This window comes from Lotus japonicus, chromosome 2 (genome assembly GCF_012489685.1).
Source record: "Lotus japonicus ecotype B-129 chromosome 2, LjGifu_v1.2".
Classification (NCBI taxonomy): Eukaryota; Viridiplantae; Streptophyta; class Magnoliopsida; order Fabales; family Fabaceae; genus Lotus; species Lotus japonicus.
In genome coordinates this window covers 20528645-20590269 of record NC_080042.1, presented here as the reverse complement: position 1 = coordinate 20590269, position 61625 = coordinate 20528645, and the positions used below count along the sequence as shown (strand labels likewise).

The 61625-nt window shown below is 38.1% G+C and overlaps 1 protein-coding gene and 1 long non-coding RNA gene across 8 annotated transcripts; one reads left to right on the top strand and one right to left on the bottom strand.

The window, feature by feature from the left end:
- Positions 1-23818: 23818 nt before the first annotated feature.
- LOC130737755 (uncharacterized) lies at positions 23819-36977 on the bottom strand. Of its 7 annotated transcripts, none has more exons than XR_009018902.1 (10): positions 36726-36977; positions 33551-33615; positions 28111-28229; positions 27949-28019; positions 27778-27865; positions 27536-27659; positions 27373-27464; positions 27189-27290; positions 26751-27100; positions 23819-25253 (listed from the first exon to the last, which is right to left on the bottom strand). It is a non-coding gene; the product is annotated as an uncharacterized LOC130737755 (long non-coding RNA). The 7 variants fall into 7 exon arrangements; XR_009018904.1 differs by having other exon boundaries at positions 27536-27594; XR_009018905.1 differs by lacking the exon at positions 27373-27464.
- Positions 36978-37491: 514 nt separating this feature from the next.
- Positions 37492-39524, top strand: LOC130736207 (uncharacterized). The gene is made up of 4 exons (XM_057588052.1): positions 37492-37664; positions 37759-38093; positions 38177-39145; positions 39382-39524. Exons 1-4 carry the CDS (start codon positions 37492-37494, stop codon positions 39522-39524), a joined length of 1620 nt encoding a protein of 539 aa, XP_057444035.1.
- The last annotated feature ends 22101 nt before the right edge of the window (positions 39525-61625 follow it).

The window sequence follows — 61625 nt, the reverse complement described above, 5'->3', positions numbered from 1 at the left end:
GTTAGTTACCCCAGAGGTTCTGATCACCTTGGGTGTCTCAACATGATATTTTAAAGGAATATTTGCATGATATTTAGTCATAGAGAAAGATCCCTTTTTAAGAGGGTTTTTAGCAACTTTAGCAGGTACAGGATCAGGCAATATGGTACCAGAGGGAACAAAGCATTCATATAAGGATTTAGCTTTAGACACAGAGGGCTCATTTCTAATTGGTTTAGAATAGCCAATGCCATGCATTCCATTTCTGCTTACGCCATAGATCATTGAAGCCATTAAGCTTCTATCCACGCTTTTAGCTAGGAATCTTTGAAAAGACTTTTCATACTTAGATTCATTTCTACAATCAGAGGCATCACATGCAACAATTTCTTCTAACTTAGCAATTTGGTTCTTAAGCACAGAGTTAGAATTGATCAAGGCATGATTATCATTTTTCAAATCAGAAATAATTTTCTCATGTTCAGAAGGAGTCTTGGAAACAGCAGATAAGTTCTTTTTCAGCTTCTTATGCTTAGACAATAAGGAGTTATACTTATCCATAATATCAGACAATGCATGTTTCAGTTCAGAGGTAGAGAAAGAAGCGAATACCTCATTTTCATCGTCTGAGTTAGAATCTCCTTCTGATTCTGAGTCAGAGTCAACAGCTTCCTTTGACTCTGCTCCTCTGTCTTTGACAATAGCCATGAGTCCTTGGACTTCACCATCAGAGTCAACATCCTCTGACTCTGATTCATCAAATGTCACCATCAGACTCTTCTTTGTCTTGAAGTGCTTCTTTGGCTTCTTGTCCTTCTTCAACTTTGGACAGTCACTTTTGTAGTGCCCTGATTCTTTGCACTCAAAACATGTGACTTCCTTGATTGATGACTTCTTCTGGCCTGAGGACTCATACTTTCCTTTTGCCTTCCCAGAGCCTTTGTACTTGCTCTGCCTGTGCTTCCAGATGCGGTTGAGTCTCTTGGAGATCAGAGTCAGCTCATCTTCATCAGAATCTTCTGACGCTTCTTCAGCTTGAAGAGCTTTTGACTTCTCAACCTTAGCCTTTTCAGATTTGGATTTCAAGGCTATGGACTTTTTCCTCAGATCTTGCATCTCTAAGCGCTTCAGCTCATGGCATTTCAAAATGCTGATGAGTTCTTCTAAACTCATATTCTCAACGTCTCTCGTGAGCTCTATTGAAGTCACCAAAGGCATCCAACTTTCAGGAAGACACCTGATGACCCTTATGACATGATCTTTTGTTGTGTAGCTCTTGTTGAGAGGTCGTATGCCAGCTACAAGCAACTGAAATCTGGAGAACATTTCTTCAATGGACTCATTTGGCTCCATGATGAAGGATTCATACTTCTGGATCAAAGACAATGCCTTTGATTCTTTGACTTTCTTGTTTCCTTCATGGGACATCTTCAGAGATTCGAAAATGCCTTTTGCAAACTCACGATCTGTAATCTTCTGGTACTCTTCATAGGAAATAGCACTTAGAAGAATTGCTCTTGCTTTGTGATGTTGTGAGTACAGCTTCTTTTGATCTGCAGTCATCTCTGACCTTGGGATCTTCTTGCCATCTGCATCAACTGGACGCTCGTAGCCATCCACAATAATATCCCAGAGATCTGCATCGAAACCCAGAAAGAAACTTTCCAGTCTATCTTTCCAATATTCGAACCTTTGACCGTCGAACATAGGAGGCTTTGCATTGTAACCATCTCTTTGAGTTTCACTGGTGGTGACAGCCATTGTTTTTCACACCGGCCCGGATCACTGAACACTGTTAGGTGTGGTAATCAGAACTTGCGCTCTGATACCAATTGAAGGTATGAAAAACGGTAGAAAGGGGGGGGGGTTTGAATAACGTTTTCAGTATAAAACTTCCACCTTAAAGATTTTGACAAATCTTTCGAGAACTTAAGTGCTAAAGATAAGAGATAGAAAAGCACACAAGGATTTTATCCTGGTTCACTTGATAAATCACTCAAGCTACTCCAGTCCACCCGTTAAGGTGATTTCTTCCTTCTTAGAATGAAGGCAATCCACTAATCAGGTAAGAGTTACAACTGCACTTGAAACCTACAAGTGACTAACAATTACACTGACTTAGCTCACACTAAGATTCACTCTCTTAGTCTTCTCTAGGATCCGATCAACCTTGATCTCCTAAAGTAACTAAACAAACTGTTTATCAAAGAATTGTTTACAAGAGATTTGCTTCTAAGAAGCTAATAGTAAACTCAATGAATTTCAGATGAAAGAAAACTTAGAAGATTTTGAATATGTCTTGCGTATGTGAATGCTTCTAGCCGTTTCTTTCAGTCTTCAGCCTCTTTATATACTCCAAGGATTAGGGTTGAGCGATGCATGGGAAATGCTACCGTTGGAGGGCAGTTCTGGAAAATCCAGCTTCTGCTGTGGCTGATAACGTTAGGTAGGTCGTCAGGAAGGTACAATTGCTTTTGTACTTGGATAGCGACGTGACCTTTAAACCTAGGAGACTTCTGATCAGGGGAATGCTTCATATTGGAACTTGTGAAGCCGGTTGATCAGAGTCAGAGGGAAAGCCCAGATCCTCTGACCATTGTTTCTTCTGATTCTGAACTCAGAGGGAAGAACATGGTCTTCAGAGTATCTTGCTTCTGGACATCAGAGTTTCCACTATTCAGCTTCTGGATCTTCAGAGTCTTCTACACCATCAGAATATCTGAGCCTTCAGTGTTTCTTGGTTATCAGACTTTCTGGATCTTCAGAGCTTCTAGTGACTGAGTCCACATCAGAGTTTGTATAACTTCAGAACTTCTGAAGCTTTTCCACTGTTCATACTGAACATGGTGAATGCGAAAGCGTTGCTTGGGTCACTCTTTATACACAGTGCTTCTGATTTGTGTGAGATTGATTTGAGGTCAGAGCCTGTAAATAGCACACTCAGAAAAACACGTTAGAGTACCACAATTGTTCATATCAAAAGGTTAACTTGTAATCATCAAAACATAGAGTTGTACTACTAGATCAAAACTTGATCTTACAGATGGCGCTAAAAATAGAAAAAAAAAGGCTTTAAGTGAGAGACACCAAGACTATCAGCCAACGAAAGAGGTGCAAGGCCCGAGGGTGGCGCCGAAAAAAGCACATTCTGCATTGTTGTCGTAATTGTTATTAATTCACAACGAATAGAAGATACCCAAGATGTACATTAAAGAAAAAAAAGCTTTCATAAAAGTCTTAAATATTAGATATTATTATAATGGACAAACATTATTCTTAAAGATAGAATTCATATATTTCAAGTCAACTTATACCAACTTTTGAGATCATAAATAAAATAATGTTACATGTTTAATCCATAACATACATGTCACAAACCAGGTATTTTACATGATGGTGTTTTATCTGTTCCAAGTTCATAACATACATGAATTGATTGGTTTTTTAAGCATGTCAATTGTTTGGTTTTGCTTTGTTTGGGAACAAAAAGGAACACAGTGGAAAAGATGAGTGATAATGGACGTTTTACTCCGTTAAAAAGAGAGAAGCATAAGGGTTAGGGATTAGGAGGAGAGAGAAGTTTAACTGCAATAGAGAAAACTGGGAAGTGGGAGGAGAGAAAAAATTGAAATTTTAGAATTAAAAATGAAAATTACATAAGTACCCCCAAATTAAAACCGACTTAAAAGAAAAATGATTGAGTTTTTTGTCCAAAGGAAAAGGTGTTGGTTGCTAACTTACTCCTTCACAAAATCAAGTGGAAGTAAGTTATCATTTCCCAAATGGCAGCTGATACATTTAAAGAAAAAGAAAAAAGAAAGAATAATGGAAAGAAATAAAATTACTAACCCCATGACAGGTTACTAGAATGATGAGGCTGCATCCCATATGTAGTCATGTTGATCCATTTCTTTTGTTGTTTACAATATTTGCAATGCATGTGATTGACACCATACACTTAAAGCTTGGAATAGTAATCACAAGAAATAAGTTTTAGAAATAGGGAGGAATAGTGGTGTATAATATGAAGTTGTAGTTGAACCAAATTAGGTAATTTTGGAAGATCAACTGAGGAATCACCGTCCATGCCATTGTTCTTATCACGCAAGGACATAAACTCAACATTACGTATTGCTTTGAGAATGAAAAACAAGTGAGAGTAAACTTCATAAACCGTACTCTTACTACTATTGTCCACAACATTTAGTGTCATAGATACCTTAGCTTTCACTATGTTTTCCAATTGACCATCAAAATAGTCTTGCACATAATCATAACCACCATCACTTTGTATAACAAGGTTGAGTAATGGATTGTTTGAGACGATGAGGTTACTGTGAGAGTTGCACTCAATCCTCAACTGAAGGTATGAAAAACGGTAGAAAGGGGGGGTTTGAATAACGTTTTCAGTACAAAACTTCCACCTTAAAGATTTTGACAAATCTTTCGAGAACTTAAGTGCTAAAGATAAGAGATAGAGAAGCACACAAGGATTTTATCCTGGTTCACTTGATAAATCACTCAAGCTACTCCAGTCCACCCGTTAAAGTGATTTCTTCCTTCTTAGAATGAAGGCAATCCTCTAATCAGGTAAGAGTTACAACTGCACTTGAAACCTACAAGTGACTAACAATTACACTGACTTAGCTCACACTAAGATTCACTCTCTTAGTCTTCTCTAGGATCCGATCAACCTTGATCTCCTAAAGGAACTAAACAAACTGTTTATCAAAGAAATGTTTACAAGAGATTTGCTTCTAAAAAGCTAATAGTAAACTCAATGAATTTCAGATGAAAGAAAGCTTAGAATATTTTGAATATGTCTTGCGTATGTGAATGTTTCTTCTAGCCGCTTCTTTCAATCTTCAGCCTCTATATATACTCCAAGGATTAGGGTTGAGCGTTGCATGGGAAATGCTACCGTTGGAGGGCAGTTCTGGAAAATCCAGCTTCTGCTGTGGCTGAGAACGTTAGGTAGGTCGTCAGGAAGGTACACTTGCTTTTGTACTTGGATAGCGACTTGACCTTTTAACCTAGGAGACTTCTGATCAGAGGAATGCTTCGTATTGGAACTTGTGAAGCCGGTTGATCAGAGTCAGAGGGAAAGCACAGATCCTCTGACCATTGTATCTTCTGATTCTGAACTCAGAGGGAAGAACATGGCCTTCAGAGTTTCTTGCTTCTGGACTTCAGAGTTTCCACTATTCAGCTTCTGGATCTTCAGAGTCTTCTACACCATCAGAACATCTGAACCTTCAGTGTTTCTTGGTTATCAGAACTTCTGGATCTTCAGAGCTTCTAGCGACTGAGTCCACATCAGAGTTTGTATAGCTTCAGAACTTCTGAAGCTTTTCCACTGTTCATACTGAACATGGTGAATGCGAAAGCGTTGCTTGGGTTACCCTTTATACACAGTGCTTCTGATTTGTGTGAGATTGAGTTGAGGTCAGAGCCTGTAAATAGCACACTCAGAAAAACACGTTAGAGTACCACAATTGTTCATATCAAAAGATTAACTTGTAATCATCAAAACATAGAGTTGTACTACTCGATCAAAACTTGATCTTACAATCTCCCCCTTTTTGATGATGACAAAACTAAAATTTTTGATGAACAATTCTTAAACATTAAACTGAATTCACTCAGAGTTTAGAGATATAGAATAAGACTTATCCTGATGTGAATAGTTTATCTTGCTCATTCTGAATTCAAGTCACTGCTTGATTCTGAGCTTAGCTCCCCCTGAATCTAATACTTGATGAAAACGTTAGTAAAGTCTAGATTCTGAGCTAAATAATATAAGAGTTCAGAGTGAAAAACTTATGACATAGATGAAAAACGAATAATCAGAGCGCATAAGTGATCAGAGTCATGGACAAGGTATCAGAGTCTTGGGTATCAGAGTCAACTTAGAATCACTTCAGAAGAAGTGAAATGTATTCCTTGTATTTGCCCAGTGACACATCTATGGTCATGAAGGTGGAACTCTTAAAATCTCCAAAAGAAAAATAAATCACACTAACACATCTTACACATCAAAAACTGGGTTTACTCCCCCTTTTTGTCATAAGCAAAAAGCCTGGGGTGTGAAAAACTTAGCTTGAAGTACAAGGTACTCCCCCTTAGAGAAGGTCTAAGTTTAAAGAAAACGAAAACGATGTAAGAATCAGAGTTAGGCGAAATAAATAAGAGAGTTAATGCAAGGGATGAACGTGTACCACTGGTCAAGTGAGTAAATAGAAGGGTCAGTTACCAAGAACTTAACCTCGAGAAACTGTAGGAGCATTAACTTGCAGAGAGAAAGTGAAGCCTATAAAAAGCGTTGGAGAGAAAGGTAAGCTTCACACCTCGAACAATTTTCAGTAAAAAAGAATGGCATCATACAACGTAGCACTAGAAGAGCTGAGGAAGAAGGCCTTTGAAGAGGACTTGTTCCTGAACATCAGGCATCCAGAGGGTGCAACGACCATCTCGGAGCTAACACGGACACTGCTGGAAGAGGACCTGCGTCCAGAGTTGGAGAGAGACCTGAAGGAATTTCTTGCCTTCGTGGAGGAGGTGCAAGAACTCAGCCGGCTTGAACTCAAGCTGCTGGAAGAAAAAGAGAGTTTGGAAGAGAAGCTCAGGACTTCAGAAGAGATTCTGGAGAGGGATGAGCTAAATGTTAGGCTCAACAACATCCAGCATGTACTGGAGCATCTGGAGAAAGATAGGTCAGAGCAGCGCCAGGAGTGCAGAAGAATGAGGAGAGATCCTCCATTCTAGACTTTTTAGGGAAGTAATGTATGATGTAAACATAAAAAGATTATGAATAAAACGAGTTTAGCAAACATATGTGACACAAGTAAATAGATATGCATATATAATCACAAACGAACAAATTAAAAAGGGAACAGAGTTTAACAAAAGGAAAACAATGTTAACGAAAAAGAAGAAAAAGAAGAGATCCTAAAACTAAGGTTTGTCAGTGCGTCGCAGAAGTTCCATCATCATGTGCTTCATCTCAATCAGCATGGATTCATGAGTGTCAAGACGTTGTTCCATGATGTCGAGTCTGGATGAGCTTGGCTGAGTAGAACTGGAAGCAACATTCTGAGCAGCTTGAGGATCTGGAATGGAAGCAGAAGCAGCAGGAGTAAACACAACTGGTGCAAGTGCTTGGCATCTAAGAGCTTCAGCCTCAGCTTCAAGTCGCTCTGCCTCAAGTCTGGCTTGTTCAGCTTGAGCTGCTGCCTGACGTGCAGCTTCTTCTGCTTGTTCTTTCTTTCTCTTGGCTTCTTCAATAGCTTCAAGAAGCTTATTTCTCTGTTCTTGTTCATGAAGAGCCACCCTTCGAGCAAACCTTTGCCTGGCAGCCTCAATGCTCTGACTGCCCTCTGCATGCAGGAGCTGCATCATAATTGGAACTTGAGCCACTAGCCAAGTGCTCAGATTGTTCCACTCATCAGCCACACTTTCAGCAGTCTCACTGAGGTCAGTCTGACCGTGCACATTGCGGAGCCTCAAGGAGGCTTCATGATAGAAAATATTGATGCACTCAGAGAGAGAGGTGGGTTGAAGGTGAGTATAGGGAATTATGGAGAGGTTGGTTTCAGGAGAGGCTGGGTGATTGCTGCTATGAGCTTCAGAGGCACCTTGTGGAGAACCAATGTTAATCATGGGAGCATTGGGTTCAGAGGTTCCAAGGTGAGGGTCTGAAGTTTCAACCAGAGGATGAGGTGATCTAACCGAGGATTGGTTAGACACTGAATGTTCGGGTTCAGGTTCTGGTTGAATAGGCTCTTGTTGGTTGGGGACATGGTGAGCTTGTTGAACCAAGGGGTCTGCCTCTTGTAAAGGATTAGCCAAGATAGGTTCATCTGGGTCTACTAGACGTTCAGGTCTAGGGCCAGGATATCTCCTAGGGCTTGGACAAGTTAGGTAATATTCTTCCAAGGTAGACACCTTTTCTTTTCTAACCTCCATGAATTTTCTAATGGATTCAGAGTTATTGGAGGGAGAAGAATCAGCAACATTGATTGGGAAGGATACAGGTGTAAAGGCTGTTGAAGAGTCTGTATCCGTGGTTTTGGCAGCAGGACGTTCTGATGCTCTGGGAGCAGAGTGATCAGACGTTCTGGGTTGTGGTTCTGTTTGGTTTGGCTCGGGTTGGTCATGGATGATGGGTTCAGAGGATAATGGGTCGTACGGAATGGTGAGGAGAGAGGTTGGTTCTTCTGACCTAGAGGGTTGGTTCTGAAGCAAATTCCAGAGAGGTGCCCTTAGGAAAACAGGAAGTAGGGAAGGCAGATCTTCTCCTGATTTTGGATGAAGAACAACATCGCCTTCTGGTTGAAGTTGATGTAGTCTGGGGAACTGCCCTTCGGTCTCTGGTTTATGCAGTTGAGCAGGATCTTGTGCCAGATCCTGAGTTTGGGGTGAAGATCCATCACCTTGTAACTCGTCTTGCCCGGTTTGAAGGTGGTGTACAGAGCCTGGTTGACTATGTCCTTGGTGCTGGGTTTCAGCTTCGATTCCGTCAGTTGGAACCGATACCCATAAGCAGTTTCTGCACCTAGCAGATTCACGAATGACTTCTCCGTGATGATGATCTTTCTGCCAAGAATGTGAGAGACCACTTGAGTATCATCGCAGTCTGCGTGCTTCCAGAATTCCTTTACCAGTTTCTCATACACCGGTCCTCGAAGTCGGTTGAAGTAATTTCCCCAACCTTGAGCTTGGACTTCAGGACGAAGATCAAACCCATTTGTAGCCAAGTTGTCGAGGTTGAATCTCCATTCTGCCAGGACTTGGAGTTCCTCAGGAGGATAAACACAGTGAACGGCACAACCCCGTTCTGCAATTGGAACACTCTGTTCTTGAGCTTGAACTTGTTCTTGAGTTGGATTCTCAGAGCCCCTCTGACCCGTTGCTAGACCAACTACCATGTGAGGGAACTGAGGTGCATCTGTAGTAGATCTTCTGGTTTGTCTCACCATTTTGAAGAGGTTGAAGGTTTGAGGTAGAAGATGAAGGTTGAAAGATGAAGAGAGATCGAGAGAGAAATCGAGAAAAAAGGCGGTTTTGAAAAGCAGAGAGAGCGAGAGTGAAAACCGGAAGTGAAAGAGAACGTGTGTGTATAGTGGGTTTTATCAAATAACCGTTGTTGATTCAAAAAGCACTTTAAGATCAACGGCTGAAAATTAAAGATAGATAGTAACAGTAAAATACACAATCACACACAGGAGATAAGCATATCTACACGCAATCATAACAGACTGTCACACGGGCACAAGGAACTATGCATCAGAAATTCTGACGCACGTGTTGTTGTCTCAGCTTCAGAGTCAGTACCAGTGGGCACACACACTCTGATTGAGTTACCTTCTGGACTAGACATCTTCTGATCAAGAAGTATCATAGTCAGAGGTTCTGATCCATCTTCACTCTGGACAAAAGTCCATGTTTAGATTTTTCAGCATAAAATTAAATCTATCCTCTGCTAAGGGCTTTGTAAAGATATCTGCCCATTGATGGTCAGTATCAACAAACTTCAGAAGAAGTACGCCCTTCTGCACATAATCTCTAATAAAGTGATACTTTACCTCAATGTGCTTTGCCCTTGAATGTAGGATAGGATTCTTACTCAATGAGATTGCCGCAGTGTTATCACAATAGATTGGGATATTGCTCTCAAGGATCTGATAATCCTCCAGCTGATGTTTCATCCAGAGCATCTGAGTGCTGCATATTGCTGCTGAGATATATTCTGCCTCTGCAGTTGATAGTGCAATGGTTGATTGCCTCTTGCTTGCCCATGAGACTAGATTGCTTCCCAGAAATTGACAATTTCCGGAAGTACTTTTTCTCTCTGTTCTATCTCCAGCATAATCAGCATCACAATAACCTGAAAGCTTATACTCTGATGTTTTCTTATACATCAAGCCAAGGTTAGTGGTGCCTTTCAGATACCTTAGGATCCTCTTAACAGCAGTTAAGTGGGTTTCCCTTGGATCTGATTGGAATCGAGCACATAAATGAACACTAAATAATATGTCTGGCCTAGATGCAGTTAAGTATAGAAGTGAACCTATCATGCCACGATAGAGCTTCTGACATACTTTACCACTTTTATCTTCTTTCTCCAGAATGCATGTAGGATGCATTGGAGTCTTGGCCACTGTAGATTCCAGCATATTGAACTTCTTCAGAAGTTCTTTAGTGTACTTGCTCTGATGGATATATGTTCCTTCTGGTGTTTGATCAACTTGTATTCCCAGAAAGTACTTTAATTCTCCCATCATACTCATCTCAAATTCAGCCAGCATCATCTCAGAAAATTCTTTGCATAGAGATTGATTAGCAGAACCAAATATAATATCATCAACATAAATTTGCACAATTAAGATATCATCTTTATAAGTCTTGCAAAAAAGAGTTGTATCTACTTTACCCCTTACAAACTCATTCTCCAGAAGGAATGAGCTAAGTCTCTCATACCATGCTCTGGGAGCTTGCTTCAGACCGTAGAGTGATTTCTTCAATTTGAACACATGGTCTGGTTTCTTTTCATCTTCAAAACCTGGGGGTTGATGAACATAGACTTCCTCTGAGATATAACCATTTAGGAAGGCACTCTTTACGTCCATCTGATGTAGAACTATGTTGTGATTTACTGAGAAAGAGATCAACAGTCTGATTGCTTCCAGTCTTGCTACTGGAGCAAATGTTTCAGTGTAGTCTATTCCTTCCTGCTGGCTGTAGCCTTGAGCAACTAGCCTTGCCTTATTTCTGACTACATCTCCTTTCTCATTCAGCTTGTTTCTGAATACCCATTTCGTTCCAATAACATGGACACTCTCAGGCTTCTTCACTAAGCTCCAAACATCGTTCTTGGAAAATTGATTCAATTCTTCTTCCATGGCCAGAATCCAATCCTTGTCCTGAAGAGCTTCATCTATGGACTTGGGTTCAATTAAGGACACCAATCCTTTCAGACTCAGCAAGGTCTCTTCAGAGGGTCTGAAGGCAGATCTGGTTCTGACTGGTTCGTCTTTGTTGCCTAGAATCAATTCCTTAGGGTGAGCTGCAGTGATTCTGCTCTTCTTCAGAGTTTGTGAGTTAGAGGGACCAACTTCTTCCTCTGGTTCATCTTCCTCTGGCTCAACTTCCTCTGGAGCTTTGCCTTTGTCAGAAACATTAATGCTTAAATCTGCAAACTTTTCAACTAGCTTTGACTGGTCAGAGTCAAGCTTATCATCAAATCTAACATGAATAGATTCTTCAATAGTCTTAGCATCAGTATTATAAAATCTAAAACCTTTAGATCTATCAGAATAACCAAGTAATAGACACTTAGAAGACTTAGCATCAAATTTATGCAATCTATCCTTAGTATTGAGAACATAACAAACACAGCCAAAAGGATGAAAATAAGAAATGTTGGGTTTTATGTTCTTCCACAATTCATAAGGAGTCTTATTCAGAATTGGTCTCACAGAGATTCTGTTCTGAATGTAACATGCTGTATTTACTGCCTCTGCCCAAAAATGCTTAGCCATGCCAGTTTCTTGGAGCATGGTTCTAGCCATCTCCTGAAGAGTTCTGTTCTTCCTCTCAACAACACCATTTTGTTGAGGGGTTCTGGGACAAGAGAAATCATGTGCAATTCCATAGGAATCAAACAGACTCTCAAACTTGTCATTCTCAAACTCTCCACCATGGTCACTTCTGACACGCACAATCCTACAAGCCTTCTCGTTTTGCACTTGAGCAATGAAGGTAGAGAACACAGCATGAGACTCATCCTTGCGGGTTAGAAACTTTACCCATGTCCAGCGGCTATAGTCATCAACGATAACCATCCCATATCTCTTGCCACCTATAGACTCAGTTTTCACTGGTCCAAAAAGGTCGATATGCAGAAGTTCCAACGGCCTTGAGGTTGAGACAACATTCTTTGCCTTGAAAGGGACTTTTGTGAATTTGCCTTTCTGACATGCTTCACAAAGAGCGTCTGAAGCGAACTTCAGATTGGGTAAGCCCCTGACAAGGTTTAGCTTGCTCAGCTGAGAAATCTTTCTCATACTGGCATGCCCTAACCGTCAATGCCATACCCACTGCTCTTCATTAACAGACAGAAGGCACTTCACATTCTGAGCCTCCAACTCAGATAATCTGATCTTATAGATGTTGTTCTTCCTCTTGCTGTTAAATAGAACAGAACCATCGATCTGACTTACAGCCCGGCAGGACTTTTGATTGAATATAACATCATAACCCTTGTCAGCTAATTGACTTATAGACAATAAGTTATGTGTTAAGCTGTCTACCAATAAAACATTATCAATGCATGGGCTACTATCTACACAAATAGTACCAGTACCAACAATTTTACCCTTTTCATTTCCTCCGAAGCCAACTTCGCCTCCAGGCTTAAGTTTCAGCTCTCGGAACATACGCTTTTCTCCCGTCATGTGACGCGAGCATCCACTGTCCAGATACCATGATTGGTGTTTCAGTGGAGCTATCAAGGATATCTGCAACATAGATAATCTTGTCCTTAGGTACCCACTTTCTGGGTCCTCTTTTGTTAGTTACCCCAGAGGTTCTTATCACCTTGGGTGTCTCAACATAATATTTTAAAGGAATATTTGCATGATATTTAGTTATAGAGAAAGATCCCTTTTTAAGAGGATGTTTAGCAACTTTAGCAGGTACAGGATCAGGAAATATGGTGCCAGAGAGAACAAAGCATTCATACAAGGATTTAGCTTTAGACACAGAAGGCTCATTTCTAATTGGTTTAGAATAGCCAATGCCATGCATTCCATTTCTGCTTACGCCATAGATCATTGAAGCCATTAAGCTTCTATCCACGCTTTTAGCTAGGAATCTTTGAAAAGACTTTTCATACTTAGATTCATTCCTACAATCAGAGGCATCACAGGCAACAATTTCTTCTAACTTAGAAATCTGGTTCTTAAGCACAGAGTTAGAATTTACCAAAGCATGATTTTCATTTTTCAAATCAGAAATAATTTTCTCATGTTCAGAAGGAGTCTTGGAGACAGCAGATAAGTTCTTTTTCAACTTTTTATGCTTAGACAATAAAGAGTTATACTTATCCATGATATCAGACAAAGCATGTTTCAGTTCAGAGGTAGAGAAAGAAGCAAATACCTCATTTTCATCGTCTGAGTTAGGATCTCCTTCTGATTCTGAGTCAGAGTCAACAGCTTCCTTTGACTCTGCTCCTATGTCTTTGACAATGGCCATGAGTCCTTGGACTTCACCATCAGAGTCAACATCCTCTGACTCTGATTCATCGAATGTCACCATCAGACTCTTCTTGGTCTTGAAGTGCTTCTTTGGCTTCTTGTCTTTCTTCAACTTTGGACAATCACTTTTGTAGTGCCCAGATTCTTTGCACTCAAAACATGTGACTTCCTTGATTGAAGACTTCTTCTGGCCTGAGGACTCATACTTTCCTTTTGCCTTTCCAGAGCCTTTGAACTTGCTCTGCCTGTGCTTCCAGATGCGGTTGAGTCTCTTGGAGATCAGAGTCAGCTCATCTTCATCAGAATCTTCTGATGCTTCTTCAGATTCTTCTTCTTCAGCTTGAAGAGCCTTTGACTTCTCAACCTTAGCCTTTTCAGATTTGGATTTCAAGGCTATGGACTTTTTCCTCAGATCTTGCATCTCTGAGCGCTTCAGCTCATGGCATTTCAAAATGCTGATGAGTTCTTCTAAACTCATATTCTCAACGTCTCTCGTGAGCTCAATTGAAGTCACCAAGGGCATCCAACTTTCAGGAAGACACCTGATGACCCTTATGACATGATCTTTTGTTGTGTAGCTCTTGTTGAGAGGTCGTATGCCAGCTACAAGCAATTGAAATCTGGAGAACATTTCTTCAATGGATTCATTTGGCTCCATGATGAAGGATTCATACTTTTGGATCAAAGACAATGCCTTTGATTCTTTGACTTTCTTGTTTCCTTCATGAGACATCTTCAGAGATTCAAAAATGCCTTTAGCAAACTCACGATCTGTAATCTTCTGGTACTCTTCATAGGAAATAGCACTTAGAAGAATTGCTCTTGCTTTGTGATGTTGTGAGTACAGCTTCTTTTGATCTGCAGTCATCTCTGACCTTGGGATCTTCTTGCCATCTGCATCAACTGGACGCTCGTAGCCATCCACAATAATATCCCAGAGATCTGCATCGAAACCCAGAAAGAAACTTTCCAGTCTATCTTTCCAATATTCGAACCTTTGACCGTCGAACATAGGAGGCTTTGCATTGTAACCATCTCTTTGAGTTTCACTGGTGGTGGCAGCCATTGTTTTTCACACCGGCCCGGATCACTGAACACTGTTAGGTGTGGTAATCAGAACTTGCGCTCTGATACCAATTGAAGGTATGAAAAACGGTAGAAAGGGGGGGTTTGAATAACGTTTTCAGTACAAAACTTCCACCTTAAAGATTTTGACAAATCTTTCGAGAACTTAAGTGCTAAAGATAAGAGATAGAGAAGCACACAAGGATTTTATCCTGGTTCACTTGATAAATCACTCAAGCTACTCCAGTCCACCCGTTAAGGTGATTTCTTCCTTCTTAGAATGAAGGCAATCCACTAATCAGGTAAGAGTTACAACTGTACTTGAAACCTACAAGTGACTAACAATTACACTGACTTAGCTCACACTAAGATTCACTCTCTTAGTCTTCTCTAGGATCCGATCAACCTTGATCTCCTAAAGGAACTAAACAAACTGTTTATCAAAGAAATGTTTACAAGAGATTTGCTTCTAAAAAGCTAATAGTAAACTCAATGAATTTCAGATGAAAGAAAGCTTAGAATATTTTGAATATGTCTTGCGTATGTGAATGCTTCTTCTAGCCGCTTCTTTCAATCTTCAGCCTCTATATATACTCCAAGGATTAGGGTTGAGCGTTGCATGGGAAATGCTACCGTTGGAGGGCAGTTCTGGAAAATCCAGCTTCTGCTGTGGCTGAGAACGTTAGGTAGGTCGTCAGGAAGGTACACTTGCTTTTGTACTTGGATAGCGACTTGACCTTTTAACCTAGGAGACTTCTGATCAGAGGAATGCTTCGTATTGGAACTTGTGAAGCCGGTTGATCAGAGTCAGAGGGAAAGCACAGATCCTCTGACCATTGTATCTTCTGATTCTGAACTCAGAGGGAAGAACATGGCCTTCAGAGTTTCTTGCTTCTGGACTTCAGAGTTTCCACTATTCAGCTTCTGGATCTTCAGAGTCTTCTACACCATCAGAACATCTGAACCTTCAGTGTTTCTTGGTTATCAGAACTTCTGGATCTTCAGAGCTTCTAGCGACTGAGTCCACATCAGAGTTTGTATAGCTTCAGAACTTCTGAAGCTTTTCCACTGTTCATACTGAACATGGTGAATGCGAAAGCGTTGCTTGGGTTACCCTTTATACACAGTGCTTCTGATTTGTGTGAGATTGAGTTGAGGTCAGAGCCTGTAAATAGCACACTCAGAAAAACACGTTAGAGTACCACAATTGTTCATATCAAAAGATTAACTTGTAATCATCAAAACATAGAGTTGTACTACTCGTTCAAAACTTGATCTTACATCAACTCCTCAAACCCATCACCGTACTTCTACTTCAGGTAGAACACTTTAAGAGCTAGAGATCCAGAGAGAAGTTCCGTACAAGAGACCTGTTTTTCATTTTTTGCACTTCAACATCCAAGCTCTTGAGAGAGGGGAGTTGAACATAGGAATGAACGTGCCCTCGCTCTTACGTTCAAGGTCGAGATGAAGCAAATTGGGAAATTGTAGACAATCAAGGCAGGAATTGATTTTTGGTTCCAATTACACAAGGACAAGTATTCAACATTACTTATTGCATTGAGAATGGGAAATTTTTTAGAGGAAACTTTATGGAGTTCGATAAATAGCTTAGCTTTCACCACCTTTTTTAGATGACCCTTCAAATAGTCTTGGACATAATCATAAGCAGGACCATTTTCTATAATAAGCTTGTGTGATCCTTTGTTTGAAATGATGCGGTTACTTCGAGAGTTTCGCTCAATCTCAAGGTCTCTTTCCTTCAGGTAGAACACTTCAAGAGTAGGAGATTTGGACAAAAACTTCCCACAGGAGGGTTTGCATTTTCGCACATTGAGATGCAAGCTCTTGAGAGAAGGGAGTTGAATATGAGAAGGAACATGGAGAACAAACAAACCATCAATCTTCATGGTCACGATTGTGGTGCAGGTTAACAGCCTAATGGGGAGGAAGAAGGAGACCTCATCCTTCCCGTGTGTCACGATTGGTTTGAACACCCCTACCCATATGTTTAGTGTTTTCAACACCATACAATATTCATGGAAGTATTGAGAAGAAGTCACAAACAATAAACCTGAAACTTTAAGTGTGACATCATAAAATACTTTCAAAAATATCACAAACACCCTTGCATATTATCCCAATCCTCAGATACAGGAACTCCACCTTTCATCTTTGCAAACTCTACATCTCGCTCTGCTAGCCTTTTAAAAGGCCTTTGTAACTTCAAAGCACTTTCAAGCATAAGGAAAGTAATATTTCTCCTAGTCGGAACATCTAATGGTATCACACTAGTGTCTTGTAACCTACAATTCTTAACACACATTTTAAGTCCTTACGACCTGCAGAACCACGCACAAATCTAACAACAACCCTAATCTTATTAATGCAATCATACGCACAAATCTAACAACAACCCTAATCTTATTAATGCAATCATGAAAATCCTTCAAAACATTATTAAGAATCCCTAGCAATTGTGATTCTTCCAGGGATATTTAATTTAAGTTTCACAGGACTCATGAAATAACGAAATCCCTCCCACTCTACAAATGAAAAAAGAAGCTCATCCACAATAATCATCCTAGCTAGAGCTTCCCTACATGCTTCAACATCAAATTCAACGATAGACAAAGTATTACCAACCTCTTTCCCATTTTCTTTTTTCAATTGTTGGAAACTAATGCTGTGTTTGGATGGAGGATTGTAGAAATCCAAGGGATTTTAAATGCTTGAGAATTCAATTGAATCCTCTCCATTTTCAAATTCCCTTGTTTGGATAAGGTGATGAAATTCCCTCAATTGTAAAATTCTTTGTTTGGGTAATGTAATTGAATTTCCTTCATTTATTTTTTAGCTTTAACTTTTCTATCTAATTTTTTTTAATCTAATTAATGTTATTTGAATAATTACAATAAAAAAATTAACTTAAAATCATCCCAGAATCCAAACAAGTAACACTTGAATAAACTTTAAATTTGGATCACAAACACCAAATAAATTCGTACATATATCACATTTTCTATTACTTTAAATTTAGAATTATGTTTTCAACAATTGTTAACAACAATCCAAACAAAAGTCTCAATAGTGGCATAATGGAAATACTACAAATGGGTCCATAAACTATAGTAAATGACTAGTATGTATTCAAATAAACAAAACATTCTAGATGGAACAATTGCTAATGGAAATCGAAATGTGGTAGAACTTGGTCTTTCTTCCTTGTTGTGAATCAATGCATAAAAGCCAATATGTAGTATTTCATTTTCTCCACGGGAGGAGCTTTCAAAATATCTAACTTATTTGGATTTTCTGAAAGCCAATCCATTGCTTTTAGCCACTGCAGAAAAATATGGGGCACTTGTATACTCACGACAACCTCCAATAATAACTATTTTTCCTGATTTGAAACATAAGTGAAGAAACATTACACACTTAACATAAATTTAAATAATACAAGGGTCTTCTCATGCATACAATGGACACCAATATTCTTCCTCAATTTTCCATCTTAGATTAAAACAACTTACCACAACCTACGTAGTTGGTTCCAATTGCCAAATGAAATGAATGGGAAAAAAGACAGAAACTTTCCAACACATTAAAAAAAGGGTATAAAAAAATAATAGAACATGTATTCACCAATGTAGATATAATCATTCTTAGTCTTTAGCATATACTCCCTCCGTTCCACAAAGATTGTTGTTTAAGGTTGTGGCACAAAGACTAAGATGACAATTCTTGATAGTGTAATGTTACTATAGTACCCTTATTTAATTTTACTAGTATTATGTGCAACAATTAAATTCTACTTGGATAGAGAAGAATGTAGTTATAGAGAAGAGTTGTAGTTGGTTGATATGAGAGATGATAAGTGAGAGAAAATTTATTAAATGAGGGTATAAGTGGAAAAAATTAGCAAAAAATGCATTAGATTTCTAAAATAACAAACATTTTGAATATTGAAAAAATGTCCAAAACAACAATCTTTATGGAATAGAGGGAGTATTTAGCACTATTTATACACTTTTGTTGTATATTCAAATATGCTTTGTGCAGATTTTGACATGTATCATGGTTTACACAATTAAAGGGCTTACACATACCAATGCAGATATAATCATGTTTTGTGCAGATTATAACATGTATCATGGTTTACTAAAGCTTATGATAAGTTTACCTGGAAATTAGTCTAAACAGTTGATAAACAAAAAGCCTAATTCAATAGTAAATTGATGCAAGTACAGAGACATATGAGGTGGAAATTACACACAGTCAGGATACAATTTTAAATTGATGAAACCATAACAGAAATTGATGAAACCCCTTTTTTTTTTCAGGATTGAAATTGTGCGATGACATAATCCAATAACTTCAAACCAAGTAATTAAAATAAGAGGAAAAAAAAACTAAAAAAACAAATTTGGGCAATATAAATCACCTAGGCTGAGATCACTTTGTTCAAATGAACTAAAATAATAAGGGAGGAAATAGTAAATTCTTCAGGAAAAAAGAAATTCATATTCACCTCTCCATTGCGCCCTTAGAATACAACTCCCTCAATTGAGGCACACAGATACTCAGCACCAGTACACTAATATGGATAAGTAATAAGAAATTCGAAACATTATGACAAGTTTGGATCAATATCTTTTTCCAAATTAGGTTCAGACTGAGACTGGTATCATAAATTAAGAATAGAAAATGAAAAATGACCGAGTTTAGTTTCGTAATCTGAAGAAAACTGAACACCACTAACACCCAAACATGAACCAACTAAATTCTGACTAGCTAAACACGGAAAACTACATGACAAGCACTCAAGCAGCAATAGGAAAACACTGATCTACCTGCAAGTTTGTATAAGAATCAACAAAAAAATTCAACTCAAAAAAAAAAATCAGATTCGAAAAATCAACAAAACAACAACAATAATGCAAAGATTGCTGAAGAGAACCAAGAAATTTTACCTGAATCAAGGGAGAAGAAAGAGCAATTTCATGAATATGAAGATCGAGAGAGAGATCTGAAGGGGAAGCTCGCCAGTGAGTGAGAGCGGAGAGTGAGAGATAGCAGCGAGCGAGATAACGAGAGACACGAGTGAGTGAGAGAAGGGATTTCACAATTCCTTCTATTTTGAGGTGATAAATCCTTGTGGTTTATTTTGCTTAGTGATTGGCTGCATTTTGTCAAAGTGTTATGTTTTAGCTTGGATGTGGTACTTGGTGTGATAAACAACATGTGTTTGTCTGATGTGCAACCAAATGTTCTAGCATTGGGTAGAACAATGTGCTACTGGTTGTTGGTTGCTTAGTGTACTTTTTTACGTGAAGGATTCATGTGATACATTTTGTCTGAATATCTGTGGTGATTTCACGCGTTTTAGTTGTGCATATCTTCTGTGATTTTGTGCGAATTAATCTATTTTGGGAATAAGGCTAATTCTATGTGAACCAAGTAATCTGGGAGATTTGGTTCCGTTTTGTTATTTGTGGAAGTAAATCTTTTCAAGATTTGTTCCTGTTTTTCTACATGGACTTGTTGATGCTCAGCCCGTTGAAGACCAAGGCCCGAAGAGCATCTACTTAATTGAGCAAGAAACCCTAGCTGCTACATGAATTGTTGATTGTTTTAGGGTTTACTTTGTGAGTCCATTGTGTGTTTATTGTAATCAACTCTAGTGCTTTCTTTGTGAACTAAAGCACTGAGTTCTTTGTGAACTAAAGCACTGATTTGTTGTGTTTCGTTGAGTTTAAATCTCTTCATCCTTATTGTACTTTGTGATTCAATCACTGGGGCAGTGATTGTTGAGAGAAAGTGAGAGGGGCTGATAGCAATTCCGCAAGTGTACGAATTGATGGAAGTAATACAAAAGATTGTCTAACCACAGGGATAGTTGTTTGTTGATTTGATCTTGGAGATTAATGTTTGGAATGGAAAAGAAAAAGAAATATAGTTTAAAGTTTTTTGTGATGAAAACAATTGTAACAAAAGCATAAACACGAATCTAGTAAAACTTATGAGAAAACAGTACCCTAGGTCAAGTTTCACCTAATTGAGTTATGTTACTCACAGTCTAATTCATATATGAACTCTTAGAAACATTTCTATGGTGATATAGCCTTTACCTTTACTTGTTAATACCTTAATCAAGTAAATCATTCAATTTTAGTTGCTAAGCCTAATGCCTTAGTACCTAGTCAATTCAATTGAAGAATGAAGCTTGTATGTTCAGGCCCACACAATAAGTTCCCACCCTTATACCTAAGTGATAGTAAACAAATCAATCTAATCCCAAGTCCCTTAATCCTTACCAACTACCGTTGTGCAAGAAGAAAGCCAAACACTTGCATGCATTCAAGAGAGTATTGAAACAGAGAAAAGATACATAGAAAAGAAACTTTATTCATATAAGAAACTCAGAAGTTCATAACATAACTTAAACTAGGATCCACAATCCCCAAGGTCCAAAGTTAAACTAGTCAAGCATGGCCAGGGACTTCATAATGAAAATTAAAAGAACAAAAACTTGAAACAAAGAGTATCAAGAAGCCTCCCATAAGCTCCAAGAACCTAAACCTCTAAGTTGTGTTCAAAAAGTTACAAGATACCTAAAAGAAATAACAAAAGCCCTATTTATAGAGTTGCCAGTGGTCATCCACGCATGTGCGTCGCCTTCTCCACGCACATGCGTGGGCTAAAACGCTCAAAACACAAAAATCGCAGCATCAGGTCAGGCCACGGCGCATGTGCGTGGATCAGGCGGCGCACATGTGTGGCCATCAGGTTTTTTCAACAGTACCTCCACGCATGTGTGTGGGATACATGGCGCACATGCGTGGCTCATCTAGTTTTTCTTCAATTTTGTAACTCTCACTTCTCCTATCATCATGGCTCTTAACTTAGCTTTCAACCATCATCATTAGCCATCAAAAATCTATCAAACCTGAAAAGAATCTCAAGAAACCATCAGAATTCAGAACAACAATGTAACTCATGGGAACATGTCATTAATCATGATAATTCATCATTCCTTCATTCAATTCATCAAATAAAACCCACAATGTGCAATCAACACTCATAAATTCAAAGAACTTCAGCTCAAAACTGACCATAGGAATTACTCTCTAACTAAACTAATAAAAAGATCAAAAAAATTGATTAAAAACACGTAAACTAATGCAGATGCAATTATGAATTAAAAAGGGACTCAACTTGACTTAAAACTCAATAAAGGACTCAAAAAGGAAAAGAAAGAAACAAGAAGGACTCGAAAAACATAGAATAAACCTCGGGTCATCAGGGGCTCTCATACTTAGGAGAAGTATTAATTAGAAATACACAGGGTAGCGTTTAGGTTGTAAGGCTTATGAACAAGGAGTGTTCTTGTAAGGTCCGTTGATCCTAAACTACTAATAGTGAATTTCCTTTTTTGGGTGAAAATCCTTCAGACGTAGGTGACGTTGCACCGAACTGGGTTACCAATTCTTTGTGTTATTTTGTTTTATTGTTTGTTAACTTTATAGCATGCTTAACTCTGTTTGTTATTCTTTGCATGTCCTACACAATGTCCTGAACATTGTGTTACACATTCGTCCGAGGTAAATCAGAATTTCAATCCTATTAAGTAAAATACCTCTTTTAATTACCAACAATTTAAGAATTCCACCCATTAGATATCCAAACAGGATATTTTAATTCAAGGGATTTTAAATCCCCTCTAGAATTACATTCCTCCTAAATATTCCCCCATCCCAAACACAACCTAAGAGTTTTTTTGACTATGATCATTTAACTCTCTAGGCATCTTTTTACATTGATTCAACAAATGATTTCTCAGATTTCTAGTTCCATTTTTATGAGGATCACATGCATAAGTTGCCCCACACCAATTACATTAAGCTCTAGGGGTTTTTGACTTAGTCCCAATTACTTTAGTAAAATGAACCCAAGTCCAAGAACGAGGTCTCGAGGGTTTCCTCTTACCGGATTTTCCGTCTTCCTCGTCTTCAACTGCAATTTCTGCTAACCTCCTCTCCTTGGAACTCTTCTTCTGCACTTTTTTCTTCTTCTTTGTGATTGATTTTTTTTTTGAAAAATGAAGGATAATATATATTGAAAATGGGCCAAGCCCAAACAGTTACAACAAAAAGAAACAATAATAGAACAAAGAAAACATAACAAAAACAAAACGCTAATTCATGTTGACAGACTCCAGATTATTATCTTCAGTAGTATCTTGAGAATTTGCAGCCTACATACATTAAATAAATTACTTAAAATTTAATTCATCAATTATTCTAAGTTCTGATATACAAATTGTAAAAAACAACACAAAACTTACCTCAGTCATTGTTGTTTTATTGGAGGAGGATGAGTCACAAAACAAGGAAAAATCAATTGGATTTAAGTGTTGTGAACGAACAAAATATATTAGTTTACTATCAAAGTGAGTTCCCATGAATTAGAATATTAGTCATATAATCAACTAAGGCAAAATATATAATGTGTTCTCAATTTCAAAAAGCCAAACACTAACGAAAAACAAAAATAAAGCATCACAAAAAGGAAAAGAAAGAAAGCAATGTTCATAAGTAACAAAACAAAATGAAAGCATCACAAATAGTAACAGAAATAAGACTAGGGACTAAAAGCCAACATCAAAATGCATAATACAAAATCATACTGCTGCAGCCTCACAAAATCATACAGTGTAGAGAGAAGAGCATCCCAGAAAGGATCCAGAGCAAGTAGAGAGACACATCAAAGACATAGAAATCTTAAGAAAAAAACATGTTAAATAGCAACAAGATGAACTGTAAATAGCAAGAAGATTAACTTTAAACTAAAATAAACTTATTGTATTTGAGAGAGAAGTGTTTAGTGCTTACACCAGACGCACATAGTTTCTAGTTTCTACTTTTACAATTTCAGCCTTTCATGGAATGATGGGAAGTTTGGAACTTTGGAACAAAGAATTGAGGATGAACTGATTAGGGAATTTGGTATGCGGCTGGTTGATTTTAGATTCAACTTCAGTACTTAACAATTAGGGTTGGACATAATTGGAATATATTCAAATAACTAAAGCTAAATAGGTAACTATATATAATAATTTAAGTATTTAAAATATGGTCGGTTCTGTTTTACCATGGAACCGAAAATCCAACCAATTCATTAGCAAGTCTTTGGTTTTTTCGATTTTTGGTTTTTGGATTGGTTTGATCAGTTTATATCAGTTTGGTTCGGTTATGAACACCCTTAGTCCCAACAACATCGTGCCCCAATATGCTTAAGCTCCAAACTGGCATCCACCCCCGGCACAGATGTCAACACTTGCTCCCCCACTAACAAAACATATCAAAAGAACTTACCATGTCCATTTTCTATGCATGACGCCTTTGATTTTCAGCTTTCCAAAATTTAGTGGCGATTGAAACCACTGCTACATTTTTTAAGACAAGCCAATTTCTCATAACACATAACTTTCTAGCTTTCAACAGTGGTACATGTGGAATCAATGCCCAAAAAATGAGCGTTAGAAATACAACAACATTTGTATTACAGGTTACCTATCAATAACAAATTTGGGAGCTTAGATGATTTATTATTACCAGCATTTTAAATCACTTTTAAGAACTATGTACTTTCCCTTGACAATGAGTATGAGATTTTGCAAGCCCCTCTTTCCATCCTTTCTAGCGCGCTCTAAGTTCCCACAATGCAGATAGCTTCTTCTGCGCGAACAATGCCAACTCAACTTTCTCCCTAGCCCCTTCACATGTCTCCATCCTTGAAATCATGCTAAAAAATATATATCTCGAGCACAAATCATCCTTGGGGCTGCCGAACAATTTATCAGTCTCAAAGTCACCTTATCAAAGTAGAACCGCACTTCTGCCAAAGTATCGACCTGATTCCCCCGGATACCTCTTGCACACAATTTCTAGGAAAACATGATAAGCTGTTTGGAGTCTTGCCACAAAGACTTGATACTTGCGCTTTCTAAAGTTATTGGGAGCAAATCCTATCGCAGCTCTCACATCTTGAATGAATTGTGCCTTCATATGTAAAGTATAGCCAAAGTAGGCTGCCTGATTGCTGGTCATGCAGGTGCCATGCTTCTTAAATTCATCTTCCCAGAAGATATCATTAGTGGGCGGGAGCATTTCCGGCCAATTAGCACTAAGTTGAGGCTTCATTGCAACAAACATTGGGTTGTTGGGATTATAGGGGAACTGTGCGCACCATCACGGTTGTGGATTAGAAAAATTTGAAGGCCAGAGGCCATGAATAACCAAGTTTCGTGAAAATAGGGCAAATTTGGTTTGATTACATGGTAAGCGGGTTGATCTTGCTAAAGCGTAGGTGGTTGGTGTCCATTGTAGTGCGAGTTTCAAGTACTTGTATTGTCCATGGGATTGGACAATCAGAGTCATGAAACAAATTATGAAGATATGGTTCAACATGCCTTGCCCAGTTCTGCCAGTTCCTTTCATCAACTGCTTCAATCCGCTGGATCTATAGATAGCAACAATTACCATCGCCAATAACAGTAAGATGCCAAGAATGAGACGTACAACTGCTACTCTGCAAAAAATCTCTCTTGTTTTTTGTGTATAAGGATGACATATTGATCCGACCCAATCTCCACATAGTAAAGGATTTCCAATGAAGCTGTCAGCTGAAAACCTTGAGAAGTTCTTCATAGATGGAATAGCTCCAGATAAGTTATTATAAGAGAAGTTTAGCAGAGAGGAAAGACAGACACAATTAGTAAGCTAATCATGAATCCTCCCATGCAGATCATTAATGTTCAATATCAGAGACGCAAGGTTTTGGAGCTGGCCAAATTCCACAGGAATGCTACCCGACATGTTGTTGAATGACAAGTCAATAATTTGTGTGCTTCATTTGCGCTCCATTTTGAAGCTTTGGCAGCAATATCTTCCACAATTGGGTGCACAAAGCAAAAACAAAAACAAAAACAAATAAGATACTAAACAATAGTGCAAATCATTCATTAATAGTATGTGTTTTGTTTTAAAAGCCAAAGAACATATATATACGATAGCATCATATACAAGAAATCAGTACATAAGTGAAAAGAAGAATACAATCCCTTACAAATCAGAATTTCATCCCTTGTTAAATGGCAATAGCTAGTGCAATACCAAGGGAGCCATTCATTAATTAGAACAATACCAGCCCTTCCAAATCATAATTTCAACCATTTATTGATTACTAGAAGTTTAAGGGAATATTGAATGGGTATCCAAAAGTTTACTCCATAACTAAGCTTTGCTAATTTAATAGCACAAAAAAACTGTTATATTGAGAGATAATCGAATTTTCCACAATTAAAGCTACTTAGAGTCAAAGGCAAACAAGGCTAATGCTGCACTATAGACATGCATGGTCATCACAGTTGTATATAATCGTTAATAGTTTCTATAAAAGTATCGTTAATAATGATACAATTTAAATATGAAATTTAGTTGCTTTAATGATTTCCCAAGGCAACATAGAAAGAGAGTTGCAGGAATGATATGAAAAACTAACACAAATACTCTATCTTCAAGGGAACGAGTCAAATGGGAACTGAACAAATCCACATATACCAGATAGTGAAGCCATAATTAAAATTGCATAACCAAAATTTAATGCTAAAAATTTTAGTTTAAAACTTTAGAACCATATCCTAGTAATGAACCAAAATATGTTCTTACAATTTTCAAAGATCCAAGGTTCCTAAGCAATTAACCAAATGCTCTTGAGCCACAAACATATTTCACTATCAAATAATTTATCCAACATAAAAAATTAAAATATAAGAGAAAAATATATTGGCTATGTTCTACCTCTGGGACATCATCATGATTAATGGCTAGTAATCAAATTAAGACATGCAAACAACCATAACAATAAGAACCATCTAATACTCCTATCTTTTATAAAATTCTTCTCATACTTATGTCAATAAGGTCAAGCAAGAAAACATATGTTCTTTATGTACTTGAAAATTTTGAAGTTGAACTATTTAGAATAAGGCAAAACACCTAAGAACTTAAAACTCCTAACACCATTTTAAGCTAAATTAAAGTTACCAAATAAGATCAAGTTTGATTTATGAGATTCAAAATTAATGTGTATACACATTAGAAACACCATCCTGTGAACACACAAATTAGAAAAACAAATATATAAAGGCAGTAGAATAATATGCATGTATGCCACCCTTGAATCTGTATCATCAAAATGTTTTCGGCTACTAGATGCAAGACTCATACTTTATCAATATATAAAGGCAATAAAATATAAATGAAGGCCGACTAAAAATAAAATTCATGCACACGTTAAACAAGCCAGCAACATGTCAATTCCACAAAACTTGGTAATTAGTTTTGATATTCAATGAGTTAATGTGTGAATGACAAAACTTACTTCGCTTGTAACTAAGGAAACTGTAGGAGGTACAGTCACATCTTTCTTCTGAGAAAGAAGAGAAAGTGTGTTTGTCATTTCTTTCATCAATTATGAATCTGATGCTGCTTTTGATTGTAATTTTTCAACCTCAAATTGCAACTGCAACTCAGTGGCACCAGCAGTAGAAGAGGAGGGAGCAGTGCAACAAAGTCTTTCAAATCTAGAGCCGAAAACTTGGGAAGGAAACACACCAGAAGACATGCCCCAAACTCTCCCATGACGCTCTACTCCTAAGACTTGTCCAAGAGAATCATTTTGCGAGGGCTTAGAGGAGGTAGGGCCTTGACTTTCTATGTAATAAATCTTTCCTGCATAAATTTACAATGATAGTAAAAATTACTTAAATACAAAAAGTAGAAGGTCAATGACTTAATTTCATCCAAGAAAATCACCTACACATATAGCTTGTGCTTCTTCATTAATAAATATCTCATCATGCTTCTTATGTGTTTCAACATATAGAGCTCCCATGCTAATTTCCTTATTAGTCTTTGCCTCCTATTACAAAACACACGGTAGCTGTTAGTATCAAAATAAAATAAAACAAAAAGTATAGGTAATTCAATTATTTCATCATAACCATTTCATATTTTCTTCTATTAAGTTTCTTTGATCCACCAGTGTGACTAATAGTGAGCTTGCTTCTATTCTTTGTATTTTTTCACATATATCCTATAAATATGAAAACAAATAATTAGACTCACTATAATTTCAAACTAAAACACTATATTTCAAAATAGTACCTTAGTCTTCCGTTTATTTCGGTATGTAAGAAACTCAGCCCAATCATCTTTAGGAATTCCTAGTGGAGGTTTTGAGATATTCTCTTAAAAACTCTTTTCCTTGTGATAGTATGAATCATGGAATCTAAGAATGTGCAGCATTTTCAAATTGTTCATCCCAATAAAAATTTTTCTTCAAAACATTACAATTTAGTTAGAAGAACAATGAATTCCATCATACAAAAATCACTTCACACTAATACCTTTATAGTTTCATCCCATGCATTATCTTTTTTAATCTTTGACACAACCGACCAATTATCATAGCGTATGGGAAAGGCCTTAAAGTCCCTTGCAAACACACAAAGAAATCCTCCCAATAAGTCATCAACATCTGTTCCTATTGGTACAACTTCTTAAAAAGGAATTATTACCTTTTCACCAACAGGGAGCTTCCAAACTTGTGTTACCTTAAGTTCATTTTCTTTAATATTCCCTTGTGAATCTAATACAAATATACAAGTTCACACCCATAAATCATTAGTGTATGAATAATTTCATAAACATTACTAAATTAAACATATAATATTTATCACATCAACTCTCCAAGTCCGGTTGCTAGTGCATCGTCCACTATTTTGAACATCATTTCCATGATCAGTGTCCAAGTCAGGTTTTTCGGACAAATCATGTTCATCATTTCTTGATGTCATACCTTCATTATATGAACAATACAAAGATTAAGAAGATGCAACTAAGGGCTATTAAACTTAAAAAAAAAAGTGAAACTAAGGTAAAGTAAAGCATGCGAAAAATTTAACTAATAAAAATAAGAAAGAAATCTAACGAAGTAATTATTTTACAAAAAGGAAACACAATGGGTGCTTCAACCCAAGTACAAGAATAAGAAGTATTACACAATGGGTGCTTCAACCCAAGTACAAGAATAAGAAGTAATTAATTTTAAGCTAATGTCAAATATTGAAACTACAACTACAGAAGCCAAAAAAGGAGAGAAAATTATACTAAAGTGGGAACAATAGTCTTTCTTATCTAACATGGCTACACCTTCGCCTTCAAAACTATGTCTTCAAAACCAATTACAATTAGTCAAATTCTACATCTAATCCAGGCCTTGACAATTGTACATCCATATTGTGAAGGTATGAAAAACACTAGAAAGGGGGGGAGGTTTGAATAGGGTTTTTAGCTTTTAGAAATTTCCCTCTAAGATTAAGGATAATCTTTTCGGACTAAAGATCACAAGGTGCAAGAGATAAGGGAAGGAGAAAAGCACACAATGATTTTATCCTGGTTCACTTGATAAATCCCTCAAGCTAATCCAGTCCACCTGTTAAGATGATTTCTTCCTTCTTAGAATGAAGGCAATTCACTATTCAATGATTGTTACAACTGCACTAGCAACCTGCTCAGTGACTAACAATACAATGAACTAGCAGCACTAAGACAACCTTGCCTTAGTCTTCTCAAGAATTCTGACCTCACTGGTCTCTCAAGGAACTACAAACAAAGTTTGTGAAAAAGTTCGGTTTACAAAGAGATGCTTCTTAACAAGCAGATGTAAACACAATTAGAGCAATGAAGAAATATTGCTAAGGTATTCGCTGAAAGTATTTCACGTGTATGTACAAATTTTCTTAGTTGATTTCTTCAGTCTCCAGCCTTTAAATACTCCAAGGTTTAGAATGTGTATCCGTTTGATGAATCTGTCCGTTGGAGGGCAGTTCTGGAATTTCCAGAGCCTACTGTGGCTGAAAGTCGTAGGTGAGGCAGTCAGAATAGTACATTAGCTTTTGTACGAATGACAGTGACAATGCCTTAACCTAGTTGACTCTTGATCTTGGGTGTCGCTTCATGTTGGAACTTGTGAAGCTTGTGTGATCAGAGTCAGAGCGAAGCTTGGATCTTCAGATCATCAGAACTTCTGCTTCTGGACCGTTCATCAGAACATCTGGCCTTTAGAGCATGAAGTGCTTTTGGTCTTGAGAGCCAGCTTACTCTTGGACTTCAGAGCTTCCAGGTCTTCAGCTTCTGGACCGTTCCTCAGAACATCCGGTCTTCAAAACTTCAGAGCTTGGATCCTTCAGAGTCCACATCAGAGCTTTTAATCTTCAGAGCATCTGAAGCGTTTGCTACCGTTCAGAAGAACGTAGTCAAGTGCAGAAGCGTTGTGCTGATTACTCTTGGTCTTCAACTTCTGATTAGTATATCAACTTGGAATCAGAGTCAGAGCCTGTTTGTCACAACTTAAAAAGACAAACTTTAGAGTACCACAATTGTTCATACATAATAATAAACTTGTTATCATCAAAACATAGAGTTGTACCACCTGACCAAATCTTGGTCTTACATATTGTCCACTAGCCAACCCGTGGCTAAGTCTTGTTGTTGAAAAGATTCACTTTCATATATGGCCTCTTCAGCATCTTCACCCATATCATAAAAGTATCTTGGTTTTATGTGTACTGGGACACACCATCCTTTGTCCGTTTTTTCCTCCACGAAATAAACCAATTGAGCTTGAGAAGCCTCAATATATGGCTCATCATATTCCCTCTCACCAGTATGAATCAAATCAGAAAAGTTAATTGAGGTGAAACCTAATGCATCTTTTTTCACATGTCTATAGTTTGTAGTATTGGCCCATTGACATTTGAATAGAGTCAACACAAATCGACCATGATAGTTTAGTTCAATAATGTCAACTGTTTTCCCATAATAGGGAACCAAACCTTCTCTTGGTCTATTATCGCTAGAACTTGCATAACTTTTCGTTCCAAGGCTACAAAACACACCACAATTTTGGTGTTTTCAACATCTCTTCTCGTTGCAAGTTTTGAAACTTGTATCCGCTTACATTGCAAGTTTCAAAACTTGTATCCGTTTACATTAAATGTGTTAAACCTTCTTTCTTGTTGAAGTAGGCCTCGAGAAAGTGCACGAAGATCATTAAAGTGTGATTCTTGGGAATCATTCATGATCAGTTAAATAAAAATGTATCAGCAAATTACTTGTGAAAGCATAATCTATGTCATACAAATTATATTATGGCAACTTACACGATTGTAAAACCATTCAACAATGCCTCGATGAACCTCCTTTTCTATCTCACTTGATGACCACGCACGATACCTTAATCCTCTCTTTGTTATCAATCTAAATTCCCTATATAAACTATGATTGTTAGAGGCTTGATCAATTATTGAATGTGAAAATATGTAAATCATACTTTCTCAATAAATTTTTAGGCATCTTCATAGTTAATTAACAAATGTCGATGAGCCTGTAATTTTTCTTTAGATTTTAAGTTGACATTGGTTGCACCTCCAACTGATTTGCCTATACAGGGAAACAAGCTTGGTTCTATCATTGAGTTTGTCCAAATCTTTAGGAACCAATACCTTGGCATATAATGACTTGAAAATGAGCATACATCAATTAATATTGTAGAAACTTAGACAGGTAACACACTCCTTATTGATAAAGGCAGCAAATGCTCCATTAGAATGTGAGAATGATGACTTTTCAACCCATAAATCTTATTTTGTTGAGTGTCAATGCACCTTGAAATGTTGCTTGAATATCCATCTGGCACTTTCACATCCTTCAAAATATTGAGCATGAGATTTATCTCCTCCTTTGTCATTGTAAACAAAGTCGTTGGACACTTTTTACCATCCTCTAATGGCCAAAGGTCTCTCCTTATGCCCATTGCTTGCAAGTCTTTTCTGGCCTCTCATGATACTTTCATTTGTCTCTATCATTCAGCAAAGTAAAAATGATGTTATCACACACATTCTTTTCAATATGCATCACATCAAGATTATGACGCAAAGAGTTAAACTCCCAATATGGAAGTTGAAAAAAATATGCTTTTCTTTTTCCATTGTTGTGATTCCCATCAACTTTTTTCTTCTTACGAGGTCTTTTTTTGCTAGATGACCCAAGTTCAGGTTCAGGTTCTTTACCAAATGTGACTCTTATATCTTTAACTTGATTTAGAATGTCTGATCCAGTTAATGGTTTTGGTGCATCTTTATCCTCAACACTTCCATCAAATCGATTATGATTTTTCCAAAACTGATGTCTTGTAGGCAGAAATCTTCGATGTCTCATAAAACATGACTTTTTGCTATATTGTAGATGAAGAGGAATTCAATCAAGTTGCAAGCAGGACAAGCTAGCCTTGTGTACGTGTTCCATCCAGATTAAACCCCAAGGCATGGGAAATCACTTATGGTCCATAAAATGCAAGCTCACATCATGAATATTTCATTTTTTTGAAGCACCATATGTCTCCACTCCCTTTTCCCACAATTCTTTCAACTCTCAGATATGTGGTTGCAAATGAATATCAATATCATTTCCAATTTGTCGCTTCTCGGGACTAATATTCGAAAGAATGAAATTCGTTAACTTCATGCAAGTCCATGGTGGAGTGTTGTAAGGAATAAGTACTACTAGTCAAATGCCATAGCTAGTGCTCATTGACCCAAAAGGATTAAACCCATCAATTGCTAAGCCAAGATGTACATTTCGAGGATCTCTAGCAAATTCAGGATGTGACAAGTCAAACTGCTTCCAAGCCTCAGAGTCTCTCGGATGCCTCATCATACCATCGTTGTTGATTTACATAGCATGTCATATCATGCTTTCAGCAGTCTTTGAAGATGTGAATAATCTTTTCAACCTAGGGATCAAAGGAAAATAACGTAGATTTTTTGCAGGTTGTTTCCTCCTCTTAAGAAGAACATATACACCAACATTTTCACTTCAACTTTTTGGGAATCTTCCATCTTGATGTGTTGCATACTTTACATTTTTCGTTATCTTCATCCTCCCCCCAATACAACATGCAATTATTGGGACAAGCATGTATCTTTGTGTAATTAAGGCAAAACTTGTCAATAATTTTTCTCGCTTGATAACCCGAGGTGGGTATATTTGCTTGTTCAAAAGCATCGTGCAACAATTCAATAATCATATCCATAGCTTTGTTACTGACTCCACAAAGACTCTTGATGTAGTACAACTTGATTAAAAAGGATAGTTTTGTGTATTTTGTACATCCATCATACAAAACTTTTTCTCCATCTTTAAGTAGCTCATAAAATTCTTTAGCCTGACCTTGCATTCCTTGATTCAATTCTGGAATGGTGCTTTCATCTCAACCACATGCTTCATTTGCCGCATAAGGTTCTTTAGCCATGCGATTAGAGAACCCAAAAGCATCACTTATCATACTCTGAATTGGATCTTCATTAGGAGTGCTCCCTTCTATTATAGGTGTTCTAATAACAAATTCTCTTTCTCTTATCTCCAAATGACGATACCAAAATGTGTAACCTTCCGGAAATGGTTTGCATAACAAGTGGTCAAGCACCTCATCTTTAGTGTGCCACTTCTTAAAACCATACTAGTCACAAGGACATATTGTATTCGAACAAGAATTGTGTTCAAATGCAAAATCAAGAAAACTATTTAGTCCTGCAAGATGTTCAAGGGTATTATATTGCTTTTTAATCCAAGATTTATCCATGGTTGGCTATTTGAAGTCTGTTATGACCAAATAAACAAATTAATATAATCATTCTATATATTGTACCCATAAATTACAAACATGATACCTTGGTAAGATGGGAAAAGGAAAAGGAAGCTAAGTGTGCAGTCAACAATATTTAAATGCAATATAATAATTTTGTTAGAGTTCCACACAAATATAAATATACAATGTCATTTTAGGATCTACATTATGCATGTGGTCAACAAGCCATGCCATCAAACACTAAACCAGTCATCAACAAACTCAAGTAAAGATGTTTAATATTAAAGAAAAGACAATACTTATATATAATTAAGATGTTGGAGCTCAAATCTATAAGTATGACCACATTAGATAATACAAAAATGCAAATAAAGAGATAAAAGATTCGGTTTAAGTGTAAAGGTATCAAGAGGGTTCAATTTCCATTTGTTACCGAACAAGTGTATGTAAAATAAAGAGATAGAAGCTACCTTATTTTAAGACCACAGCACCCAAATACACAGCTTCACAAAGAAATAATAAATATATTAAACTCCTGCAAGTAGAGTTAAGAATTGGTCAAACAAACAAATCAAAGTACATGTCATTTTTACTGCCCAAATAAAAATGAAATAAACTAGCTACAAAGCAAGAAAGTGAAACAAACAAAACAGACTAGCCACATATGGTGGCTTGACTTCATGCCCCATCAATTCAATGAAAATTGACACTAGAATTAGATAATTAACATAATTAATCAAATTAGAAGTGTTCATGAGTTCAAGTGAAACTAAATGTATAATCTAATAATAGTAAAAAATAGGCTTAATCCTCAAATTGATCCCTGTCTTTGTCTCGCCGTCTGAACTAGGTCCCTCACCGGAAAAATTTGTGGAAAAGATCCTCATTATTGCAAAACGTTTGGAGCAAGTCCTCGTCGGAGTCCGGAGCTCCGACTTGGGATGAAATGACATGCTGACTGTGTCAATAGTGCTTACGTGGATTTAAAATAAAAATAAAAATTACACCTCAAGAAAAAAAATCAATTAAAAAACTCAATTAAAATAACAAAAATTCATTAAGCTAAAAATTATAACTATAATTAAAAACAACCAAACTCAACCCAGAAATATAAATCATCTTCCCTCACACTTTTCATGTTCTTCAACAAACAACTAAACCCAGAAACATGAAAATCAAGATCAACCCATCCCTCCAAACCCAGAAAAACGCAAGGAAGCAAAAGCTAGGATTCCAAACACAAAAAACCCAGCCTTCTAATGTACCGCTTGGAGGCAAAGAATGGGTTGTGAAATCCATTCATAAAGTAAGCACCGAAACCCCATCTCTGCTTCATCTCCTCCTCCTTCATCTTCTTCTTCTTCTTCTCCAACCAACCCCCACCTGCAACCGAAGGTTCAGAGCGTGCGATGGCTAAATATCAACGGAGCCACAACCAGAAAACATAGCCAACCGATCGATGGAATGAGTGGAGGTTGAAGATCGGGTTGTCGAAAACGATTCTGATTTCATTGCCATCCGAGCCCACGACCTTGCTCCGCCGTCATCGCCATCACACGCGGAAGACCCATCGACTGCAAAACACTGCCCCCAGAGGCGTGCCTCCGTCGTTCAGTGCTTTGTGCCTCCGTTATTCAGGGTCGTCAAGTGAAGAACGAGTTCGAAATGGCACATGAGCGAGGGTTTCGTTTTTGCACGGGAATTTTCTTCGTTCTTCAGCTCCTCAAATTTGCATCTTTTACAATACTTACATGGGTTTCACACTTGCTTGATTGTTGGGTGTCTCAAAAATCAAGCAGGTGAAGAAATTGAAAATATTGGAGATAAAAATGAAGGCTTTGGAGTTTGATTTTGTTGCTGCCAGAGAGGTTACGGAAAAACTGAAAAGGGGAGAAGATATTGGGGATCTTGTTTTTTGTTTTACTTTTGGGGATCTTGTTGCTAGTAGAGAGGTTATGGAAAAATGAAAAAGGGAGAAGAAATCGAAGAACAAGAGGAGAGGAGAAGAGCTCAAGAACAAGATGAGAGAAGGAGAAGAAGAAGAACTCAACACAGATATGAACCCTAATTTGGTAGGGATGATTGGGAATTTGGGTTAATTTGGGGAATTTGAGTTTATTTGGGGGAGAAATTGATTAGATTAATTAATTTTGGTTAATTTTGGTTAATTGGGACAATTAATCTGACATGTAATTTTTATTTTTTATTTTAAATCCATGTCAGCTCATTTAACCCAGTCAGCATGACACTTCATTACTCGCCGGAGCTCCGGACTCCGGCGAGGACTTGCTCCAAACGTTTTGCAATGATGAGGATCTTTTTCACAATTTTTTCCGGTGGGGGACCTAGTTCAGACAGCGAGACAAAAACAGGGACCAATTTGAGGACCAAACAGACAAAAATATAAAATTGAGTAACATATTGAGAAAAGATGAATCAAGGAGAGGTCTCCATGTATAAGTTTTGTGATAATTCATAAACTAGTAATGAATAAGTGAATGAGCAAATGGTTTATATTAATAAGAAATCTTGTTTATATTAATCTTAGATGCTCATGGACATGGAGAAACAAATATCAAATAAACTAATTTTAGTTTAATGTTTAAATCAACACATGGCAAAAGCGTATATCATGACAAAAGCATATGAAAACATAGTTGCAGAGTGCACAAAACTTCATATGAAAACAAAACTCATGTGTTTTACTTCTTATCTCATCAGGGTAAATTGGTAATTTTATTTCTTACCTCAGCTAGAAACTCGTCATCATGTTAAAGGAACCACGCGCACATCATGTGTTAAACCGAATAAAAATATAAGGGAGGATAAATTGCATGCATAAACATATAGCTTTGTTTCGATCAAGTATCAAAGAATTGAACAAATGAATAAAAGGTTGATCCACTTGGCATTCTGAATTGCAAAGTTCATGCAACAAAAGATAAATTAATGGTGCAATATTGCTACAACTAGTTCAATAGGTGAAATCTAACAAACTGAATGATCCTGACAAAAGCAGCTAGTCAGCGACCTCCGCAGTGATAGATCCCGAAAAAAGCAAACCCAAATGCAAAGAAATTGACAACAATTTCTACCTGACAACTTAAAACAATGCAAAGCAAAGGTAGAAGCCCCAATACAAAAACCAATTCAAAGAACTAAGGCACTCAGAACTATTTTTAAATGAAAATATATACATAAAGATAATTCTTGGGAACAAAATCTCCCGATTGAGGTATTTTCCAAACACAAATACAAAGAAGAAGAGAAAGAAAACAGCCAAAAACAACATACATATAATGGGGAAAAAACAACAACCCAAAGAGATAAAAAAAGAAAAGAAAAAAGGAAGAAAACATTGTCCCTTCCTCACTCACGACCTTGCAAACAGATGACAACAGAGCAAAACTACCAACTGGACAGAATTAAAGCAAAACCTAGCAGCACCCGTGGTAGACATTAGAGTACACACAATATCATTCCTTACTCAAAATTATAAACGAGTCATTTGGAAGTAGAAAGGCTTAATCAGTTCAAAGGTAACAAACAACCCGTGACACCAATGAAAACCCTAACAAACAAACCCTTGTTCAATTGACAAAAAAAGGGAAAATAGAGAGACTGATTTGAGAAAAAAAAACATACCTCTTGGACTAGTTTTGAGAATAGAGAGATGAACATGGAGCCAAATTCTGAACAGATCAATTATAGAGCAGAGGAACAATGGTGTTTTCACTTTACCAACTCAAACGTAAAGATTGGAGAAGTGGTGATGACAGTTTTTCATCAGACGAGAAATTTGGTGTGGGTCTAGCGGCGGTGAGGGTTTTCAAAGTGAGGAGAAAATATTTTAGGTTAATGAATTTCGAGAGCGGAAAAAAAAAAGATAGCGCAATATTTGTGCCAGACGTGTAGGTTTCCAGAATCTTTTTATTATTTAAACTTAGCGGCGATTAAAACCGCCGCTGCTATGTGACAAGTTGTGTTGTTCCTTTGATCATGATTGTCTACATTTTAGCTAAGGTGTGTTCTGTGACATGATGTGGGACAAGATGTTTTAGCATATTGGATGCAACATTCGTAAAACAACTTGTCCCAGTGGGCCTGTTGTGTGTTTTCAGTGTTTAATTCTGGAAGCTTTGGATTATTTGCGTGGTCCACAAGCTAGGGTTGTTGAAGAAGCTTCTGTGGCAATACGACTCATTCTCTTCCCGTAAACATACAAATTAATAATATTAATATATAAATTGAGGATCTAGTAGAATCACTATTCAAAAGATAAGCAAACGCTTATCATTTAAACAAAACATCTGATGCTCATTATACGAGTATCATACATGTTCTGATATTGTACTGTGACAACTTGAGTGCAATCAATATCTCCAAGAATCTTATTCAACATTGCAGAACCATGCACATTGATATACACAATCATTTCATCAGAGAACTTGTTGAAGAGAAAATTATAATGCTTGAGCATGTGGATACTGAAGCACAATTGGCGGATATTTTTACCAAGGTATTGGATGCGGTTAAATTTGAGAAAATAAGGAGTGAATTGGGGGTGTGTTTGTCAACTCATTTGTAGTAGTTAATGATTTGTTTGTGTAGGTGACAACAACACCGGTTAGGGTTACTCGTTCCTCATTTGCAATTGCTGCTCCATCTCAATCTCCAGGACCTACATTTGCGACCAGGAAGATGCGGATAAGCATGTAGGCACAAAGAAGAAGATTCCCATTGTCTCTCCAAATCAAGAGAATTCTGAAAATTTCATCCATAATCCTGAAGTTGTTGTTGATCCAGACATTGAACATGCTGTTGATTTACTGTATCTCTCTGGTGTGAGGGTTTTTGAGCAAGATGTTGAACCAAATGTGGAGAAGTCCAAATCGTCTTCTGAAAGTTCTGACGAAACACAAAGTGACGAAGTTCCTGTTGTGAAGGATTCAGTGGTGAAGGATGTTTCTACAAAGTCAACCAAGACAGTTCCAGAACCATATTCCAGAAAAGGTAAAGAAAAGGTAAATAAAAGGTAATTGTTGAGTCTGATGATGACCACTCTGATGATGCTGAATTGACTGTGCAAAGTATAGCCAATAGACTTAAGAAGAAGATGACGAAAGAACTGGTGAAGTCTTCTCACCGCACTCCTAAGACATACAAGAGTTCTCCGGTTCAAGTTCCTGAGAAGAAAAAAAAAGAGAAAAAGAAGGGAAAAGGAAAGGATTCTGTCAGTAAGAGTAAGAAGAGGAAGCATGTCTCTGAGAGTGATTCAGAACCTGATGTCGAGCTAGGTGTGCTAGATATCTCTACTACCGCTAGGAAGAGAGTGAAGGGAAAAAGAGTTCCCTTAAATGTTGCTGAAGTCCCCATGGATAATGTCTCTTTCCACTCTGCAGAGAATGCTCAGAGATGGAAATTTGTTTATCATAGAAAGCTTTCTAGGGCGAGAGAACTGGGTGAAGAAGCATTGGGTTCTCAGAAGATCATGGATCTTCTGAGTGAAGGTTTGATGAAGACTGTCAAGGATCTTGGCAGGTGTTATGAGAAATTGGTCAGGAAGTTCATTGTGAACATCCCCTCTGACTGTGATGATGAAAGCTCTGTGGAATACAACAAAGTTTTTGTGAGAGGAAAGTGTGTGAACTTCTCTCCAACTGTGATCAATGAGTATCTGGGAAGAAGCTCTGAAGCTGTGATTGAGGTGGAGTCTGATCTCCATGAAGTTGCTTGTGTCATCACTTGTAAATTGGTCAAGAAGTGGCCCAAGAAAGGATTGCTGCCTTCTAGGAAGTCGACTATCAAGTATTCTGTGCTGAACAAGATTGGTGCTGCAAATTGGGTTGCTACCAATCATACCTATGGAGTCACTCCACAACTGGCTAGGTTGATTTTCTTTGTGGGAACAAGAGCCAAGTTTGATTTTGGCAATCATGTGTTTGAGCAGACCATCAAGCATGCTGGATCTTTTGTTGTGAAGCTACCAATCACGTTTCCCTGTCTCTTGACTAAACTGGTCAGGCAGCAACACCCAGACATTGTGAGAGCTGATGAGCCTCAAGGTAAGAACCTTTGAACTTTGATTATCGTTTGTTTGCTGAGACACATGTTCCAAACATTGTATTGTCTGCTGCCAAGAGTGATGCTAGTGCTAGTGGAGCCAAGAAGGTTACTGGTTCCAGTAAGGAGGACATTTTGACTAAGTTGAGAGAGATCTCGCAGACTCTTCAAGATACTATCTAGGCCAGCAAGATTAGGAAGCATGATGTTGACTAGCTTATCAGGATGCTGACTGAAGCACCCGTTGAAGATGAAGCTGAGGTTGATGAGGAAGATGTTGCTATTAATGAAGAGGAGGAAGACACTACTGAAGGCAATGAGGATGAGGAAGAAGAGGATGCTGATAATGAGGAGTCGGACTCTGAGAGCTCTTATGTTTAGGATGTGATCATGTGCCTTGTCTTCTGTTTCCTTTTTCTTTTGGATGTATTTGATCATCCACTGGGTTGTTTTCACTCTAACTCTTGGTGTGTAATAATCCTATGACATTGGTTCTTGTGCACTCTGTCTAGCTACAATAGTATGATCTAATGGATCATGGTTGTGTCTACTCCAAGTGTTCTTTCTACAGTCCGTTGCCAAATTATGCTTATAAGGGGGAGTAGTATATATTGCTTTACTGTTAGCTTGCTAATAGCTGATGATGTGGTAGTTCATATTGGTAGTTTTTTTTTTGTGGTAGTGTGGAAAGCTTGCTTGTGATTTGTGAAGTTGTGCACTGCTTCTGTGATGATACTGCTATGGTAGGAGATGTGCAATATGTTTGTGTGTGCTTATGAGCTTGCATATAGCTGCTGAAAATAGCTATGATTCCGGAAGGTTTTATGTGTGCTGCTATGATATATTCTATTTTACTTTGATATGTTGATCCAAATTGCAAGTCTATGAGGATCATATGTGGTAGTATGTTTGTATTAGTTAAAAATTGACAAAGGGGGAGATTGTTGTTCCTTTGATCAGGGTTGTCTACATTTTAGGTGTGTTTTGTGACATGATGTAGGACAAGATGTTTTAGCATCTTGGATGCAACATTTGTCTATGTGGGCCTGTTGTGTGTTGTAAGTGTTTAATTCTGGAAGCTTTGGATTTTGCGTGGTCAACAAGCTAGGGTTCTTGAAGAAGCTTATCTGCGTCGTTCAGAGAATATATCAAGCGTGATCAAATCGGTTACAAATGATTTGATTTGTTGAAGTTGTATCTTTGCACTAAAATCTTCACGTTAATATTTGTTACTGATTTTAAAGGTTCACTTTCTAATTTTGCTATGGACTCTTTGCTCTTTCAAGCCCATCGAATACAAGGCCTGAAGGACTGCTATATATGAAGACCTAAACCTAGTTGCTAGGTGTGCATTTTTACAGAGATCATTAGAGTTTATCTTTGTGAGTTCACACTATTTTTGTAACTCTCTCAGCAGCTTTACTTGCTCTTATTTGGCTTAGAGTTGTTTGTGTGTTTGTGTTTGATCTTGTGATTTGTCTTTGCTCTTGTTGTAAGAGATTAATCACTGGGGCAGTGATTGTGAGAGAAAGTGAGAGGGGTTCTCATACTTAGGGGGAGGACTAAGTACAAAACACTGGGTAGTATTAGGTAACATGGGTATTAAGCAAGGTTTGCTTCTGTAAAACCATTGTACCAATATACTAATAGTGGATTTGCTTTCTCGAGTGAAAACCCTCCAGACGTAGGTGATTTTGCACTGAACTGGGTTATCAATCTCTTGTGTTAATATTTATTGCTTTCTAATTATTTTCCTGAACTGCAAGTTTTTGTTGTCATATGTTGTACACGATGTCTTAAACATTGGGTAGAACATTTGTCCTACGGTTGCCAGAATTCCAATCAATCACTACATACAATAACTCCTTTGGGCAGACAAATGCATGAAATAATTGAAAACATTCCTCAAACAACAAAGAGACTTTAATAAACTAAAATGAGTAGTCTCACTTTGGTGGTGTCACACATAATAGTTTATAAAAGTTCTTGCATAGGAAATAAATTTTCTCTTGCCAAAAACAATGATTCATGACTTAGTTCAAAACAAGGTGTACCCTGTACCCATAAAGACACCTCACTAGTCATTAATTAAAATTAAATAACATTTCTCATTAATTTATTGTACTTGAACAGTTCAAATACAAGCCTATAACCCACTAAAATTGCACACCAAATATATCATGTAGGCTAATACAACTGACTTTCACAACATTAATCAAATCAAATACTTAGATATTAATTTTCTAGAATATTACCTTTTCAAAATATTAATTGGACAAATATATAACACGATTCATATTATAATACTCTCCAAAATAGTCCTCATAACATGAATATAAATAAATTTATGGAGAAAACATAACTCACTATAAGAAGTAGGTAAATTATTTTACCCATACGTGAAATAACTCTCAATGACAAGATCATCCAAGATCTTTCACCATGCTCAATTTTCTCAAGTCATTGGAAGCAAATCAAATCCAAATTAATATTCAAATGTCATGCTATTATAATATTCTCAAAATCTATCATAGAATAACCTTGTCATTACAAACAAGTCATGCCAAACATGCATCGGTCTTTGACAATAAAGATTAAGATGCTCAATGTTACTGCATATTCCCTTTTTGGGTAGAAAATGTAGGGTCATGCACGATATTAATTTATAGAGAAAACCTCAAAAGGCAATAAATTAAATGCCAAACAATGGGCATATCGCAAACTAATCAGGCGACATGAACAATACCTTTCGGTAAGAGTTCGTTAATTTTTAACTTTTTTTACTTCGTAAACTCTCAATTAAAGTCGTATATATGATCATACAAGACAATGATCAAATTTGTTGATCTATTAATGCTTTTACTATTTTTATTAATGTGTTCAATTTGTGTGAAGCAACTCACTTCATTGAATGTAAATTATGGTACTTCAAAATAAAAACTGAGAATATCAAAAGCTAGAGGTCCTGTAATTGATATTAATTCACTACAAATTGAAGATACCCAAGATGTACAGTAAAGAAAAAACTTACATAAAAGACTTAAATATTAGATAATATTATAATGGACAAACAACATTCCTCGAGGTGGATTTGATATATATGAATTTCGTTTAGAACTTCTGATAATAATTTTCAAGCTAACATATGCTAACTTTTGAGATTATAAATAAAATAATGTTACATGTTTAATCCATAACATACATGTCATAAACCGGGTATTTTACATGATGGTGTTTTATCTGTTCAAAGTCCACATAATTGCAAGATGGGTCATGTGATTTTAAAACTAATAAAAGCAGACATTTGAAGATTTTTATTTCATACAATAATAAACAATAACTATTAACATGAAAATCAAAATTACACCCTATAATATGAGTCGAATCAAAAAATAAATCTAAAACTGTAAAGGGAATAACTTAATCTTTAAATTCTCAATTTATGTTGTAATTCGTAGAGCCTACAAACTTGTATTAAAGAGATATGCCACAACCGTTACTCAATTTGTTTCATTTACACTTCTGAAATACAAAAACAAATCCCTCGTAAACAAGAAGGCCGTGGTCCGTGAAAATTCACGGGTCAACACAATATTGAACAAGGAGTAGACACGCATGCTCTAACACCAACTAGTTATATTTTATTTTGATTGCCGCAAGAGTCTTAAAAATTACAATCAATTAATCGGCAATATTCTCACCTCATTCAATAAAAGGATAGGTTTTAACTACGTTCAATCTTATCGTTTTTCACAGGTGAAATCGGGTTTCAAAAAATTCAGGTTAAAGGGGTTTCCCAAATTTACAAAGTAAAGTAAAAAATCAAACTAACCAAAATTCAATACCGAAGGGTAAATCATATAATTACATATTACACAAATCAACAATCGAGTTTAAGTCCTAAATCATATATGGTGGCTCTAATACCAAATGTAAGAAAGAATTGAAACTCATACATGATCATAGAACACCGAATAGAATAAGATGGATGACATAAGTGTCAAATCATGAGCGGAATTAAGGATTGAATGACCTCATTTGAAAATTGTCTTATTTTCATCTTTAGAATCCGCAACAGTCAAGTGACTTGGATTGACTATGGCATCATCAATGGAGCAAGTTGTGGAGTCGTTTCAGATAAGTAATTATAAAGGGGACCTAGCCATCATATAGTTTACCCGAGTCTCTTCGCATCATGGGTCAATGAGTTAAGGCCTAAACTATAATCCACACTAATAAATACAGATATTGAAGCCCAAGTAAATGGATCACTTGAATAATTAAGTTGGCTTGCATAGCACAATCATATGGATCATGAGTCATCTCGTTTATATAAAATCCACAATTAATTGAAGCCCATAAGAATTAATAAATAATTCTTACATGTTATAGTTTCTGAACGGACGAAGTCATCCAGGTCAAAAACTTAGAAAATTAATAGCAGTACTATCTTTTACAAAAGAAGGTTTTACGCAAGAAATGAGTTGTGTAATGTTGTTGGCTAAAAGTTAGGGACCCTGGGTTACAATTGTTCACTCTTTTTTACTTTCCTGAAATACATCGTACCAAAAATCATTTCCCAAAAATTGATATGTAATGTGTGCCAACTTGTGTAAGTTAGATTGGCTTCCTTTAGTAATAACAAAGTAAAAATAAAAAATGATACTTATAAATAAATACACCACTACCTAAATTTGGCTGATTACTATGAAGAAAAATCTATATACAATACTACAATGTTTGGGAGCTTTTCCATTTCAAATTTTCAAATTTGGAATATAATATATATTAAGAACAACTAGCTATTGCTTATTTTAATCTCACATAAACATAAATAATATAATTGATCTTTAAAAGAAACACATTTAAGGTTTAATTGAATGATAATATTTATCAAATTTGTACTAGAACAATATTACTTTTATTTAACTTTTTTTATTTAATCTTGAACTTGAGACATTACTTAAGAGGATCAAACATATATAATTTGAAAAATATAAATAATTTAATTAATATTATTTAAAACAATTCCATTTATATTAACAAATAAAATGGAAATTCATCCTTACTAATGTTTTCATAAATCAATGTATCAAACTGACAATTTAAATAAATGCATCATCTAAGAGTAAGACTTAAATAAGATGCACAAAAGTGATGGAGAAAAACTCGTGTGCGCCATGGTAATGGATCATTTTATTTAATCTTGAACTTGAGACATTACTTAAGAGGATCAAACATATATAATTTGAAAAATATAAATAATTTAATTAATATTATTTAAAACAATTCCATTTATATTAACAAATAAAATGGAAATTCATCCTTACTAATGTTTTCATAAATCAATGTATCAAACTGACAGTTTAAATAAATGCATCATCTAGGAGTAAGACTTAAATAAGATGCACAAAAGTGTTGGAGAAAAACTTGTGTGTCATGGTAATGGATCAGAGTCATAGGCATAAGACATATGATGGTGAGTGATGCCCTTGCTGCCAAACAATAAGAGCATATCATGTGGAAACTAGCGCTCATTTCATGAGACGCTATACTTTTTCTACTGACCATATTTATCCGATCTGCAGTTAAAAATCAGTTGCATAAGTTAGGATTTCAGCTTCAAGTAGAATGATTTTTATTTTAAATATTATATAACAAATTAAAAAAATTAATTTTATAGTTAATACTACTTTTTGGTTATCAACATATGCCTCTACATATTCCAAAAGTTGTAACGGTCTCACCCAACAAATGTCCTTCATAGAAGAACTTGTACTCTTACTCTTAGAAAGGTTTAGTTTTCTTACCACTAGACCTAACACTATATTGAAATACTTAATATTATTAGTTTAAATTATATATTAGAGGTGTTAATTTAGCCCATGACCCTATGGCCAACCAGCCAAACCCCTATATTATGGGCCTAACTTTTTCAGCTTACAACCCTTTGGAAATGTGGGCTAGGGCAGGGCCAATCCACACCCTATCATTTTAATAGTTGACAAAATATTGACAAAACAACATACTTGACCGATGTACCAAAAAAACTTGTGTAAGTTAGATCGACGTCCTTTAATAACAACAAAATAAAAATAAGAATCTAAATTGATTCATATAAATAAATAGGGCACTACCCAAAGTTGGCTCACTAAACAAAAATCTATATACAATATCATGTACAAAGATTGGGAGCTTTTCCATTGAAATTATCCAAATTTAAAAATTTATATATATAACAAGAACAACTAGTGATTATTTTAATCTCAATAAAACATAAATAATATAATTGATCTTTAAAATAAATCAGTAAAGTTTAATTGAAGGGCTATATTTATCAAATTTGTACTACAAACAATATTATTTTTATTTAAATAACTTTTTTATGTAATCCTTGAACTTGAGACATTACTTAAGAGGATTAAACTTGCATTATTTGAACAATATAAAATATTTAATTTAATTTTCATTTTTTAAATAATTTCATTTATATTTAAACATTTAAAATGGAAATCCGTCCTTACCACTATTTTCATAAATCAAAGTATCAAACTGTTGAAATGAATGCATCATCTAAGAATAAAACTTAAATTAGATGCACAGAAGTGTATGGTGGTGAGTGACGCCATTGTTGCCCAACTTAAGAACATATTATGTGCAAAATAGTGCTCATTTCATCATACGCCATACTTTTGCTACTGACCATATTTATTTGAACTGCGGTCTAAAATCAGCTGCATGAGTTACACTTTCAGTTTCAAGTAGAATAAATTTTCTTTAAAATATTATATAATAAAAAAAAATAGTTTAATAGTCAATAATACTTTTTGGTCATCGACATATGTCTCAACATATTTCGAAAATTGTAACCGTCTCTCCCAACAAATGTCTTTCATGGGAGAAGAACTTGTGCTCTTACTCTTACAAAGGTCTAGTTTTCTTACAACTAGACCTAACACTTAGTTGAGATACTTAATACTATTACTTTAAATTATATATTAGAGGTGTCAATTTGGCTCATGACCTTATGGCCAGCCAGCCAAGCCTCTTTATGGCCCTAACTTTTTCAGCCTACCATGCCCTATAACTTTAGCTAGCTCTGACCACTTACAACCCTTTGGATATGTGAGCTAGGTCAGGGGAAATCCACACCCTATCATTTAAATAGTTGACCAAAATATTGAAAAAACAACATACTTGACTAAAAACAACTATGAGGCTTGGATCGGAACACACATTTTTTTTATACGGCTACTACGGTGCGTGGGAATAGGAATCGTATTGAAGCTCTTATTGGGGAGGATGAGTCCTTGGTCACTGATAAGGATGTCTTGCATTGTTTGACGGTGGACTTTTTTTAAAATATTTACACGCAAGCAATTGGAACCCCTTCTTTCCTTCGTTGTGGCTCTTTTCCCCCTCTACCGGGGAGGGATCTAGAGCTAATTCAGGATTTGTTTACCTCAGATGAGATAAGAGAGGCTTTCCTTAGCATGGGGTCGCTTAAGTCTCCCGGGACAGATGATTTGAACCCTCTCTTCTTCCAGTCTCTGTGGGAAGTGGTGGGGCCATATGTTGTTAATACTTTGATAGCTTGTTACCATGAGCCCAGAAGGGTGAGGGAAATCAATGAGACGCTTCTAGTTCTTATTTCAAAGATTGATAGACTTGCTAGTCTTTGTCAGTATAGACCTATTACCCTTTGCAATGTCATCTACAAGATGATGGCGAAGGTCATTGCTAACCGTCTAAAGGGATACCTGAATGATCTTGTAGCTCTGAAACATTGTAGCTTTATCCCAGGGAGGCAAAGTTCTGACAATGTGGTTGTGGCTCATAAGGTGTTCCACTCTATGAAATACTTGAATCAGAGGAAGGGTTCGGTCGTGTTGAAGATAGACTTGGAGAAAGCTTATGACCGAGTGAAGAGGAGTTTTTTGAGGGATATTTTGCTGGACATTGGCTTTTCTCCATCCTTACATGACCTCATCTTGAGTTGTGTTTCTTTAAGCTCGTTTCAGGTGTTTTTCTTCCCTTCTCGGGGTATTTGGAAAGACGACCCTCTGTCGTCTTATCTCTTTGTCCTATGTATGGAAAGATTGGCTCTTTTGATCCGACTTGAGGTGGTTAGTGCCCACTGGAAACAGATCAGTTTGTCTAAATGTGGCGACCTAACTCATTCCCTTCCCGCAGACATACTAATAAATAATAGTAATATATGTATTAAGCATTCAATAACTTTAAAGAAAACAAAGATCAAATTTCACAAGATAAATAAACGCACAAACTTCTGATTCATATCATACGGGTAATGATCATGACATAGTCATATTTATATTATACGAGGGCAGAATAAACTCGACCCCACAAGTCTGACATGACGAGCTGATTGAGGGATCTGATACCCTTTATTTACATACATGCTATTATCAGCCAACTACAAACTAGACTGAAGGTATGAAAAACGGTAGAAAGGGGGGGGGGTTTGAATAACGTTTTCAGTACAAAACTACCACCTTAAAGATTTTAACAAATCTTTTCGAGAACTAAGTGCAAAAGATAGAGATAGAAAAGCACACAAAGATTTTATCCTGGTTCACTTGATAAATCACTCAAGCTACTCCAGTCCACCCGTTAAGGTGATTTCTTCCTTCTTAGAATGAAGGCAATCCACTAATCAGGTAAGAGTTACAACTGCACTTGAAACCTACAAGTGACTAACAATTACACTGACTTAGCTCACACTAAGATTCACTCTCTTAGTCTTCTCTAGGATCCGATCAACCTTGATCTCCTAAAGGAAAATCAAACAACTGTTTGAGGTTGGTGTTTACAAGGGTTTGCTTCTGAATAAGCTGAGTGTAAACTAAATAAATTACAAGATGAAAGAAAGCTTAGAATATTTTGAATATCTTGCGCGTGTGTTTTTCTTCTTGTATTCACTTCTCTTCTAGCCGCTTCTTTCAATCTTCAGCCTCTATATATACTCCAAGGATTAGGGTTGAGCGTTGCATGGGAAATGCTACCGTTGGAGGGCAGTTCTGGAAAATCCAGCTTCTGCTGTGGCTGAGAACGTTAGGTAGGTCGTCAGGAAGGTACACTTGCTTTTGTACTTGGATAGCGACTTGACCTTTTAACCTAGGAGACTTCTGATCAGAGGAATGCTTCGTATTGGAACTTGTGAAGCCGGTTGATCAGAGTCAGAGGGATAGCACAGATCCTCTGACCATTGTATCTTCTGATTCTGAACTCAGAGGGAAGAACATGGCCTTCAGAGTTTCTTGCTTCTGGACTTCAGAGTTTCCACTATTCAGCTTCTGGATCTTCAGAGTCTTCTACACCATCAGAACATCTGAACCTTCAGTGTTTCTTGGTTGTCAGAACTTCTGGATCATCAGAGCTTCTAGCGACTGAGTCCTCATCAGAGTTTGTATAGCTTCAGATCTTCTGAAGCTTTTCCACTGTTCATACTGAACATGGTGAATGCGAAAGCGTTGCTTGGGTTACCCTTTATACACAGTGCTTCTGATTTGTGTGAAATTGAGTCAGGGTCAGAGCCTGTAAATAGCACACTCAGAAAAACACGTTAGAGTACCACAATTGTTCATATCAAAAGGTTAACTTGTAATCATCAAAACATAGAGTTGTACTACTAGATCAAAACTTGATCTTACAATCTCCCCCTTTTTGATGATGACAAAACTAAGATTTTTGATGAACAATTCTTAAACATTAAACTGAATTCACTCAGAGTTTAGAGATATAGAATAAGACTTATCCTGATGTGAATAGTTTATCTTGCTCATTCTGAATTCAAGTCACTGCTTGATTCTGAGCTTAGCTCCCCCTGAATCTAATACTTGATGAAAACGTTAGTAAAGTCTAGATTCTGAGCTAAATCATATAAGAGTTCAGAGTGAAAAGCTTATGACATAGATGAAAAACGAATAATCAGAGCGCATAAGTGATCAGAGTCATGGACAAGGTATCAGAGTCTTGGGTATCAGAGTCAACTTAGAATCACTTCAGAAGAAGTGAAATGTATTCCTTGTATTTGCCCAGTGACACATCTATGGTCATGAAGGTGGAACTCTTAAAATCTCCAAAAGAAAAATAAGTCACACTAACACATCTTACACATCAAAAACTGGGTTTACTCCCCCTTTTTGTCATAAGCAAAAAGCTCGGGGTGTGAAAAACTTAGCTTGAAGTACAAGGTACTCCCCCTTAGAGAAGGTCTAAGTTGAAAGAAAATGAAGACGATGTAAGAATCAGAGTGAGGCGATAATAAATAGAAGAGTTAATGCAAGGGATGAACGTTTACCACCGGTCAAGTGAGTAAATAGAAGGGTCAGTTACCAAGAACTTAACCTCGAGAAACTGTAAGAGCATTAACTTTCAGAGAGAAAGTGAAGCCTATAAAAACGTTGGAGAGAAAGGTAAGCTTCACACCTCGAATAATATTCAGAAAAAAAAATGGCATCATACAGAATGGCATTAGAAGAGCTCAGAAGGAAGGCGTTTGAGGAAGATATGTTCCTCAATATTAGGCATCCCGATGGTACAAAGACCATACAAGAGCTGACGAAGACACTGCTGGAAGAAGATCTTGGTCCAGAGATGGAGAAAGATCTGAAGGAGTTCCTCTGCTTCGTGGAAGAGATTCAGGAGCTTTGCCAGCGGGAGCTGAATCTGCTGGAAGAGAAGGAGACTGTGGAAAAGAGACTCAAGACGACAGAAGATAGTCTAGAAAAAGATGATCTGAGCATCAAACTCGGCAACATAGAGTATGCATTGGATCGTCTGGAGAAGGAAAGAGTGGAGCAGCGCCAAGAATGCAGAAGAATGAGGAAGGATCCTCCATTCTAGATATAGGGAATAATGTATGATGGAAAGAATTATGATGTAAACATAGAACAATTATGAATAAAACAGGTTTTGCAAACATATGTGACACAAATATATATAAATATATGCAGATAGAATCACAAGTGAACAAATTAAAATAAGTAAATAAACAGAGTTTAAATAAAACAACGTTAAATAAAAAGGAAAAGGAAGAAAAAGAAGAGATCCTAAAAAACTAAGGTTTGTCAGTACGGCGCAGAAGTTCCATCATCATGTGCTTCATCTCAATCAGCATGGATTCATGAGTGTCAAGACGTTGTTCCATGATGTCGAGTCTGGATGAGCTTGTCGGAGTAGAGCTGGAAGGAACGTTCTGAGCAGCTTGAGGGTCTGGAATGGAAGCAGAAGCAGCAGGAGTAAACAGAACTGGCGCAAGTCGCTCTGCCTCAGCCTCAGCTTCAAGACGTTCTGCCTCAAGTCTGGCTTGTTCAGCCTGAGCTGCTGCTTGACGTGCAGCTTCTTCTTCTTGTTCTTTCTGTCTCTTGGCTTCTTCAATGGCTTCAAGAAGCTTGGTTCTCTGTTCTAGTTCGTGAAGAGCCACCCTCCTAGCAAACCTTTGCTTTGCAGCCTCAATGCTCTGACTTCCCTCTGCATGCAGGAGCTGCAGCATAACGGGAAACTGAGCCACCAGCCAAGTGCTCAAATTGTTCCACTCATCAGCCACATTTTCAGCATTCTCACTGAGGTCAGTCTGACCGTGCACATTGCGGAGCCTCAAGGAGGCTTCATGATTGAAAATATTGATGCACTCAGAGAGAGATGTGGGTTGAAGGTGAGTATAGGGAATGATGGAGAGGTTGGGTGCAGGAGAGGCTGGGTGATTGCTGCTATGAGCTTCAGAGGCACCTTGTGGAGAACCAATGTTAATTATGGGAGCATTGGGTTCAGAGGTTCCACGGTGAGGGTCTGAAGTTTCAACCAGAGGGTGAGGTGATCTAACCGAGGATTGGTTAGATACTGATTGTTCAGGTTCAGGGTCTGGTTGAATTGGCTCTTGTTGGTCAGGGACAGGGTGAGCCTGTTGGACTAAGGGGTCTGCCTCTTGGATAGGATTGGCCAAGATAGGTTCATCTGGGTCAACTAGACGTTCAGGTCTAGGGCCAGGATATTGCCTAGGGCTTGGACAGGTAAGGTAATATTCTTCCAAGGCAGATACCTTCTCTTTCCTAACCTCCATGAATTTTCTAAGTGATTCAGAGGTATTGGAGGGAGGAGAGTCAATGACATTGATGGGGAAGGATACAGGTGTGAAGGCTGATGAAGAGTCTGTATCCGTGGTTCTGACAGCAGGACGTGCTGATGCTCTGGGAGCAGAGTGATCAGACGTTCTGGGTTGTGGATCTGTTGGTTTGGGTTCTGGTTGGTTTTGGATGATGGGTTCAGAAAGTAATGGGTCGTATGGAATGGTGAGGAGAGAGGTTGGATCTTCTGACCTAGAGGGTTGGTTCTGAAGCAAATTCCAGAGTGGTGCTTCAGTAGGAGAAGGTTGAAAGAATGAAGATCTTGGGGAATGTGGTGGAGTGGTGGTTTGTGCGGCTGGCTGGGATTCAGGAATAGGAGTGAGGGGATTTGAAGAGTGTTGGAGTAAGGCAGAAATTGGGAGTGCATCAAATAAATTCAAATCATCATCAGAGGTAAGTGCAGGCTTACTTGTATGTGCTGATGATCGAGTCACTCTGGCAGGAGGTTCAGTCCTTCTGACCTCTGCAGCAGCTGGTTCCACCCGAGTAGGCTTCACCACAATTCTGACTTTCTTCTGCTTCTTCTTTGGAGGACCATCCTCACTATCATCACCATCATCATCATCAGGCTTGCTCTTCGCCTTCTTGACCAGAGGGACATCAGATTCCTCTGAGGATTCGTCCAGAACCATCTTCCTCTTGGTTTTCTTCTTGGGAGGAGAAGGAAACTCTGGAGCTGGTGGAAGTCTGCTGACGAAATCATCAAGATCAATCTCGAATCCTTGAGCCCTGAGGTCTTCAACATAGCATCTGATGGCTTCAGGATGGTCTGCTTGAGTCCACAGAGGGTAGTCATTCAGAGGCATTCTTCTTCCTCTGATCTCAGAAGATGTGTCCTCATGAGCAGGAGCAATCTTCTTCTGGACCAAACCCATCTTCTTCAGAGAGTTGGCGGTGAAGACATCGCTGACAATTGTACTCAAGTCCTCTGTGCAACCAGCATCGATCAAATCTTGCACCAAGTTGCTTTCAATGAGAAAGTCTGAGAGCAGCCTCCCAAAAGGGATATATTTGATGGCTGACTTGATGGAGGAGGTGGTGCGAGACTTCCGGATGCATTCCTTCAAATAGGAGAACAGGAAGTAGGGAAGGCAGATCTTCTCCTTGTCTTGAATGAAGAACAGCATCGCCTTCTGATTGAAGTTGATGTAGTCTGGAGAACTGCCCTTTGGTCGTTGATTGATGCAGTTGAGCAGGATCTTGTGCCAGACCCTGAGTTTGGGGTGAAGGTCCATCACTTTGTAGCTCGTCTTGCCCGGTTTGAAGGTGGTGTACAGGGCCTTGTTGACAATGTCCTTGGTTCTGGGTTTCAGCTTCGATTCCGTCAGTGAGAACCGATACCCATGAGCAGTTTCTGCACCTAGCAGATTCACGAATGACTTCTCCGTGATGATGATCTTCCTACCCAGTATGTAAGAGACCACCTGAGTGTCATCACAATCAGCGTGCTTCCAGAATTCCTTTACCAGCTTCTCATACACCGGTCCTCGAAGTCGATTGAAGTAGTTTCCCCAACCTTGAGCTTGGACTTCAGGACGAAGATCAAACCCATTTGCAGCCAAGTTGTCGAGGTTGAATCTCCATTCTGCCAGGACTTGGAGTTCCTCAGGAGGAAATACACAGTGAACGGCACAGCCCCGTTCTGCAATAGGAACAATCTCCTCTTGAGCTTGAGCTTGTTCTTGTGCTGGGTTCTCAGGATCCCTTTGACCCGTTGCCAACCCGACTACCATGTGAGGGAACTGAGGTGCATCTGCAGTAGATCTTCTGGTTTGTCTCACCATCTTGAAGAGGTTGAAGGTTTGAGGTAGAAGATGAAGTTTGAAGGATGAAGAGAGATCGAGAGAGAAATCACGAAGGAGGCGGTTTTGAAAAGCAGGGAGTGCGAGAGTGAAAACCGGAAGTGAGAGAGAACGTGTGTGTATAGTGGGTTTTATCAAATAACCGTTGTTGATTCAAAAAACACTTTAAGATCAACGGTTGAAAATTAAAGATAGACAGTAACAGTAAAATACACAATCACACACAGGAGATAAGCATATCTACACGCAATCATAACAGACTGTCACACGGGCACAAGGAACTATGCATCAGAAATTCTGACGCACGTGTTGTTGTCTCAGCTTCAGAGTCAGTACCAGTGGGCACACACACTCTGATTGAGTTACCTTCTGGACTAGACATCTTCTGATCAAGAAGTATCATAGTCAGAGGTTCTGATCTATCTTCACTCTGGACAAAAGTCCATGTTTAGATTTTTCAGAATAAAATTAAATCTATCTTCAGCTAAGGGTTTTGTAAAGATATCTGCCCATTGATGGTCAGTATCAACAAACTTCAGAAGAAGTACGCCCTTCTGCACATAATCTCTAATGAAGTGATACTTTACCTCAATGTGCTTTGCCCTTGAATGCAAGATAGGATTCTTGCTCAACGAAATTGCAGCAGTGTTATCACAATAGATTGGGATATTGCTCTCAAGGATCTGATAATCCTCCAGCTGATGTTTCATCCAGAGCATCTGAGTGCTGCATATTGCTGCTGAGATATATTCTGCCTCTGCAGTTGATAGAGCAATGGTTGATTGCCTCTTGCTTGCCCATGAGACTAGATTGCTTCCCAGAAATTGACAATTTCCAGAAGTACTTTTTCTCTCTGTTCTATCTCCAGCATAATCAGCATCACAATAACCTGAAAGCTTATACTCTGATGTTTTCTTATACATCAAGCCAAGGTTAGTGGTGCCTTTCAGATACCTTAGGATCCTCTTAACAGCAGTTAAGTGGGTTTCCCTTGGATCTGATTGGAAACGAGCACATAAATGAACACTAAATAGTATGTCTGGCCTAGATGCAGTTAAGTATAGAAGTGAACCTATCATGCCACGATAGAGCTTCTGACATACTTTACCACTTATATCTTCTTTTTCCAGAATGCATGTTGGATGCATTGGGGTCTTGGCCACTGTAGATTCCAGCATATTGAACTTCTTCAGAAGTTCTTTAGTGTACTTGCTCTGATGGATATATGTTCCTTCTGGTGTTTGATCAACTTGTATTCCCAGAAAGTACTTTAATTCTCCCATCATACTCATCTCAAATTCAGCCTGCATCATCTCAGAAAATTCTTTGCATAGAGATTGATTAGCAGAACCAAATATAATATCATCAACATAAATTTGCACAATTAAGATATGATCTTTATAAGTCTTGCAAAAGAGAGTTGTATCTACTTTACCCCTTACAAACTCATTCTCCAGAAGGAATGAGCTAAGTCTCTCATACCATGCTCTGGGAGCTTGCTTCAGACCGTAGAGTGATTTCTTCAATTTGAACACATGGTCTGGTTTCTTTTCATCTTCAAAACCTGGGGGTTGATGAACATAGACTTCCTCTGAGATATAACCATTTAGGAAGGCACTCTTTACGTCCATCTGATGTAGAACTATGTTGTGATTTACTGAGAAAGAAATCAATAGTCTGATTGCCTCCAGTCTTGCTACTGGAGCAAATGTTTCAGTGTAGTCTATTCCTTCCTGCTGGCTGTAGCCTTGAGCAACTAGCCTTGCCTTGTTTCTGACTACATCTCCTTTCTCATTTAGCTTGTTTCTGAATACCCATTTCGTTCCAATAACATGGACATTCTCAGGCTTCTTCACTAAGCTCCAAACATCGTTCTTGGAGAATTGATTCAATTCTTCTTCCATGGCCAGAATCCAATCCTTGTCCTGAAGAGCTTCATCTATGGACTTGGGTTCAATTAAGGACACCAATCCTTTCAGACTCAGCAAGGTCTCTTCAGAGGGTCTGAAGGCAGATCTGGTTCTGACTGGTTCATCTTTGTTGCCCAGAATCAATTCCTTAGGATGAGCTGCAGTGATTCTGCTCTTCTTCAGAGTTTGTGAGTTAGAGGGACCAGCTTCTTCCTCTGGTTCATCTTCCTCTGGCTCAACTTCCTCTGGAGCTTTGCCTTTGTCAGAAACATTAATGCTTAAATCTGCAAACTTTTCAACTAGCTTTGACTGGTCAGAGTCAAGCTTATCATCAAATCTAACATGAATAGATTCTTCAATAGTCTTAGCATCAGTATTATAAAATCTAAAACCTTTAGATCTATCAGAATAACCAAGTAATAGACACTTAGAAGATTTAGCATCAAATTTATGCAATCTATCCTTAGTATTGAGAACATAACAAACACAGCCAAAAGGATGAAAATAAGAAATGTTGGGTTTTATGTTCTTCCACAATTCATAAGGAGTCTTATTCAGAATTGGTCTCACAGAGATTCTGTTCTGAATGTAACATGCTGTATTTACTGCCTCTGCCCAAAAGTGCTTAGCCATGCCAGTTTCTTGGAGCATGGTTCTAGCCATCTCCTGAAGAGTTCTGTTCTTCCTCTCAACAACACCATTTTGTTGAGGAGTTCTGGGACAAGAGAAATCATGTGCAATTCCATAGGAATCAAACAGACTCTCAAACTTGTCATTCTCAAACTCTCCACCATGGTCACTTCTGACACGCACAATTCTACAAGCCTTCTCGTTTTGCACTTGAGCAATGAAGGTAGAGAACACAGCATGAGACTCATCCTTGCGGGTTAGAAACTTTACCCATGTCCAGCGGCTATAGTCATCAACGATAACCATCCCATATCTCTTGCCACCTATAGACTCAGTTTTCACTGGTCCAAACAGGTCGATATGCAGAAGTTCTAACGGCCTTGAGGTTGAGACAACATTCTTTGCCTTGAAAGGGACTTTTGTGAATTTGCCTTTCTGACATGCTTCACAAAGAGCGTCTGAAGCGAACTTCAGATTGGGTAAGCCCCTGACAAGGTTTAGCTTGCTCAGCTGAGAAATCTTTCTCATACTGGCATGCCCTAACCGTCTATGCCATACCCACTGCTCTTCATTAACAGACAGAAGGCACTTCACATTCTGAGCCTCCAACTCAGATAATCTGATCTTATAAATGTTGTTCTTCCTCTTGCTGTTGAACAGAACAGAGCCATCGATCTGACTTACAGCCCGGCAGGACTTTTGATTGAATATAACATCATAACCCTTGTCAGCTAATTGACTTATAGACAATAAGTTATGTGTTAAGCCGTCTACCAATAAAACATTATCAATGCATGGACTACTATCTACACAAATAGTACCAGTACCAATAATTTTACCCTTTTCATTTCCTCCGAAGCCAACTTCGCCTCCAGGCTTAAGTTTCAGCTCTCGGAACATACGCTTTTCTCCCGTCATGTGACGCGAGCATCCACTGTCCAGATACCATGATTGGTGTTTCAGTGGAGCTATCAAGGATATCTGCAACATAGATAATCTTGTCCTTAGGTACCCACTTTCTGGGTCCTCTTTTGTTAGTTACCCCAAAGGTTCTGATCACCTTGGGTGTCTCAACATGATATTTTAAAGGAATATTTGCATGATATTTAGTCATAGAGAAAGATCCCTTTTTAAGAGGGTTTTTAGCAACTTCAGCAGGTACAGGATCAGGCAATATGGTACCAGAGGGAACAAAGCATTCATACAAGGATTTAGCTTTAGACACAGAAGGCTCATTTCTAATTGGTTTAGAATAGCCAATGCCATGCATTCCATTTCTGCTTACACCATAGATCATTGAAGCCATTAAGCTTCTATCTACGCTTTTAGCCAGGAATCTTTGAAAAGATTTTTCATACTTAGATTCATGCTTACTATCAGAGGCATCGCAGGCAATAACTTCTTCTAACTTTGCAATTTGATTCTTAAGCACAGAGTTAGAATTAACTAAAGCATGGTTATCATTTTTCAAATCAGATATGATTTTCTCATGTTCAGAAGGAGTTTTAGAAACAGCAGATAAGTTCTTTTTCAGCTTCTTATGCTTAGACAACAAGGAGTTATACTTATCCATGATATCAGACAAAGCATGTTTCAGTTCAGAGGTAGAGAAGGAAGCAAATACCTCATTTTCATCGTCAGAGTCTGGATCTCCTTCTGATTCTGAGTCAGAGTCAACAGCTTCCTTTGACTCTGTTCCTTTGTCTTTGACAATAGCCATGAGTCCTTGGACTTCACCATCAGAGTCAACATCCTCTGACTCTGATTCATCGAATGTCACCATCAGACTCTTCTTGGTCTTGAAGTGCTTCTTTGGCTTCTTGTCCTTCTTCAATTTTGGACAGTCACTTTTGTAGTGCCCTGATTCTTTGCACTCAAAGCAAGTGACTTCCTTGATTGATGACTTCTTCTGACCTGAGGATTCAGACTTTCCTCTTGCCTTTCCAGAGCCTTTGAACTTGCTCTGCCTGTGCTTCCAGATGCGGTTGAGTCTCTTGGAGATCAGAGTCAGCTCATCTTCATCAGAATCTTCTGATGCTTCTTCAGATTCTTCTTCTTCAGCTTGAAGAGCCTTTGACTTCTCAACCTTAGCCTTTTCAGATTTGGATTTCAAGGCTATGGACTTTTTCCTCAGATCTTGCATCTCTGAGCGCTTCAGCTCATGGCATTTCAAAATGCTGATGAGTTCTTCTAAACTCATATTCTCAACATCTCTCGTGAGCTCTATTGAAGTCACCAAAGGCATCCAACTTTCAGGAAGACACCTGATGACCCTTATGACATGATCTTTTGTTGTGTAGCTCTTGTTGAGAGGACGTATGCCAGCTACAAGCAGTTGAAATCTGGAGAACATTTCTTCAATGGACTCATTTGGCTCCATGATGAAGGATTCATACTTTTGGATCAAAGACAATGCCTTTGATTCTTTGACTTTCTTGTTTCCTTCATGAGACATCTTCAGAGAATCAAAAATGCCTTTAGCAAACTCACGATCTGTAATCTTCTGGTACTCCTCATAGGAGATAGCACTTAGAAGAATTGCTCTTGCTTTATGATGTTGTGAGTACAGCTTCTTTTGATCTGCAGTCATCTCTGACCTTGGGATCTTCTTGCCATCTGCATCAACTGGACGCTCGTAGCCATCCACAATAATATCCCAGAGATCTGCATCGAAACCCAGAAAGAAACTTTCCAGTCTATCTTTCCAATATTCGAACCTTTGACCGTCGAACATAGGAGGCTTTGCATTGTAACCATCTCTTTGAGTTTCACTGGTGGTGGCAGCCATTGTTTTTCACACCGGCCCGGATCACTGAACACTGTTAGGTGTGGTAATCAGAACTTGCGCTCTGATACCAATTGAAGGTATGAAAAACGGTAGAAAGGGGGGGGGTTTGAATAACGTTTTCAGTACAAAACTACCACCTTAAAGATTTTAACAAATCTTTTCGAGAACTAAGTGCAAAAGATAGAGATAGAAAAGCACACAAAGATTTTATCCTGGTTCACTTGATAAATCACTCAAGCTACTCCAGTCCACCCGTTAAGGTGATTTCTTCCTTCTTAGAATGAAGGCAATCCACTAATCAGGTAAGAGTTACAACTGCACTTGAAACCTACAAGTGACTAACAATTACACTGACTTAGCTCACACTAAGATTCACTCTCTTAGTCTTCTCTAGGATCCGATCAACCTTGATCTCCTAAAGGAAAATCAAACAACTGTTTGAGGTTGGTGTTTACAAGGGTTTGCTTCTGAATAAGCTGAGTGTAAACTAAATAAATTACAAGATGAAAGAAAGCTTAGAATATTTTGAATATCTTGCGCGTGTGTTTTTCTTCTTGTATTCACTTCTCTTCTAGCCGCTTCTTTCAATCTTCAGCCTCTATATATACTCCAAGGATTAGGGTTGAGCGTTGCATGGGAAATGCTACCGTTGGAGGGCAGTTCTGGAAAATCCAGCTTCTGCTGTGGCTGAGAACGTTAGGTAGGTCGTCAGGAAGGTACACTTGCTTTTGTACTTGGATAGCGACTTGACCTTTTAACCTAGGAGACTTCTGATCAGAGGAATGCTTCGTATTGGAACTTGTGAAGCCGGTTGATCAGAGTCAGAGGGATAGCACAGATCCTCTGACCATTGTATCTTCTGATTCTGAACTCAGAGGGAAGAACATGGCCTTCAGAGTTTCTTGCTTCTGGACTTCAGAGTTTCCACTATTCAGCTTCTGGATCTTCAGAGTCTTCTACACCATCAGAACATCTGAACCTTCAGTGTTTCTTGGTTGTCAGAACTTCTGGATCATCAGAGCTTCTAGCGACTGAGTCCTCATCAGAGTTTGTATAGCTTCAGATCTTCTGAAGCTTTTCCACTGTTCATACTGAACATGGTGAATGCGAAAGCGTTGCTTGGGTTACCCTTTATACACAGTGCTTCTGATTTGTGTGAAATTGAGTCAGGGTCAGAGCCTGTAAATAGCACACTCAGAAAAACACGTTAGAGTACCACAATTGTTCATATCAAAAGGTTAACTTGTAATCATCAAAACATAGAGTTGTACTACTAGATCAAAACTTGATCTTACATAGACTTCACACAAGTATGCACAATCACACGGTAGCTCTGACTCTGCTAATAGCTACACAGCTCGTCCAACCTCGCGCATGCGATCCTCAGCGCTCTGTCTTCACGTCCTCTTGATCATCCACTAAAGATAAATGAGAGAACGAGAAAACACATAGAACAGAGGGGTGAGAAGAAATTCAACACAATCATACAGGAGAACAACATAATATAAATGAGCTTCTCACAATCACATCAATATATGCAATGCACACACTACTATGCATGTGGGCCCATACGGGGAACAACTCATCCCGTCTCCTCGGAAAGTCGTCGGGAATAGAGTTCGAAACTGCTCATCGAACCCCTCTTGACCGACCATGATGATCATTAGGGGCCTGCGGAATGACTCGGCTCGTGATGGGATAAACCTCAAAGAGCTTTTGGAGAATCTCACCTAGTGGACTGGGCGAGACCCCAGGGTCCCTCGCCCAGGGAACCTGACCTTAGGCAGGGAACGCGCCATGACATTGGGTCACCCTTCCCGAGGCCCAACTGGCCCATTTATGCAGGATAAAGGCGCCAAAGCCCAACCCCACTTCTATAAATAGGGGGAAATACCAATTGTAAGAGACTCTTAGCTCATTTGAATAATTTTAGCATTGAAATTCAGTTACATTTTCTCTCTCTAAGTGGTTAGAGCCTCTCTCTCTAAGCATTCTCACCACTTCCTCATACTTTGGGTACTACCTTCCCTCTCTATGTTCTAGCACGGAACATTTGGCGCCGTCTGTGGGGAACGGTAGATTTCTATTCCCAGACTACGTGGATCGTGATTCAGAAGAGTGGAGCTTGTTCTTCTAAGTGATTGTTCTCAAGTTTTTTGGAGATGGTGATCCAGGGGAAGATTCTTTGATTTTCCTTACAGTTTCTTCCGTTTCCAAGTTTTTCCGGAGAGATTCTCCAATTCCGATGGAAACACGTCGCAGACGACGTGATGACGATCCAGAGCATCAGCATGTTTCGCCGACGCGCCGCGTCAGAGGCAGGCCACGACGTGCGCAGGTGCAACGTGAGGAGACGGATCAGGTGACTCCTCCTGCTCCGCCTCCACCTCCTCCTTCTCCAACACCGCCGTTGCCCTCACCGCCGTCCTCGCTAGAGCAGCAGAGGTCACCAACGGCGTCATGAGAGGAGACTCAGGCACCGATCTCCAGCCAAGATTGGAGGCGTCTGATTAGTAGTATTTACGATATATGACAGCGAAACGAGTATCTCCAAGAGCAGCTAGAGTATTATCGCATTGAGCAGCAAGATGAGGGAGAACGCGAGGCAGAGGCTGTGGCGGAGTTCGAACCGTTTTCAACGGCAGTAAGAGAAGTTGCCATTCCGAACAATATGAAGAATATAGTGCTGGAAACTACAGTGGAAAGGCTGATCCCAAGGAGCACTTGCTGTATTTCAACACGAAGATGGTGATCAGCGCCGCTTCTGATGCGGTCAAGTGTAGGATGTTTCCAGCCACATTCAAAGGAACGACAATGACATGGTTCATGACTCTACCACGAGAATCCATGACAAACTTTTGTGACTTCTCGTCCAAATTCCTTGTCCAGTTCTCGGCGAGCAAAACTAAGCAGGTGACGATTGAAGATTTGTACAATGTGCGTCTATCCGAGGGCGAGACTTTGAAGCAGTACGTGAAGCGGTTCAGCGCTGCATCAGTAAAGATAAAGGAATCCGAGCCAAATGCCTGGGCCCGCGCCTTTAAAAACGATTGCAGCCAGGAAAGCTAAATAGTAAATTGAGCCGAAAGCCAGCCAAGTCAATGGCGGATGTGCGAGCCCGGGCGAACACGTACATACTCGACGAGGAGGATGACGCTTTTAAGCGGAGGCGCGCGAAGGTAGAGAAGGATGGCGAACAGAGG

What these genes read in the sequence shown, in the direction of transcription:
- LOC130736207 (XM_057588052.1), top strand. Translation starts at nt 37,492, where the DNA reads ATGCACATTGATATACACAATCATTTCATCAGAGAACTTGTTGAAGAG. An exon ending in GTGTGTTTGTCAACTCATTT is followed by an intron (nt 37,665 to 37,758) that starts GTAGTAGTTAAT and finishes CTCAATCTCCAG; the next exon opens with GACCTACATTTGCGACCAGG. An exon ending in GAGAGCTGATGAGCCTCAAG is followed by an intron (nt 39,146 to 39,381) that starts GTAAGAACCTTT and finishes TGCTGACTGAAG; the next exon opens with CACCCGTTGAAGATGAAGCT.